The sequence below is a fragment of the Poeciliopsis prolifica genome, unplaced genomic scaffold (assembly GCF_027474105.1).
Source record: "Poeciliopsis prolifica strain line A6 unplaced genomic scaffold, Auburn_PproV2 SCAFFOLD025, whole genome shotgun sequence".
In the NCBI taxonomy this organism is placed as follows: domain Eukaryota; kingdom Metazoa; phylum Chordata; class Actinopteri; order Cyprinodontiformes; family Poeciliidae; genus Poeciliopsis; species Poeciliopsis prolifica.
Window position 1 is genome coordinate 22,163 of NW_026562400.1, and position 60,948 is coordinate 83,110.

The following is a 60,948-nucleotide window of genomic DNA, read 5'->3' on the forward strand; positions in this document are numbered from 1 at the left end:
AATCATGACCTGGTTCACATACAGTGAGTCCAAAATGAATGGGCAGAAATTTAGCACAGGAAACGTTCAGTGCAGCGCTCTGATCCCTGCAGGCCAGAGAGAGACACTCGACAAATGTTTCACATATTTCAAATTGCAAACATGAGCAGACATTTGAAATAAAGCATTATTTGTATTACATATTTAAAAAGTTAGTAAATAAAAGTGAGAGAGAAATTGTTCTAAGACATATTTGGTCTATTGAGAGACTAAATGGAAACATTTATGCAGGTTAAAGTGTTATCACACAGGATGTGGTGAAATGACTGGTGGTCTGCTCAGAGTCAAACTGCGAAGGAAGAACGTTCTGAATGACGTTAATCTAGATTCTAATCTCATCTCTTATTATACGACGCTGCAGAAAATGTCATGGGACGTTTGGTTCTGAGACGCTTCAATCAGAAGCAGGTGAACTTCGCTGCTTCCTTCAAAATCTGGAGCACAAAGCTGCATTTTATTGCTGTTTCTGACTCAAACCTTTTGGTTAAAGTTTGAATCAAAGCATCAAACAGGCTTCGTTTACTGAGCGGGCCTCTCTGCGCCGAACTGGGGCTTTTCCTGAGTGGGTAAAAGACGGTCATGCAGGGTCACACGCTGGATGTCTGCTGCTGACGTTTGTTTTCCGCCTCCGTCTTTCCAAGCCCCCAACAAACGGTTTTATAATGAATTTAATTCTTTTGAATAAACCATAATTGCAGAGAAATTGGTGGAATTTATTGCACATCCACATTAGAGGTTTTATTTATTAATGAGTAAATGGAACATATGCAGAAACTAGTCAATGATTTAAAAGGTTTAAAGTATGAAGTTGTTAAAACTTGTAGTTGTTCAATCAACCTGCAATAAAATATTTTGAACTGAAAATATTTGTTAACAATAAACACAAGATAATAAGTTCAATCACCAGCCAGAAATTAAATCTTCACAAAATCTAAAACATTTTACTTTTTTAGGAAAATTAATTTTTTACTACTTACTTTTATTTTAGCAGTTGTTTAATACACTTCAAAAAAACGACTTAATTATTTAAATTCTTAACTTCAATTTAAGTTATAAATCATCTGAAGTTATTTTCTAGGAAACTAAAGTTGATCCTATTTTTAAATTTTTTTGCTTTGTTTTGGAACTTCATTTGAAACTGTGCAGCAAAACTTTGGTTTTATTTTGAAAGTGTTATTAAATTAATCTGCATCAATAAAAAAAAGTAAATGAAGTGAATAAATAAAATTTAACTGAAAGGTTTTAATTCTTGAAATGAAGCAGTTAAATCTGCAAATCGCTCTCAGTCATGGTTCATATTATTAAAAATATGATTATGAAAATTAACAATAACATTTGCACCAATTAAAATGTGTAGTTTGGGATTTTGGGCTGAAAATGCTTCAGATCCAAACTGGAAGCAACAGAATAAAAGCGGTTTAAAAGCAGTTTTTATGTAGGTTTTTTCACCATAACTACAATGATACACGTTTCAAAGAGTTCACAAACATTTCTTCATGGAGTGATGAAGTGTAAGTGCATGAAAATAACCACACAAGGAATTAAAAGCAGGGACAGAATAAGTGATGAATTAGATACAAGTTTCTGATGATAATTGTGTATTTTTTCAGATCCGTGGATCTAGAAATGATTTTTCAGTGCTGAAAAACTTTATAAAAGTTTCCAGAACCTGATTCTTTCTGAGGAGCAGAAGGAAGGAGAAAGAAAAGATTTTTCTGTTGATTAAAGTTGATTCAGACAGACGATGAAGGTCACGCCGTCCCTCCTCTTCCTCCAACCATCAGATTAAAACAAATTCCACAAAGAGGAAAATAAGTTCACAACATCCTTCAACTTTGTGTTTAATCAAACTTTTAAGATGTAATAAAGGACACATATGTTTTCAACACTTAAAATAAAACCTAAAAATCCAAAGGATTAAATGAGAATGTTGCTGCATTTGAGGTTCAGATCTAAAAGCTCCTGAAAAAATTAATCTTACAAAAATAGAAGAACAGAAAACTGAAGAATTTTTATTTACTGATTAATAAAAACACTTTATGAAAATGTTCAGATGTTTTCTCAAAGTGTTTGATTTAGTTTGAAGGAAATAATCATGATGTTTGAGTTTGTTTGTTTATTTTAAAGACTGAATGTAAAACATTTTAATGAATGAAACGTTTTTCACCTTCGACCCAGAACGAGCTCTGATTGGCTGAGTGGGACCGATCCCTTAAAGCCAGTTTGGTTTCCTTGTTTTACTAAGTTTGTTTTCAACAAATGTTCATTATGGATTTAATCTTTAATCTAACAGAAACATTTTCATATATAAATGAGCTTTTATAATTTTTCCAATCTGAAAATTAGATTTTTTTTGTTTTTTATGTTGCTTTTCTCATTTGTCTACTTTTAAACATAAATCAACATTATTTTTTACTATATATTTACATGCTGTCAATTTAAAAAAAATTAATCTGCCTTTAAACTATTTCTGATGTATGTATTTATTATTTGTATTTTTTCTTTCAGTTTGCTCATAAAGCCATTAAGTATTTTTCTTTTGAAATTATTTCCTTATTGAAAATTTAAAGCAGCTTTTAAACGTAAATACCATTTTTAATGAAATGTAGTATTTATAAACTCTTTAAATTATAAATGTAATTTATTTCTGGACCAAAAGTACAGAATATTTTCTGTTAATGTTTTCATACATGGTCATGCAATAAATCTCTGAGTACTCATGTCTGAAGCAGTTCAGCCAAAGCACCAACAGGGGCGCTAAAGATCATCGTTACAAATGAGCCACGTTCTTCTGATTAATTGATGTTTTCTTTCACTGGAGTACAAATTACAAATCTTTCTGCGCCTGATGTGACACTTTCTCTGCTCCCGTTGCAGAGATTCAGGCTTTATTATTTATGCCTTTGAACATCGGTCAGATCCTGCAGGGTGGATCCACCCAGCGCACAAAACGAGCTGCAGGATGCAAAAATGTCCTTTCAATAATCTGGCACATGACTGACCTTTGGTGAGTAATAAGAAAGGCTCCTTGTGCAGCACTTTAACTAGGACATGTATTGTCATTAAACATTTCAACAATGACAGCGATGTCCAAACTATTTAATCTGCCTTTGATTGATCCCGTTTGTTTGCTTTTCAACTAGATTTTACAAGGCAGGGAATAGAATAGAAAAGAACAGAAAAGATAGAATAGAATAGAATAATAGTGGGGAAATTCAGGTGAACCAGCTACATATTGAAGGTAAATTGAAGCTTGAAAATTCAAACTAAGTTAAAAATATATATAGTGTATATATAATAACAGAAAAGTTAGAATAAGAGGCTGTACAGAAGGGGTACATTTACATAAAACTGTGCTGTGGTTTGAAAAAGTTCACTCAGATTCACATAAATGTGCAACTGAGTATGATCATTAAAAAACAAGATGTATATTTGTAAACAGAAAACAACAATGTAACAAAATCAAAATAATTTGGGATTTTGTCTTCTGTCACCATTTGCAGAGAAATATTTGTTTATAAAGTCACTGATCTCTGATCTGGAAGTCATTCTGGCTTAAAAACAATCCTGAACTGCAAGGTTTGTTTTGGAGCTGGGTTGACATGTTGGCAGCCATCTTGGATTTTGAATTCAGCATGCTCATTCACCTCCAACCTTCCACCTGTGAAATCTGAAATCCTATTAGAAACTCCAGCCAGGAACCTAAAAAATAACATTTCTGAGTGAAAACTAAGATAAAATTTATGTTCAGTACTTTTGAATCCCAAGAAGAAGACCCAGTCAAGTAAGACGTTTCTATAGAGTAGTTTCCAGTCGAAGATCTGGCTCCCTGTGGACGCTGAGGGAGTTGGTTTTAGGGAAATATGTAATTACAATTCCCACTAAATCAAAAGAAAATAAATGATAAAATACATTCTCGAATAAATATTCTTGTGATACCTCTGTCAGAAAAACAAAAGCAAATTAAATATGTAAAAAACAAACAAGCAATAAAAAACCTGCAGTCTAATTGAGTCCCGCCAGACGACTTAAACTGCAGTCCAGGTTTAAATGAAGGAAGTCGTAGGAGGTGAAATGCGTCGTGACCCCACGGTGACGCCACACCGGGAGCAACACACACCTGACTGTCAACACCTGCTGGCTCACAGGACGGACACAACAAGCTGAATACGGAGCCTAACAAGTTCAAAAATGCTTACAGCTCGTCTGTGTGACCTTTGAAGTTTTAGTCACATGTGAGAGGTCATTCCTCTGGGCGCAGCGTGTTGCTGCAGCAGGACAGGAGGCTTTGCTCTTTTTAGTGGAGGTGGCGGGAACAGCTCTCCTCGGGTTCAGAAGGGTTTTTTATCCCTCCTCTGAGGGCTGCAGGCTGTCGCCGACTTGTTCTGTCAAGTGACCCGCGCTCTGAAGCAAAGTGGCGGAGGTGTGTTCACTGAGAGGCTGGCGGAGGCCGTGGTGCTGCCGGTGCAGAGGACGGCTGCGCTGGGGGAAGGTGTCTGGCTCAGAGGGCAGAGACGCAGCGATGCAGCTGTGCCTGTCCATGTCTGACTGGATGAGAGGAGGGAGCAGGAGGGAAAGACTCCGGTTCAGAAGTGTTGAAGCATAAAATCTGTCTCTCTCTCGCCCTCTTATTCTGTCTTCCTCCCCACTCTGTTGCTGGGCCAGACGCAAAGCAACAGCAATTTGTGCGATTTCACAGCTCGCCGAGTCCCTAAAACTCTGACAGCCTGGGTGGTGGTGGTGGTGGGGGGGTCCTTATTATGGAGGGAGAGATGAAGGGAATGTGGAATGCATAGATGGATGGTCGGAGCAGAGAAGCAGATGAATGTGAGTAATAATGGAAAGCGAAGCTGGACCGACCGGAATAGCAGAGAAGACGAGATGCTGCTGAGGGGGAGTTGATGTTTGTCCTTTGTTATCAGTTCATTTTCAGCCAACAGCTTGAATAAGAAAAAATAATCAGAAGTAAGATATGATTTATAACAAAAAGAGTCGAGGCCTAAAAACAATAAAAGCTTCAAAACAACATAGAGAAGTTAGTAACCTTGTCAAATGCAGGTTAAAGTAGATCTATGAGATGATTGCAAAACATTTTCTGCAGGATTCAGCATTATTTGCTCCTATCTTTCATTCCGCAATCCTACAAGATCACATGTGGGGTTCCTCAGGGCTTCGTTCTCAGCCCTTCAGGCGCATATGATGGGGTGTCACTGCTTCTCCTGCCATAACTATATTGATGAAACATTATTATATTTCAGTGCAGCCAGGCTACCAGATATTTACAGTGTTTGAATTTATCCATAAAATAAGGAGAAGATGTTCCAGAATGTCCTGAACTTTAACGTTCTGCTCGACTCAGTGAGGCAAAAATCAGAGGAATCCAGATCTGATCCAGGTTATGGCTTGGATTATTGTCAAGGCTTTTTCAGGATTAGTGATTGTAACAAATTCAGCTTTTTCTTTCTGATGTTCTGACTCTGATTTTAGGGTGGAGTCAGTTACAAAACAAGCCAAGCAGCCATGCTTTATAACTCCAGGTTTTTAAAGCTTGCAAAACTGTGTTATAGTCAATACAGATTATTTGTAATCTGGACATTTCTCACAATATAAGGCTACTTCTACCGAACTTGAACGCAACTTCAGGATATTTGTGTTTATTTGTAAATTTTTGAAAAGCTTGTCTAAAATTCAAAAGAAATTGCAACTTTGGAAACTGAAACATCTGGACATAAAACAGCCAATCCAGAAAGGGCATTCATTTTCCTTTCTTCTGATTGGCTGAGCGGAGATCAGGAGGCATCATGCTAGCTGCTACTGCAGAGCTAATGTGATTTATTTTTTTAATTGTACCAATGCATTTTACGGTATGTTTAATGCATGATGTGATAAAGCAGGCAGTTAAACTCATCGTCAGACTCGGTGTCAAACAGACCATCTTGTCAGCTAAAGATGATCAAAATGTCCAACTTTTCCTCCTAAATCGTGTGAACCAGTCAGGATGTGCTCATTTCTTCCAAACAGCTTTTTCAATTCAATTCACTGTTTTTTAAAAATGACATGAAGATGTTATTATGGTGGAGTCTGTTATGTTTTCGTAAAATTGATGGAATCAAACCATTTTTAGGGGTTTAGTTTTGGAACGAGACAAAAATACAGAAAACGATGATCAGATTAACCAAACTCACACATTTGATCTTAGATCTTAAGACTTTGCTGATTGAAAATAATCTTGGATCCCCCTCCTCCCGCCTCGGGAGCTTTAATCCATTCATTGTTCATCTTGTCCCTCTTCGCCTTAAACGAGGACCCAGTTGGGTGGCCATCGGATTGGATAAGATTTTTAACCCCAAAGAAGGTCACAACCTTAAAAGCCCACCGCTGTTCTCACAAGGGCCACTCAGTCATCTGCATATAAAGCGTTTATTTCCCCTTTTGAGTGAAACATGTCCTTCACAATTGCTTCTGCCGTTGCCTTTTGACCTTGCTTTTTATTTGCAACCATAGGGCAGCAGAGTATTGAAACTGACAGACTCATTTCCATGCTAAGGTCACTGAGGAATCTGACACGCTTGGTGTCAACGCACAGCTGATACGGGCAGTCCTCTCTGGACCAAAGGACTGACAGCCAGGGTGAGAATAAAGGAGGAAAACTGTACAAGATAGGAGCTGAGGTAGCAGAGATATGGAGTCAAAGGGAGGCTGAGTGCTCTTGTGATAAGATGCGTCACCTGAGTGCTTTGCTTTGGCTGCGAGGCCGAGGGAGAGTTCGAGAAGGGTGGCATGGGGGTGTTTGAGTGTGTGTTAGCAATGGTTGGATGTGTGGAGGGGGATCAGGACATCTGCACAGGCTTTGAAGAGGTCAGCCACAGGACAGGAACCATTCTTAATCCCCCAGCTGGGCCTGCAGGAGAGGATTTGGACCTCTACTCACTCTCCGCCCCCCACCCACAACAGTAGCTAATTGCAGATCTCTGATCGCAGCACTTCCATGTAAAGTGCTGCGTGCTTTCCCAGGGCTTTGGAGCCCGACCAGGAAATCCCTTTTTTACTGTCTACTGCCATCATCAGTAACTTGGCTTGGGATTATCCTCATTCTCACATGTACAGGATGCATATGGATGCCTTTTATTTATAGCCAGACAGAGAAAGAGGAAATGATTACGGTAAAAACAAAGATTTTTAGGTTCTGTGATAATTTAATCAGTCTCAGAAATAAAGCACACCACTGATTCCTCTAGTATTTGCTACAATACCAAAGTTAAAATAGAAACATTTTTGAATAAATCAATACATCTCAAAACAACCAGAGGGGTTGGGCTTTAATTTCCCCCTGTTCCTAATGATCTGCTGTAAAGTTCAGGTTCAGCTGCGTCAAGGCCACCCACTCGTTACGAACTGCCACCGGTTTGTTCCTGCTGCTCTCCTGGCCATCCTGACCGCAGAGCCACTCACAGGTGTCCCGTCTGCATTGATCCATCTGCGCCACCATTTTCAGCCTTGATGTGGAACAAGAGACACCGTCAATTTAACTCAAATAAAACATGTGTAACCAGAATTAGTGGGCTGGATTTTCACCAAGAAACCATAACTTTAACAGTTCAATTGAGAAATGGTTCTTACAACACGGTGGTTGCAGGAAAGTTGCAGATGTTTTAAGGGGTAGCACCGATTATTGGCACAGATTTTCTTGATTTTTGGGAGATCAGTGACCAGTCACTATTTGCATGTGAAGCTGATCTTATTTACCTCAGAAAAGGTCTAAAGATCGGCCTCTGTCCTCTTCTGCTGTGCAGCGCCAGAGAGTTGACTGACAGACCGGCTCACCGGGTCATGTTTGCACATTTGCAGTTACCTCCATTATATCCAATGATGACTCTTAACTAATGTGGCCGTATTTTATTGTGGAGAGACTGATTTCTTTTTTTAAAGTCTTAAAAATCCCACATCCATGGAAAATGAGCTTATAAAAGTTAGTCAGTTTATTTTTAGAAGATGATCTTCCAACAGATTTCTGCTCCTTTTTCTTCGTCCTCCATGATTTTATCAGCCCAGATGAAAAGAGGCGGCTGTCCTTGAGCACCTGCTGCAACGTTGCAGTTTGATCAGCGCCCCTCCCCACTGAGCCCTGACATTAGCATACAGGCTGAGGAGGGTCAAGTGAAGGTTCCTGCACTGATCAGCCAACTGGAAAACTCACAGGTTCAGGGGTCATCCGTAAGCCACGGTGGTGGCTGATTGGTCAGACAAATCAAATTAGCATCTGTATGTGATCCCTTCTTAAATCACCACCCAGGTATTTAAGCAGGTGGAAATGGATAGCTGGGTGAGATAAATAAAACAAACAGGTGATTTTTATCGTTTTTATCTCTTCTGCCTTCATGCTCTTCCTGTTTTAGGATCAAACCACCTTGAAACAAAGTAAAATGCTCTGAAATTTTACCAAAATATTTCACCATATTCACCCAGATAATGCCTGTGGCAAAAAAATCCTTAAACCAAGATTTACAACACTTCAAATAGCCAGTTCTAGCAAAACGTATGACACTGCAGTTGATAATAAATGGAGAGTTTGGGAAAGAGTCACAGAATCATTAAAAGATGCAAACATTGAGACAAGTCAGAATAAAATTCATCTCACTTCAATTTTGACCAAACAGAAAACAAATTGGACAAAAACTGTCAAAACTTTGGTTTAGTTTGAGCTAAAGTTAACTAGAAGTGACATCAAAATGTGGCGTTTGCCTTTTTTCCTCACAGATTATAAAGAGATGTTTCTGCTGCTCATCTTTTATTAGCGCTGCTAAAACTACAGCCATATGTAGAAGTAGTGTGAAAAGAGCCAGAGGGTCTGATACACGTGTTAGCGTAACGCTGATGGGAAACGACTGCTTCTCTGATTACTGTTTGGTGGGAACAAATGAACAGTGGTCAAACAAGGTAGCTGAGTATTGAATCTGTTGAGTCAAGAAAATGTTCTGGACACAATTAAATGTTCTAATTATGTTTAAATGTTCAAATAAAACAGGATCTGTCGACCAAATCTAAAGCAGGACATTCATTTAGCAGCTGCTCTGACTCCCTGTCTCAATAATCTCATTTTTATCCTTTTCCCAACTGTGACCTTGCTCCAACCTGCATTTGGTAAGCAGTGATTTATCTGCCCAAATAAATTGTTGGCTCCACTGGAATGCATTTAAGGTGTGTGTGTGTGTGTGGGTGTGTGTGTGTGTGTGTGTGTGTGGTGCGTGTGTGTGTGTGGGGGTGTGTGGTGTGTGCGTGTGTGTGTGTGTGTGTGGGTGCGTGTGTGTGTGTGTGGGGGTGTGTGTGGGTGTGTGTGTGCGTGTGTGGGTGTGTGGGGTGTGTGTGTGTGCGTGTGTGTGTGGGTGTGTGTGTGTGTGTGTATGAAGGGGGAGGGGACTCAGTAGGTCACAAATGGCAGCTCATAAATTAAAGTAAAAACAGAAGTGAGATTGGGGACTTTTGCATCCAACAAGTTTCATAATGAAAAATGTTTTGAAATAAAAGCAGTAATAGGAGGAACAATCTGGAGCTGCTTAAAAAGCCGAGGTGCAGAAGATGCCATCATTAGACGCCTTACCTTGAGTCAGCTCTGGAGTTAAGATGATACATCAGTCATCCTGGCAGCGTGAGGTTAGAGGGCTCATTTAGGAAGTGAAGGCCAGAGTCCCGCTCAGCGACGTCAGATCATCAAGCTTTAGTTGCGCCTCACCTGCTCAGAAAATCTCCTTTTAACATTGAAGTCTCAGGAAAGTGAAACCTAATGCCTGAACATTAAGTATCAGCGTTTGCTTCAAAAAACTGCCTCCAGTTTTGTATAGAAACAAAGAAGTTTCTAAACACTTGGGCCATGTGAAAAGCTCATGCAGAATGACTCTACAGTGCCACACGAACGCAGATATTATATTAGTTTGAACCATTAGTTTGAATAAACTGCCTGTTTTAATTTGCTGGTCATAACCCTCCAATATTCTTCACAAAAACACATAATTTTTGGGCTTTTGGAAAAAAATTATTGGTTTTGAAAATGTTTTACAAATCAAAATCTGAAAAGTGTGATATGCACATATATTTAGCCCCTTTTAATCTTGTACCTCAAAATAAAGTGCAGATTAAAGCAATACATGAAGCTTTAAAAATCTCACAAAACATTATAATGTATTGGACCAACTGCAGACCTGGAGCTTCTGGAGGAGCTGCAGAGAGAAACCAAGAAAATGTTACTGTAGTTCCACGTCAGCCATGTGGTGGAAATGAGAACCATGTGAAGGACGACGCTCTGCTCCAAACTAAACGCTTCGGCCATGTGGGGTGGAAAACTAAAACCCTCAACACAACATCTTCACTATCTCTGCCTGCATTATCAGAAACACTCTGAGTTCAGAATCTGCTCAGCAACTGCAACAACTGTAACTTTTACAATTAGGAAGAACAACGGGATCAATAAATTATTTGGCAGTTTTCCCAGCTTGTATCTCACTCATTTTCAATTTTGCATGTGTTGCAAATAAGTAATACTTCTATTCCGTTCTCTTTAGCAGCCTGAGACACTTTGCAAGAGTAAGCACAAATATCCTGCATGAGGCAAGAGGCTGCACCTGCAGGCAGCATGCAGGGGCAAACTGCGCACGTCTTTCATCTCTAAATGATTTATTTTACTGGAACTATTTTGCTGCTGCACCAAAAAAACTTAAATCTACATTTAAAGGGCCAGTGTTTTTTTTTTACATAAAGCCATTTTCTGGCACAATCAAGTAATTCTGTTGCTTTCATTTGTTAAACATTGCTATATATATTAGACACGACTTTAAATAAACTTTTTACTTTAAGAAAATGAATAAATTGGGCCTCTGTCTCTTTAAGAAGTTCCTGCTCTTTTCTACTCTGCATTCAGCATGTTAGGCTGTTTACAGACGATGTTTTTTGGAGAAGTAGTTAAAGTAATAATCTGAGCAGACGCACATTTCCACCAGGTGTTTGCTAACTGCTGCCTCTGCTAGTCTAGAGGAGTTGAGTGGGGAAGGGCCAGCAGAATATTTTCTTGATAATTTTCTAAAACATATCTCCAGGAAATTCCAACTGAGTCTGTAGACAAACTCGTAAAAGAAAACAGAATTAAACTTTGCTGCATTTGTTCAGAAAATTATTTTTATTTATTTGTTTTATAGATTGAAGAGCACAGTTTTAACTTCTCAACAATTATTCCACACCTGAATCCTGAAGTAAAATCGTTTTTAATATTCATCCTGACTTTAAAATATTTTATAAATCTGGTGTGTAGTTCCTGTAACGTTTATTTTAAAATTTCCAGCCGATGTTGGGCTAAATGTCTCTGCATTGACATTTTAAACAGCAGAGAAGCTGTTTAAACCTTGGAAACAACACAAAGTGTTTTCAGTGCGTCGGGGTTTTGGCCGGAGCAGAGCTCCAGCCCGTCTGCAGTTGGCCCTTTGTTTGGTCTAATTTGCCACCTGCAGTCGGGCCACATCAGAGGTGGCTGTTACTGGTGCCAGCATTTGATTCCCCACAGTTCCAACCAGTCAACATCTTGCCGCTGGGACACGTGAGAAAGCACAAGTGGTCGGAGCTTGCAGCAGATGTTGTCTGATCAACATTAACAACGTCTAATCACCAATCAGCGCTGGTTCTAATGAGGCTCCGCAACAGGCAGAAGGCCTGAAGAGGAGGGTGGAATGAAAAACAGCTTTAATCATTCAGAAATAATTAGCTGTACATAAAAACTAACATGCACTCACATTTACCTTATGCTAAAATCTCACTGAATAGTTTGCAAAGTCACTGTAACAGATGGAAGGAAACCAAGGGAAAGAAAATAAAGCTAATGCTCTCCATTGTTGTCTTTGGGTTGAGTCATGGGTGCAGTGACTGGTGGGGATTTGAACTGTATCTGACCCGGGGGTCAGTCTCAGTGTTTGTTTGTACTGGAATATGACTGACTTTGGTCTGATGATGCATTTGCCCTGTGGACCGTTCGCAGCGAAGGAAATCAAAAGAGGGGAGAGTGCGAGAGAGACTGAGGACCAGATGGGAGACGGAGATGGATTGGCCGGACAAACAGGCAGATGTTTATGGGCCATTATTTACAAGCTCTTTAATCTGGGCTATTTCCTCGCCCTTGGCAATGGATAGTTTGGTGGGTCATGCTGCGTGAACCTCTCCACCAGTGGTCATCCATCTCCCCCTGTGAAGCTCAGGGAGTCTGAGAAGGACGGATGGCTTTGCAGAAGAAAAAAGGAAAAAGCTGCAGTTCCTTTTTATGGATGATTGATGGTTTTCGTTAAGAAAAGTCCAATTAACATAAAAGGTAATTAACAGAACGTGACTGATTTTAAGAATAAATCTGATGTTTTCAGAGTGACTGGTGCAGGAAGATCAAGCTGTAATTATGACCCAGATATGAAGGCGACTGCTTTAAGCTTCACAGTGTTAAATCTGCATTTGAGACTCTTATTTTGAAGTAATGAGGTAAATACGCAATTTCTCTATTGTATTAACAGAGTTGACTATGCAGAACTTCCTGCTGACCCAAAAACACTGAAGATGTTGGGTAACATTTACTGAATGATAAAAGAAAAAAAGCATAAAAATACAGCAGTTTAAAGCGACAGTGCAGCACTGGCTCCCTTAATAACCAAAATCCATTTACAGTGAAGGCCAGGCAAGTTTTTCAGCAACAGGACAATTCAAGGTACTTTATAATAAAAATACAAACAACAAACAAGCTTGAAGCGTTGCATTTTTATCCAATGTATCCAACAAAGTAATAAAAAACATCATCTTGAATATCAGAAAGTTTCAAACATAACTCCAGAAAATGATGCATTGATCTGCTCAATGCTTGAATGGGATGAGACAAATTTATTCTAATTTATGTAACATTTTGTAAGTCGCTGCGTTTCTATTAAGCACCAAATTACTCAAATTTAAATTACAAAAATAAATTGGCTTAAAGGAAACATTCGAAAAAATTACATTTTTCAATAAAATGTTTTTGTGCTTCTTCAGCTGCTTTGCAAAACGTTTCCGCATCATGGGTCATGTGATCAATAGTTGTATGTTACTACTGGTGAAAATGACGAAGAAGAAGACAGGAAGTGGTAGAAGGATGATGGTTTCCCTAAATCACCACATAACTAGCAGCTCCCAGCTATGAAGGGTTTGTCTCTCCAATGCCTGAATGAGACACTGATGTTTCCTCTGATGGCCGATAAAAAGCGCAAGCTATTTACATCCTTCGCTGTTATGATTTTTCATGACTTATCATGTGAACTACGTACTTCATTTCATTTATTGTTTAATGGACTCACTGCAATTGCTAAATAATGTTAGCTGAATGTAAACAAAGATTTCTGCACATTTCTAATAGAAGCACAGCTACTGAAACTTTAATCTCATGCTATGTGAGCCAGATGCTTCACTCAGCTCGACATGCTGGATGCTGAAAACTCAAAGTAAAACTTTCATGATGTCCTTTCTGATTATTATGGCACAGAGTGATGACATCGCCACAACAATAACGTACTGATGCTGGACCCAGTCGCACCGTTCATCTCAAAACAAATCAATAGTGACACACACAGACCAAACAGAGGACATTTGCTCCTGTTTGTCTAACATTGAAATGATTCCAGATTTCATATTTAATTCAACCGCATTGGTGACCCGGAAGGAATCATAGTTTCAGCCGATTAAAGTTGGTAATAACTCCATATGCTTTAAAACACAACTTGGGGTTTTGTTGGTATGACCACCTTGCATTTACTGAGAGAAGAACTCCACATGTTCAGTACGGACAAGTCACACCATACTGGACTAATTAGAGATTCTTTAAATCACAGTGTTTGATTTCTGAAGCCTTTAATCCATTCTGGATAAACAGCGCTCTTAATTTCTCTCATTTTCATGAAACCAGTAATGCGCATTATCTTGTCTGGCGATTAGCATCATTAGAGCCAGATTATTAGTTCCTAATGAAGGGCGGAAAAGTTCATAGAAAACAAGTAGGAAAAACAAAAGCGGGAGGAAAAACGTCCCTGGTGACAAGTAGAAAATATTACAGGAGCCACACGATGCACCTCGACATGACAAGACGTTTCCCCACTTGTCACTGCAATTTTCCTTTTCTCCTTGCTGTGCATACATCCAATTAGAGTCCTGTGAGTGATGCTGCGACCGCAAGGCCAGCAGCGTCTCTCCGTCTCTCCTGTCTCCTGCAGGCACACTTGCGCCTAATTTTCCCATCTGCTCGATGAATATTAGCCCAATTGAAGTCCATATCGATTTGCGCTGAGGTTAAAAGCTTGTGAGACCTTGTCTTGAATATGGGTTGCCTGGCAACCACTCCGTCTGACCCAGCCGTGCTGTTTGGGTTCACACTGAGCGCTCGGTGTGGGATGCGGGCGAGGCTGGAGGTGATGGGGGTCCGGCTCGGCCAGATAGCAGAACTCCGGGCCTTGATTTGGAGCTTCATCAGTGATTAAAAGCTCCCCCGTCTGCCTGACATTGTGACCTTAACCCCCGAACCCCTGCGCTCCAGGGTCACTTAACCTTGAACCCAATTACAAGATAAGGTTACTTAAGTGTGACCCTCACTGAGCTGCTCACTCAGTTAATAGGACAGGCAATAGGAGAAAAGGGCCAGCGCAGCTGATACGCCTCTAGGTTAATTCGCCGGGCTGACAAAGGTCGCAGTCAGCGGCCATAAAGAACGGGACGCCGCTTCGATTTCTCATGCAAAGTGAGACTCAGCAATACGATATCACAGCGGGAGCCAAAGAGCAGCGGCAGCAGAGCCGGCGTTCTGATAAGATGCTTTCATCTACATCACCAGGTGTTACAGCGGAGACAGAAAATGTTCAAACATTCATGTCTGAAAACGGCCGATCCAAAGGAGCGAGAGCGAATTTATTGATAATTAAACCAACCGACCAGAGGAGCTGCAGCATCAGAGCCAGGGATTAAAAAGGATCAACCTGATAAAGAAGCTTTTTCTGTTTGGTTCCGTCTGGTTCTGTTTGCTTCCGTCTGGTTCTGTTTGCTTCCGTCTGGTTCTGTTTGGTTCTGGTTCGGTTCTGGGAACGACTGTGGAACTTCTGGAGATGACAATGATCCAAATATGGAGTCTCCCTAAAACCAACTCAAAACAGAGCATCTTCAGTCAGGAGCTTGTTCAGATTCGCTGTGATACAGACTGCTGCAGGAAAACTTTCCTGCCAACAGTCACCACCATCGATACAAAGAGTTATGAGTTAACAAGAGTTCTAAAAGTATTTAATTTCCTTTTGGGTTTAATAAAACATTTTGAACTTTTGCCCTGATTACCAAAGTAACTGTTCGCTGCAGGTAACATGGGAGAAAATCATTGATATTTTATTGATCACAAGTCAGAGCTGATCAAGAAAAAAAACCTCTGACTCTGATGAAATACATCTCAGTTGACTTTGTCAATAAATGCTCCCATCAGAACTGGAAAGAAATGCTTCTTCACATTTTCATCTCAGAAACTGTGTAAGAAAAGGCGTCTCGTCTTAACTAAGCCAATAACGGTGGAGTGGTTTGTTTTGTCCATTGCCACGTCCTGGCTGTATCATGTGGTAAACTCTTAGCCTGCCTCTCACCCCTTCAATCTGGCATTATCCCTGTTGGATCAGAGCCAGCGGAGTGGCTTAACAAGCTGGGCTACATCAGAGCCGACGGCAGGGCGGCGAGGAGGTGAGGCGGAGGGTGAGCGCGGCTCCGCTCGCTGTGACGCTGGCAGGGATTTGATGAACTTCCTGCAGAGAAACGGACATGAATTAGTTTGTTCTTTATTAAACTGCTCTTCAGAAAGAGACTCTTTGTTGTAAAATGTGTTTGAAAAGGAAAACACGGAGGTCAGGGTGGCGCTGAGAAAAGAGCAGATGACGTATGAAATGTCATGAAATTAACAGTTAATCTGCAAATGGCGTTGCATCCATGTGGAGTTAATTCATTTATCTGGTCAATTAAAGCGATTGAACTGGATCCTCTCCATCACCTTTTGCACTCTTTTTATCCTCAACAAAGCTTTACCTTCATTCAGCGTTTTGCTCTCAGAGAATAGGATTTGAGCAAAGAATCTAAGGTCACACAGGAAACAGCTGATGGGAATTTTAAGGTTTGTTTTGTTTGAAGCGTTCGTCACAGAGAGGGAAGTGTTAACTTTGACAGAATAATTCAATTTTGCTAAATGGATAAGTGCTATCAAGTTGTTTATAAGGGTCAGATTTGTATTTACTCTCAGGGGAAACCCTGATTCTACCGCTGGTTCTGTTGGGGCAAATAACGCTTTAAAGGTGAAGTGAGTTTTGCTCCGTTGGGTTTCTAGCCCTCCATCCAGCTCAAGTCGGCTGCTGTTCGTGTCCCACCGGTCCTCAGCAGCACTTTGTTGGAGGTCAGCTTCTGCTTCGTGGGACAAAGAGGGTTTCTGATTCAATTTTTTGGAGACATAAGAGCCGTCAGGCTCATGGTGTGCTCTGGCGAAGCAGAGGAGTGTTGCATGTCCTCATCAAAATTCCAATCATAAAACCAAAACAAAAGCTTTCAGGTTCATTTAAATGGTGCAGATAAATGACCCGAGAAAAACAGGATTAATGCTGAGTCAGTTCAAGCTAACAATCACATGAACCTGATGACGACGCCGCCGACCACAACGGCTTGGAAAGGACGTCTGCACGACTTCACACGTTGCACTCGATTTTCACAGGTTTACAGATTTTACTTTATTGTTATAACAAAGTATTTTCACCTCAGATGCCTTGTCTGAATATTTCTTTTTTTTTTTTTTTAAACTAAATACACAGTCATTTAATCCCTTAAAGCAAATATGATTCATAGGTTGATTAGGATGTGACATAAATACCATTTTTAAAATGTAATTTAAACAGAAAAGACTCATAAGTTGTGAAATGTTGCAGGTCTAAATTTTGCCTCATCTTCAATCAAAGCAATATTTAAAAAGTTCAAACAGCTGAAACCAGTCTGGACCAGGATTTGAGTTTATTTTTCCTCTAAATGGAGACGATGCTGTGGAGGTGAAAACATCTCCGAAGCTCAATGTGACGAAACGGAAACACATTTCTTCTCCCTGTGGATAATCAACTGGGCACAAACATCGTTCAACCAGACATAAACCAGACAATGTCATCATCGGTACGTTGGGACTTTATTATTTATCGTGATACATTTTTTATCATGAGAATTTTGATTTATTGTTGTCGCAATAAATTCCAATTCATGACGTTTCAAATCCCTGAAACTTGTTGTTGGGATTGTTAGTTTTAGTAGTTTCTCAATCAGAGTATCAATAAATATGATTGAATGCTGGCGTCCAAAACAAGAGGAATACAAACGGGTTTGTTTGTGAGTTGCTGATCCATCAAGAGGTACTAAATAAATATTATTGTCACTTTTGTTGTTTTCACAATAGTATAACAAAATACTATAATAAAGTCCATATTGCTCTTAACTATCATAAGGTTTTCAACAGGATGAGGATCCAACTGAACCCAGAAACGGTTTCATCTTCTCCTGATTCCAGTTCGCTTCCAGAACATAATCCGGTTTGATAATCGATCAATCATTGGTAAAAATGGGCCAATAAACATCCACACTGTATTATTTAAATGAACAATTTAGAATGTGAACAAAACAAAGTAAATGTCTGTAGATGAAACTGCAGATGCAACAGTGACAGAGCAGACTGGACCTTTTCAGGGAGGTTTGGTCCATCAGGACCAGACTGGGTCTGGGCCGGGTCCGGGCTGGTTCTGTCCTGGGGACGACTGGAGATGATGGGGCATCGACTGAAAAATCATTACAAACATCCTCTTCATCCTCTTCATCAGCAGTCAGAAGCTGCTTCGGTTTTGTTGTGACACAGACTGCTGCAGGAGATCCTGCCTGCCTACAGCCACAGTTTTCAAAATCTTGGATGATATGGTTTAAAACATTAAATTTTTTTCTCTTGGAATTTTATGAGTAACATTTAACTGGAGCATAGAAATATTCTCCAATTAAATGTCAGATCTTCTACATTTTTCTGTGTGAGACTATTCTGCTGTAACCACAAACCTAAATTAATTTTGCACATTTTTTCCAGGGGTGATAATAAAAGTCAGGCCATCTTGTTTTGGTGGCGTGAGTCTGCCAGCTGATTGTTCCATAACGCGGGTCAAACCCAGGGCAAAAGATCAGCTGAGGGAAAGAGAGGGGAAGAATTTGAATAAAATAGAGAGCTGTATGTAAAGGCAGGAAGGGTGAACTAGAGTGTGTGAGTGTGTGTGGAGGAGGCGGGGGAGGTATTAGAGAATCCGACTGCAGAGAGAGAGAGAATGAAGCTGCTCTAACAGTGGCCTGCTGACCGCCGGTTGAACCTCTCGCTGAACTGAAGATGAACCCTAAACTTGAGGATCACGGTCACGGATCTCCCTGGGAGCTACAAACTGTGGCAGCTAGCCACAGAATGATGCTCACTCACACACACAATAACACACACACATCCCAGCTAACAATCTGCACACACACTCTGCCAACGTTACACAAACATAATTCCATCATCATCACTGTAGCGTAAACAAATCCACTTAAAACAATTCCACTGGTGTGAAATTCACACACACACACACACCAAACACTCACCCACTCGAACACACACATCGATCCTTTGAACGCGCATGCTAACCTTCCCATTCACCCTTTGTTTTTAGCAGACACATGCTAATCCACCGAGCTTTGAAATCAAGTAGAAAAGTAACAACCTGAAGGTGTGCATGCCTTCAAAGCACACACACACACACGCACACACACACACGCACACTTCTGTGAATACAGCACAACACTCCACTCGACATGTCGGAGGTTGTGATAGCTCTTTAAACGCCCCCCCTGTGGCACACCCGCCAGGGCACCGCTGAATGCACTCTGGGGTCATGGACAGTTCACCACAACATCTAATGTCCTGGTTCTGTCTTGTGCTCAGCAGACAGGCAGACAGACAGACAGCTGTGTGTGTGTGTGTGTGCGTGCTCGTGTGTGTGTGGTGCTGGTTGAGGTTAAAGCTTTAGAACCTGTTGGTCTCATTTAAATGGATCTTGCTTGTTTTAAAGCTGGTTTAACGGCCAATCCTTCAATGCGAGGTCCCGTTTAGGACCGGATAAGCCAACAAAATACCACAACAACAATTATGCAGAAGATCCGCTCTGTCCTCCCAGGCTTCCACTCACATTTCTGCTATTTTCATCACCTGTGACCAAAAAAAGGAAAAAAATCCTGAAAGATTTTACAGTTGGATTAAATCTGCTGATGATGCTCATCATTAAAAATGCAGGAATGCCAGAGGAAAAGCAATGAGTCACAGCTCAGTGTTTGTTTGCTGCTATCTGGACATAAAAATCTCTCCTGCACCTTTTATGGCATCAAATATTTTGCTCCATGCAGCATAAGTGCAACAATTAACAAAAGATTTATTAAAAACTGCATTTAATTCACAGCAAAATAAAACTTCCTTTTGGGAATTAGAAGCAACCTGTTTTTATTTTCAGCTGCTGGCTGATTTATTTATACCCTCCATGATCAACGTGAGGCTGGAAAGTGGAGTCTGGTACTTTGTACAAATGGACCCTGAAAGGAAAAGGTAAGCCAGCTACCAGGCTGCAGGAAAATATATAAATAAACAGATGTTTTTTTTAAAGCTTTAATGTGGGAGCAGCTTTCCTCAAACATGCACGCTCGTTTTCAGCACCACCAACATGACTGTTGGACATTTTACACACAATCACTCCGGGGAGTTGTTCGCTACAAGCGGCGGCCGAGCGAGCGAGCGAGCGAGCGAGGGTCAAGGGCGTCTTTCTGAGCAGAGGTTGGCGAGGCGCACTTCGCCTTCTTAGTTACGCAAACACTTTGCAGGAGCAGAGCTGCTCTGCAGGCGGAAATAATGTGCTTGGTTTAGTTAAACCTCAGAGTGCAGGCGCAGGGCAAATGGATTTGTTCAGTGACTTTCAGCAACGTGGACGTTCAACAGATTTAGAGGTGAAAAAGGCACCGAGATCATACAAATTGGAGGATTTTGAAAAAAAAAAAAAACTACTAAAATAATTTTCTTTCTTGGAAGCAAGAAAAGATTTTTTTAGTTAGTCTGTTGCTCAGAGTTTATATTTGGAGGATTGTTAATTTTTGGTCAACATTTAATTTGACCAAAAATCAAATACTTAAGTTTTCTTTAGTAATAATCCAAAGATTTGATAAAAGTTTAAGAAAATCTGCACTTTTTAAATTTGCACCATGACATTACCAGCAAAAAAAAACAAACTACAATACAAACTACAGTAAGTTTCATGGGTTCAGTTTGATGAAGAGTCTCCATAAAAACTAAACTTTTGCATAAAAAGATGTTTTATGTGTTGATTTTAGCTAAATTATACTGCATTCTCAAACTATTATATATTTTGTTCTTAATAAATTTGCAAGAGTTATACAAGATATTGATTAATGGTTATTAAAATAGATAAATAGGCTTGAATGTATTTAAGTAAATGTGAATAGATAATAATGGAGGATAATTAAATATGACTTATGTTCCACATGGTTAGCTCAAAGCTACTTTATTATTATTATTATTATTATTAATAGTAATTTTATTCATTCATTCATTTATTGTTTTAAGGCAAAATAATAAATTCATTAAAAATAGAAAACACGACAAATTTCTGTGAAAATAAAAAATAAAAAGAATCTTATACAAACAAGAATAATTCATTTTTTTGACTCAGACTTTGTGTTCTGCACAATGAAAGAAAAATATTCCTGTCATAAAATAATTGTCTGAAGAGTTCAGTGGTCAAAACACACAAACTACAAATCCTGACTTAGCAGAAAATTATTTATTTATCTTTGTCTTGTGACACAGAGTTGGTTTGACAGTGAAACGTTCCACTGGGAACTTTGGTTTGTGTGTGTTTGCGTGATTTATTTGCAAAGTGGCACAAAGAAAAACGCTGACACTGATAAATGTTGCAACAAGTTTTACTTTTTCTCTGACAGAAAATCCAAACAGTTACAGTTTAGCAGCCATAATCTAAAACCCATTTTCTAAATCTAAGCTAAATTATACCATTTTAGTTTTATTTGACTGACAAAGTCTCAGTCAAATAAAAAATCTGTCAGGTTTTTATGTAAACCGCACAGTGTTGCTGTTTATTTGTGCTTTTATGTATGGAAATATTAAAATATTTACAGAGAAGAAGAGCCAGCAGTAAGCATGCTTCTTGGTTAATGTGAAAAAAATGTAACGTTCTCTTGTTGAGTCAATATCTGTAATTAAAAACAAAAGAAATTGTGTTTTTTGCAAAAGCTACAAATATTTTAACGGCGAGATTCATGTTTTTGTGCTACAAACCAAAAACTGTTGAACCTGTTGCTGGTGACAGATTTGACATATTTGTAGGTTTTTGTTTTCACTTTGGATTTTGCTACATTTGAGACCTTTTTCACTCGCAACTTATTTATGAAAGAAACCTGCACAACACAAGAAAGATGTCAACAAATATGCATTTCTTCTGCTGCAGAAATGGTTGATCCTGGTTCTCCAGTAACAATTTGATCTGCAGAAACAATAATGAAAATGGGAATGATTTTTAATCACAGTAAATCCCTTTGTGTGATATTTTTGAGACAAAATCTTTTTCATTCAATAACTTTTATCTCTGTAAAAATGTTCTTACTAAATATTCAGCGGAACACAATTTATTACAAGGAACACCTTTTATTTATTAGATTTCTGAAATCAAAAATTGCATGAATATTAAATCTAAAAAGCAACATAGTGATCACGTTCCCTTCAGGTGTTTTTGTTTGGATTCTGTCCCAGTCCGAGTCCGACTGATTAAAGATGATTAATGGTTCATTCATGCTGGGAAACTTAGAAACTCTCACAGTTCATCAGTTTCTCTCTTTCTTTCGCTCCAGTGACGTTGGTGATGCTGCAGCGCCGTCGTCGTTTCTCTGGCCAGATGTTTCTTTTGTTTCAAGACTTAAAAAAAAAAAATCATTTTCATTGCAGGTTAACTCAGCTGAGCAAACTGCTTCAGAGTTTTAATGATTACCTCAAGATAAGGTTAATAAATCCTTTTTACTAACTTGTCTCCAGCTGCTCTTTCCTCTGTATTTTCTGTGGCTGTCCTGAATGTGCAGCAGCCAGTTCAGTCTCTCTTCTCTTCACAGCAACACAGAAATCTGTTTGAAAAAAAAGCTTGATCCGATGCCAAAATTAAATACATTAATAAATACTCTATCAAATAAATAAATATATCATTATTAAAAAGAGATAAATACAAAAAATTTAGTTTTTACTAAGATACTTGTTTTACCAATACATTTTATTGATTTATTTAAATATCTTTTTCTCTAATTTTTTTAAATTTCATAAAGATGTTTCATTTTGACATTTTTATTTTGTTAGGATTCTTCATATATCTCAGGAACTTTAATTTCTCTTATTCCTTATATTAAATAAATGATGTTTCTGTGAGACCAAACATTTCATATTAAGTAATGTTTAAAAATTAAAAACATAAACAAACACAGTATAATAAGAATAAGATTGACCTTTAGATAAATCAAGCAAACAAGAAAGCTAACTGAGGCTAATTTACAGACCCTGTGTCTTGTTCCTTTCAAAATAAAGGTTTTTACTACTTTACCCACTTTGTCAATGAAATAGCATCTTCTGCTTCTGTAGAAAGATTATTTTTGAAAGTCTCCTGGGATGCATATAAGGGCCTCTGCAATATTCAGACACACCCATAAATATCAGATCTATAAATATTAATATAATAAAGATGAACACAAACTTTATTTGTTGATTTTATCCACTTAACCGCTTATACTGTGAAGCAAACTCAAAAATGTACATCACCTCTTCTTCTGAACCAAAAGAAGAAAAAAATTCAACCAAACAATAATCCGGATTAGTATTAGAATAGCATAGATTAATAAAGAATTTATGAGTCCAAACAGAAGAAACATTTTCCGAAATGTTTCCAGACATTAATTAAGGTTTTAAAGAAAAATAAATGAAGTTGAGAATCATCTTTAAAGCTGCAGGTTTTGATTCTTAACACGTCGTTTCCAGCAACATTTTTGTAAGCTGATCATAAAGGTCATTGAAAGGTCAGCCGGTGGTGAGTTTGAGACGCGGCGTTAAATCCATTACTGGTAAAACCAAACAGACGGATATTTGCTGCTGGTTACTGAAACAGCTGCGCCAAGTGAAAAGAGGATTTCCCTTTGATTCCTTGTTGTTTCGTAACTCTGCGTTGACTCTGCTCTCCTCTGAGGTCACAGTTTGTGTCAGACAGACATGCACAGACGATGGTGACAACTCCAGCGTGTGTGTGTGTGTGTGTGTGTGTGTGTGTCACACATGGACCACATGCTGGTGTCCAGCCTACAGGGTATTACAGAGTTCTGCCAGAACAAGTTGTGTTACTCGTGCTGTAGTACTACGCACATTGTATGTGAAAAGGTCACGGAGCGATCCCTGCAGGAATGGCCAGGAGACCCTGTGTCTCTGATAGACTGAGACTGGGTCTCTGATCCGGAAAGACTAAACACTTTTGAAGAATGGACACAAAACAAATGGTTATAATACAATAAATTGCCCACTATATTTCCCCAACATTTTCCTGTAGTCACTCAGATTTATAATAAAACATTTTGCAAAGATCTTATTCTGGTGATTATTAATATAAATCAGGATTTTCTGAACAAATAATGCCAGACAACATGAAATCAGATAAATGTTCTCAAAAACCACACAATAAACAAAATAGAAGGAAAGATTTTGTGTTAAAACAAATAGAGAAAACCTTTAGTCTACTGATTAGTCTCCCAAATTTACTCCAAGAGTTCATCCAGGAATCATCCTGAAGGTCACAGAGAAACTCAAAACCACATCAGTAATGTGACAAAGACCCCAAACCACTCATTTATGAACGAAGTGACTTTTTAAAGATTAGAAATGAGGCAAAGTGTAAAAACAACAACAAAACATAAAGAAATTTAAAATAAAAGCAAAGCATTTTTGATTAAAAAGCAGGTTTTTTAATCCAAGAGAAGCTTTTCATTCATGAGAAACAACAGCATCATCAGGAGGAATCGATGTTTTTATGGTTTCACACACGCAGAGCAAGACACAGAAAACTATAACGGCATATTGCAGAAAATAATACGACGTACATTTTTGCCAAAATCTCAAAATTTCTGCATTTTCTTACTAGAAAATTTTCAACTTTTCAAACTCAGAAAGTTTTTTTTTTTTTTTGGCTGAAATTTCCTCTTCCTTTTTTTTCTGTCTGCGATGGATGCCATCCCAGAAAACTAATTACCATAGAATTATAAAATCTGTCTCATGAATCTAATAAAAATGTCAGATCTTAAGTCAGACCCTTTAGTCCAAATTAAATAATATCAAAAGGCCAAATTCCAGCCAGGCGACCAGCTTATTGCTTTGGGATTAAACCTCAGTGGTGATGTTGACTTTTTGTAAAATCTGGTGAGTTTATTTCCCATCATTATGTAAAGAATGCAGGGAATTTATTCATAAATCCAGAACTGTGTCGCTGCTCCCTCTGGGTTCATCCTGGTGTTTTAAGATACTGTTTAACTGCGTAGTTTCCAGATTCCTTGTCTGAACTCTTGTTGACTGCTCGGTATAAATTGGCCCCCCTGTGGGTCAGACTGCTGAAAATCTCCTGGTAAACCCCGGTCCGTAACGTAAAGAGGATTAGTTCATCTGTAGGAAATCATGCTGCAATTTCCCAGCCAAGGATTTTGAGCAGATCTTGCTTTAACAAAAAATCGGTGGATTTAGATTGTTCAAGAAAGATTAAAGATTTTTCCTGCTTTCAAGGGGAAATTGTAGAACTGAAAAATATACGTTTGAGTTTCAGGCAGGTTTTAAACTCATCACAGCTCTGGTGAAAATGGTGATTTGGTTTGGACCTCAGACAATGAACCCGCTGTGTCCAAACTTGTTCTCAGATTTAATTTTAATACAATCAAAAACAATATTCTCTCCCAGAGGCTTTAACATGATATAAGGATCAAGGGACACTCGACTGGCTTAAGCCAGGCGGTGGGACGGATTCCAGTTCGTTCATGTTGGTGATAAACCAGGATTACAAACAGATTCTGGGCCAGAATCTGTGTTCTGTTCTCTGTGCATCTGGATTTATTTATTTCAGATGAACATTGGTCCAAATGCACCAGTTGGGTTTTAAGGTATTCGGAACACAATAGTTAGTGAACTACTGCTGAACTTACCACACACCAAGTGTTGTAGCAGTTTTCTTTACAGGTTTAAAGGTTTATTACAGTAATTATTTAAATGTGAAGTTATTTTACTGAAAGAGAACAAAAAGTCAAGAATGTGAAACTTTTTAGTCAACGGTTCGTTCCTCAATACTTTTTAGGCAGTGAATTAACACAACACAACAAAATTTGGTTTGATTTTGTGAACAATTTAACAGCAGCTCTTATGTTGTGTCGCATAATCATGTGAGATGTTCAACACAAGATGAAGAACATCTTCATGAGACGATGTTCATCTCGTGAAGATGTTGTTACTAGAAAATGCATAGTCATAAAATTACAACACTTTTCTCACAAAAAGTAGAAAATATAAGAAAATAAGTAACGGAGATTTATATGGATTCCTCAGTCTTTGCACTGTAAAACGTTTTCCATGAAGCTTCTCAACAAAGCAGCTCAAACTCAGCAGAACCTGAGAAGGAGGGAAATCGTGGGAGCGATTAGCAGCAAACCCAGAAATGTGCAGAGAGCGTTCGGATATGTCGGCGCCAGCAGCTCAGGTCAAAATCAGAGCCCAGCATTGATTCCACATATGCGGTGAGGTCAGAAAGCATCGTGGGAGCTTTGGCTCCAGGCACTTTCCAGTCATTTCGTTTCTCATAATCTGTGGAAAACTTGTCTGCTTTTTCCAGCTCAGTGAGCGCTCATCTCTGCAGCGATTAGAATGTCCTCTTTCCTCTCCGACTGTTCGATAATGTGGACTACTGATCTAATGCTGTTTGGATTTCACAGTGTGTTGAGCCCTGTGGACATTCTGTTGGTGTTGTATTAATTACAGGAACAAAGGTTAACTGAGAAACAAAAAAGGCATCAGACATTTTCAAGAGGAATTTGCATAGTTTTATGCTGCAAGCTCAAGTGACTAAAAGGTTTTGCTTAACTTTACGTTTGGTGTAAAACCTGCTCAGAGGCAGCTGAAGTCCTGCACATGTTTGTGTGAACATTACTTGGAAACCATTTGTGATGGCCCCTTCTGCATGCTACTTTCAATTGATAAATCCCACAGGGCACATAAAGATGACTTAGTGGGTCAAATGCCGCCTGCAGACAGGCTATGAGAAGCACTAATGTGGACACACACACACACACACACACACACACACACACACACCACACACACACACACATATGCAGGGCATACACACAGTGGAAACAGATGGAGCTAAAAATAAAAACCATCTGAAATATTTAACCAACTGACCCAGAAAACAACCCCGGCATCATCTAACGTTGGAACAAGCTGAGGACGATGGAGCCATGATATCATTGCCGTCGACGGGCTGTTCCAGTTGATAAGGAGCGTTCTGAGCGGTGTTACAGGTTGACGCATCCAGAGGGAAGCAGGTTTATGTTTCTTCTGTAGGACGGATGATAGGATGCAAATGAAAGCAGGTCATTTGGCATCAGGGGTCCTTAAAAGGGCAGCAAAGTGATTTTGCATGATTTCCTCCAGAATGGCTGAAAACTTTTCTATTTAGATGTTGTGCAGTAATTTCTTTCCCCCTTGACATAAAACATATTGTATATTTAAATCTGCCGGCTGTCATGAATCAATAGAAAACTAAAGAGTTTACATCGTATTTGATGCTGATCTAAGTTATGGGAATGTAAAGGTTGTGGCTCATGTCTCTCATTCAGCCGTGAAACTAAATCCTTCAGGTTTTAGGAGAAGTTTGTGGCTCATTAAAAGGCTGTTTGGACTAAAACTACATTATTGTTACATTCATGATCAGGCATCATCTGAGGAGTGAGACAGTAAAACTACAGTCATATTAAACAATAATTTGGGTTATTTAGCTTGACATATAAGGATACATAAATGCACAAAGTCATGTTTTCATTATTCATTTATAAAAGCCAGAGTTTCAAACTAAATATTTTATTATCAAGCTAAATATTTAGCTCATAACCAGTGTTTGTGCTGAGCAGGTTCACCTGAGCCAGTTTTTACTGTCTCTGTATGATGGATCAACAAATGCACGCTTTCATACTTGACTCAAACGGTGATGCACAATTGTCCTAAAATGATTCCTCTGTTTTTCTTTTCACCGTCACAAACTTCTGCATCTCTCTACTTCTTTATCTGCATTGAACAAACAGTTCAGCGCTGCTGGCCCAAGTGACTGGAGGCTTGTTTAATTTTCAGGAATGAATAAAAGAAATCCTGGATCTTTACATGTTGGGAAACGTTGAGATCCAATGACGTCTCAGGAGAGAACTTTGACGATTTTTTTATGTTTCATCTGACCACTAAATAAATTCTGCTGAACTGCAGCTCACCACTATTCTTATTCAAGTGGTAATCAGAAGGGAAAGTTGACTGGAAGAATAAAACTGAGTGAACAAAGTTTCTCCACAACTCGAGACATGCCCTTCTTCTGTTGGTCAAATTGGCAAACAGGCGCAGCGTTAAACAGCTGTGTCCATATTCAGCATTGATATTGCCCTCTAACCCCGAGTCCAGATGCAATTACCATTTTAGAGACACACCGAGCGTCCCGGCTGCTGCACAACACTATCAATATTAATGTTCTGTGACTGAGGAGGCTTTGAAAGAACTTTCTCCCACATCAATATTGATGGTGTTGCCATACATTGGGGTTGGGGCCCTTTTTAAGGATTTATAAGACGAACGCTGGTGGGGGTGGGGTCTTTATACGAAAGGGGCCAAAGCCGTTTTTGGTCGGTGCCTCAGTGATGTACATTTTGCTGCTGTCCAGAGCAATTTCCGCTGGAAAGGGGTGACTCCGTCCCACGCCTGATGAGATCTGAGACGTATCCAATTCCCCTGAAATGCTTTGGCGGCGATGATAGTTGTGAGAGGGGAAAAAAGAGAACGTTTCATTTCAGGGGATCTGGGAATGTTAAATGGGAGCCTGTTGATACTGAGGATGGGGGTATTGCTTTTTAGGACATCTTCACAAACAGTCCACAGCGGGACCACACACACAGACCAGACAGATCCAACTCATTATATTAGTTTTGGAGATTCATTGCTCCAGATATCAAGTGTCAAGAGGGTGTGCTTCATGAAGTTTGGGGTCTGGTTCATTTTAAACATTAATCATAGAAAGAAAAAGAAAAGCAGAGGGAAATAAATGAATTGCAGAATCAACTTTGACTTTGTTTCCGCAGAAACATTCTGCTGGTGGTGGGGATCTTCAGCCTCATTTGTCACGTTAACGAGCCTGGATTAAAAAATCCCACAGAGTTTTCTGAGGATTGTTACCAGCAAAATATCAGAAAAAACAATACAGATTTACTTCAGAAATACTTCAAAGTGACACGTCAGTTGGGACGAGTCATTTCAACAAAGCTGCTGCCTCATTCTGCTAATGAACCAGAATTCACTCAGTGTTGATATATTTGGATCGTTATCAGATGTATCAGGATCTGGTTCCGGTCCACCAGTTCACATCCCAATAAAAAAGATAACCAAACCCACAGCATCACAGATTCTCCACCATGCTTCAAAATGGAAGCCTAATTTTTGCTGTAGAGATACGAAGTGGATCCGTGTTTTGAAAACACTTTTTGCATCACGAGTCACATGATCAACAGCTGGATATTATGCAAACCATGAAGAAGAAAACAGGAAGTGGTTTGAGTATAATTTAATGACTTATTGCTTGATCAAACATTTCATGTGTGATTTTAATTATGTTTCTTGATTAATGGGAATGCCGCAATTTACCAATATTAGCAGAACATTGACAAAGTTTTACACGCACTGATAATGGAAACAGTTATTTTTATGTATAAATTTTTCTTCCTTTGTTTTTTTTGTTTTCTTTATGTTTTCCTCTCTTTCTGCAGGTGTAGAAAAACTTCTGGGCTTTTTGTCTTTTATTCTCTTCATCCTTTTCCCTCTCTTCTATTCTTTCATCTGTCCCTTTCAGCTTTTTGCCCTCCTCTCTTCCTTTGTTTTTTCTCTTTTTCGTTTCTTCTCCATCTCCATGAGAAACAAACCCAAAACAGTTTCTGCTGCAACAATTTATGCAAGAATTACAGCTGTAACACTCCACTTGCGAAGTTAAAAATGGAAAAGATAGATTTAAAATACATTTTACAGGAAGTCTTGGATTGTCCAACGTTTAGTTGAATCAGTTCAACTAATGAATACATTTTCAGGCTATTGACACATTTTAAGGTTGTTCTAAATGCACTAAAATGTATAAAGAATCATGGAAAACAGAATGATGTGTAGCCTTTTTCATCTGAGCTGCTCTGCCACTGTCACTGAGGATGAACACATTACAGAGCAACACGCCAGGACAAGACAACCGGACCCCCCAACCCTTCACTTCATACCGTTCTTTATTTTGATGCTGCCTCATAAGTGGAACCTCTTTGGTGAGACAAAGACTGACCTCAATTCAGTCTGACATCCCACCTATCGATCTCGCCCCCCTCCCCCTGAGATGACTCGCCCTTGTGCCGCCACCGTTCACATCTAGCAACAAGATAAAAAGCTCTGCTTTATTAAACAAAAATTCCTCCCATGTGTTTCCTCCTCTACCCAACACCAAATTACAAACCCGACACTTCATTTTTATAAGCCCTGGGAGTTGTGGTGTGTGTGTGTGTGGGGGGGTGGGGGGAGGGGGTGCAGGGGTTCGAGTCTTTGTGATACAGTAAATTGAAAGTGTGTCATAACAAATAGTGCAGGTGTCTGGCTTAAATGCATGTGACTAACGCCCATGTCTTCTCTGTCAAAGGAGCGTCCCGTGTATTTTTAAAAGTGCGGGCAGCGACTGTGACATGGACCCAGGACAATTACTGTCAGAGAGGCGGGTGATGAATCTGCGGCCTCATTGTGTTTGTCACTTCGACCTTTGGCTGGGACCTGATTGCTATGACTGTTTACCTGCAAAATGGCTCAGATGCATCGTTTCTGCCCTTGAATTGTGCATTTAAAAATATTAAATGAATAAATAAATAAATGACTCCTGCATGTGTAATTACTGCATCAGAGGAGGAAAACGCTGCAAAACAAAGCAATATATTTACCATATCAGCTAATGATTTGGATCAACTGCCAATAAAATGACAAGCAATTTACCTTCAAAGGGAAAACCTGCTTTTCTTTCACAGGCTTTGTAGGTTGTGATATTTACAGGCTCTCATTTGTATCCTGACACGGCGTATTTTGCTTTTATAGTTTGTGCTGAGGCCGGTGGTTGCCATAAATGGCAGGTGTGCAAAATTGAAGTGCAAAAGTAATTCAGCTCCTGCCATTCAAAGGAGCCGTGTCAGTTTGATTTACCTGTGCATATAAACATTCACACACACACAGGCAGGCACACACTCCTTTGGGCCACATGTGTTTTTTATATTCATGTGGTGAGGGCCAGAAAAAAAAAAAAAAGAGAGAGAGAAATGTGCGGCTCCAAAATGGAGGTTGAGGGGTCATGGTGCTTGGCCAGGAGTGACAGCTCTGAAATGAAGGCGTAAGTCAGTCGGCTACTCTTCATACACACACGTGTGTGTGAGGGGTGATGGGGGGCGGGGCGGCTGTGGGTGGCTGGGACAGATTGGGGGGAGGAGGGGTTTAAAGGGCGGGAGGTCACCGGAGGGGGGGGTTGGTTTGTTCTTGTGTGCAGGGTGGGTATGCAACATTAAACTGGATCAAACTTCAGAAATAAATCAGCTTCATTATCTATCAAAAGTCACTCAGAGGAATTGTTTTTTTATCTGTCGTTAAACATGGAACCAGGAATCAGGAGAGCTCTGAATATTTAATAGTAGGTAAATATTCTAGGGCTCAGCATTATCACCACATCCTGTCATAATACTGTGATAAAGATACAAAAGATCATATAAAACTGCATATTTCTCCTTTCCTAGATAAATACATGACAGCATTATATTTGATGTGAGGTTCACACATATTTACAGAAATAGACGTGTTGTTCTTGTTCTCTGTTTGTTTTAAATTATATTCCCTCATTAATCACTGAGTAAATGCCATTAGCTGTCTTAGCTCTCAGCTTCCTGTACAGATTATTAGCAACCTGTCACTAATTCAGATCCTCATTATTTTTACATAAAAGATATTGATCATTTGTAGCAATTGAAGCATCTGCAGCTAAAAAAATACTTCAAACATCAACATGTGAAAAGCTCAGTCCTTTCTGATTGACTTAGCATCAATTCAGTGTAGGGCTGATTTGGTGATTAATTGTTGGATTAACCAATTCATAACTGGATACTAAAAGTGCCTAATAGAATTTCTGCAGAAATTAAAGCAGGTGAAGCTAAAATCATCACCTGGATTCTGGGTTCAGCATGTTTACAGACAAAGACGTTTTTTTCTCTTAAGTGCAAAATGTTGATATTTTTGAACAATTTCAGCCTAATTACTGCTCTGAGGGTTTCAGCAAATGGCTTTTTTAAAGTCTGTGATTAATCAATTATTAAATTAATTGATAATTATTTCCACACAACATTTGTTACGATTAGTCATTTCAGGCCTATTGCTGCTGCAACAATAACTCAATCAAGACTGCATATGATCAGTTGGTCTTCGTTGCTTTTTTAGTTTTTGAATTTAGTATTCAGGTGAAAATCAATTAATTTTCGAATGGCCCAACAGATAAAACCCAAACTGACATGGGATGTACTTTCTTTCTGGAACTGGAAAGTGACTGAAAAGAGAGTACAGGACAGTTAGTGTGAACAAAACTTTATTTCAATTATTGGATAATCAATATTTCCAAACAAAAGCAAAAGGGATAAAAACAAACTCTTAGAAACTTTCTGTGGATTTATTTACCAACACAACTTTCTCAGGTCCCTGATGGCTTTTCCAATACTGATGCTTGACGTCGATACTACGGTGTCGTATTGGAAATGTGACATGAACAAAGTTTTTCCAACAAAAGGACAAAGGAAAAATAATAAAAACTTAAAGTATTCCTACATTAAACACAGTCCTAAGTCCCACAGGGATAGTGTTGCAACATAGACTGAGGTTTTCAGAGGTTAGTGATACATTACTCCACATGATAAGCTCAAATGTTTAGGGGCTTTTTCCTACACAACAATATCACCCGGAAGTGGAAAAATATCTTGCATGATGTCTAAAATCTAAAAGTGCTGTTGATGCTGAAGCAAAAAAAAAAAAAAAAAAAATCCTATTGTGAGTCGTTCTTTTTTTAATGTCTAATTATTGCATAAAGATAATTCACATATACATGTCTTTTTTGAAAATGCACGTTCCAATTTAGCATCATGTGAGCTTCTTTCCACTCCTGACAGAACATAATACCTGTTATAACAGGTAACGAGAGATTATGGCACAGTCATAAGATAAATGCTCAGTGACAAATCTTTGTTCTAAGGCAAGTACAGCTAATTCTGTAAATTGCCCCCCAGACACTCACTTCCTGCCTAAAGTCTAAAAGGTCCAATACTGACAATCATTACAAAAAAAGCAAAACACACATCTATGATGCTCGGTGGTGCGGCTGCTGTGGCAGCATCAATGAGGGAGTTCTAGTGAATCTTTTGAAAAAGTAAATATGTATTTTCATCCAATGGGTAGAGGGCAGAAATATTCCATCAGTGCTGAGATTCAACAAGTGTGAATAAGTGTCAAGTCTGATAAGATCTCAATGCAAGTGCCAAAGCTTTAATTTACGTTGTTTATTTTTTTTTATTTTATAAAGTGATTCACTTAACCTGGGAATCCAAACAATTGTAGTCAAATTACAGACAAAAGTTACATTTGCTTTTTTAACTGACATAAATTTATTCCAAACTAAATGTATGTCTGCTTTGGCACAGGTTTCTCCTAAGTGTGAAATTAGTTGGGTTTGTGTTTTTGATCTAACGCCGAGGCTCTGGCTGTTCTGCTGACTTCCTGATGCCAATCCTCTCCCAGGTTTCCCTATTCATCCATGCCTACGTCCATTTATCACTCGTTTAGTTACTTTTGCATATTTTTCCGGTTCCTCGTGGGAGTTCAGTTTGTAAAAAATGCCTACATAAATATAGATTTGTTGTAGCTTTTGGTGCAAACTTTTGTGGAGAAATCACAGCATATCATTTTTCCATATTTGAGGATAATATGTGGATATTTTTATGAGATTTAACAGCTGAATCAAAACATTGGTCAGGCTGCAGTCAGTTGGAGCCACTCCAAGTGTTCACCAGGCCATGGCAGAGAAACATCAATGCTGACAGAAAATCTGCAAAGTTTAAAATGAAATTAAAGTTTCCAAATGCATATTATTCATCCATTTCTGTTAAATTAGAGAAGCAGATGCTTCAATTTAGTAAAAGTGGCACATCTATGGAGTAAATGTGACTATCTTAGAGATGGTGCATCATTTTGTTGTCATGTCCAAAAAATTCCTGGAGATCTAGTTATCAAACTGTGAATCAGACACATCAAAGGATGATGATAAAATATTAGTTTTTCTCACCATGGCAAGAAACACAATGCAGGTAAATCACTCTGACTGGGCAAAACATTTAGATTACAGGAACATTTTGTGAGGAAATTTTTCCAACATTTATGTGAAAAGTGGGTTAAAACATTATGTTTGATTTGTCTATGTAAAGGAACCAATTGAAGGTGGTCATGATGAAGAATAGTAGTTTTTAACTCCTTTTTTGTGAGATAAAAGTTTTGAGAATGACAAATGGATTTTAAAGAACTGCTATAAGAATCTGTGGATCAAACTTGTTTCTTCTGTCTCCATTTACAACATTTCAAACAAATCAATATTTCCAAAACAAAGCAAATCAATATGTGTGCCATCACACATATTGACTGATAAGTGGCTTATTTTATTTTGTTATTTTCAAATAAACTCCTCCTGACTGCAACCCGACAGAATTTCAAATATTAAAAAATTTATTAATATTACGAGATTTCTTGGGACATGATCTCATTATACCCCTGAATTTAATGATGTCATTTTCATTTTCTGAAATTTTCAGAAATGGTTCTGAAAACATTTGAAAGAATATGTCATCTAACCAAATAAACTATCTGCAACCTCTTAATGGAAAATATCATAACTCCAAGATACAGAAGATGACTTTAAATATATGACGGTCAAAGTGTGCATCACTTTGACCGTGAAGAGCCCCATGGAAGATAACTTCCTTTCTACGACGTGATCAAAACTGCAAATGATCAAAGTGACGATAGAGCAGAACAACCAGAACCCAATACTGACATGTCTGCTACTCTGACCCCCCACACACACCTAGAAACCTGAGCTTATTAATTCAGTGAACCCAAAGATGCCTTAGATGCCAATGAATCAATGATATTCTATACATATGGACACAATCATGAGTTATCTCTCCATACAAACAGTGCTAAAACAACACACAATATAACATCATCTGCAAAAGTTCAAGACATTTTGGCGTTTGTCTTCTTTTAATGGCTTCTGGTTTGCTTTTCAAAATTTAGTAAATACACACTCAGACCTGGCGCTGTTGGCTGCAGAGTTCGAGCGGAATAGTCCCTGCTCAGGTTCAGCCATGCTCTGTAGATGCAGGCATAGCACCAAGAATTAGGCAAATGTTTGCACAGTTTTATAACTGACATCTGAAGTGAGTCCATCAGACCTGCTGGTGAACTGTGCAGCAACTTGTCCAGCTCATGCCGCGTCTCAAAAAGAAAGACTGCACGCTGTCGGCTCAGGAACGTTGAGAGGCCATAGAGTCTCTGTATCGGCAACGACGAACGATTGGCTGGCTTGTGTGACCGGGATGGTAACGTTTCAAGAGTCTCAAGGGTGGAATGGTGAGGAAGACGCTTCCTCGGGGAAAGCTGAAAGGTGGACTGTGGACAAGGAAGGGAAGGAAAGAAGGACGAGCTTCTCCTCTGTTGCTCAGCCTCATGGTCCGTTCTCATTGTAGTGGAGGGAGAGCGGCCGCTCGCGCTGCACTGTAGGCATGTAGGGCCAGTTGTAGCTGGAGCCAGAGAGCAGCATATCTCGAAGCAATGTCTCAATGGGCGTCTTGCCCACCAGTCGCACAAAAAACAGCTGCTCGATGACGGGCGAGGAGACGATACGCAGGGAGGGCAGGCGGAGGAGCAGGCGTCCGAATCGGTTCGGCTGGCTGGGATACTGGTTCCTCACATATTCCTCCAGAGCACACTGGGACTTTTCCTGGATGCTCTCCACATGGGCGACATCAGACAATCCCATGGCATCTGGAGGAAGGAAGGGACATTTATAATAGCTTGATTAAAAGAGAACCAAACATCTGATGACAGTAAGAAGCCAGTCTGGATTAACTGGTTTGACCAAAGGCCAGCGTACAAAACAGAAATGATTCAAAGCTTCCAAATGGGATTTGATTTTAGGTTAGAAAAAGAGCCAAAGAAAGAACAAAAACATTCATGTTAACAACAAACACTGAGGCTTGTATGGCACCCGTGCCAATCCTGCAACTTTTAGATGCGGGATCATCACGTTTCTTACTGAAACTTCATGATTCCTTTTTGTTCCCATAAACACAAATATTTTGCTTGCTTTTCTTTGGTGTTCATTGATATGTGACTGTGAGACTTGTTCACATTATTTGTCTGTTTGGATGTAAAGCTGTGAAAGAACTGCTTCACTATCAGCGTTTGAGATCTTATACCATTCCAAAGTAATCAAATTGACGTAATCCACAATTAAATCTGGTGGATTAAGTAAGAGTTGCTATCAAAGGCATCCTCAACCGAGAGGCTCAAGGTTGATCCCAAACCTTAGAGTAAAAATCAAGTCCTTGCTTCAGAGATAGTCATCTACCTCACCCTGCTGTCTGAACTCAGTCTGGGCTCCTGTTTTGCCTCCAAGGCCATCATACCGTCCCTCTAATTCGCCCCCGCCTCCAGCTGAATCTCACACAAACTGGGAGAGTGCGTAACACCCTGAGATATTTTTTGCACCCTCAGCGCGGAGGAGAGAGCAAAGGGATTAAAGCAAAGGAGGTCAGAAAAGTGTGAAGTCTAAACAAAGACACATTTTACTGTAGTCTGTCGCATACTGTACATTTTGTACGCTGTGGCCCCAGAGTGAACCCACATTCGGCAGACAGGTACTCGATGAGGGCAATTTATTCTCAAGCTTTTTACGTGAAAGCGCTGGCCTGTAAGCTTTAACCCGTCGCCTTGCATCACAGGTCCGCTTCGTCATCACAGGCTTTGATCTGTCCCCCGTGTAAACCCTGTCCTGCTGCGCCTCGGTTCCACTCTGCAAAGTATTTAATTTACTCCACATTTTAATCAAGCGTGTCAATGCCTCCCCACCCCCAGAGGACTCTATTCTTATCATTCTCTGAGAATAATTGCCCCCTCTTTGGCTATATTTCCCTCCACACGGGAGGCTGCTGGACGGCGTTGTAGTCAGGATTTTGATTTGGGGTCCTGCGTGACAAAACGGCCAGCGCCTGGTCAGGATTAGCGGAGCTGTCTGCGCGACTGAGACCACTTCGCGTGCCAAAGCGACAGCTCTGTGGGTGCCCTTCCACGCCAAGCACCAACGTGTTCTTTTGTCTCGCAGCGGATCGGAGGGGGCCAACGATCAGGGTGGCAGGAATAAAATACCCACTCCCTGATGTGGTTTGATGGGTCGGGTCTCCACAGGGGAGCGGAGGGAGTTGCCTCAATGGAAACAAACAGACAATTGGTGATTGTCTGAGCTTGTTAAGATATCCTACGAGTCAGGTTTATTACCATTTTGCAATGCGTCAATTTTTGATTGTTTTTTGACAGCTTTTTAAAATCAAAACTTGTGTGCACTTGCATCTGCCAACGGAGGAAAGTCACACAAGATGCTCAAGGCTATAGGGGTTATGTAGGTCACGGTGAATCCTGCGTCTAACTGAAACACGCCATGCATAATTCAAGTCCTGCGGTGGGGGCAGGGTCTTGGGGCTTGGACCCAGCTTGGAGTTTGGGGAGCATGGGGGGTTTTGGGGGCGGGTTTGTGGACGGCTGTTTTCAATAATAGATGGGATCATAAAGGAGAAAGAAGTGATGAAAGCAGGGAAGATAGCGGAGAGGTGGATCTGCAGCCACCCACGTACACAAACAGGTTCCAAGATTTGGAGGAGATGCAGCACGCATCAGGAATGGAACTGACAAGCTGTGCAAGAGGCAGAAAAAAAAAAAGGGAAAATGCAATTAAAATCAGAAAGGAGGAACATCTCAGTGTTGGCTCGTTCACCATCCGTTTCCTCCAGGGTCACAAAGCATGATCCTGCAGTGAGGAATCCCAGATGTGACAGGATTCTGGCTTGTCCTGGATCTCTGTGACTGGAGGGATAAACCACAACAGGCTTTGTATAAAAGCGCCAGCGAACATCTCAAGGGCTTTGCAAGACTTAAAGCTGTTGTACCCCTCAGTAGCTCAATGGTGTGAGAGTCAGCAAAGGAAGCCTGAGAAATAAATGATGTTGGATGTTTGCAGTGAAAAATGTTGGAAATCACAGCCTCCTAATGCAATTTGAATACAAAGCTTAATTTTCTTTCTGACTGGATCATAAACTTGGCGGTTGAAAAAACTGCATAGATGAAGCTTTACTGTTTAACATCATGATCAAATTACAACCAAATTCAACGAGGCCAGAGACCAAGACGGTACCAACTGCATTTACACATGGAGCCAATAAGACGGTGTGCTGCAGCGCTGCAGGTCGGCTCCCGGTCAGCCTCCCTGCAGGTGAAGAGGTTGTGGATTAAGTGCAGCTTTTTTCCACAGTCTAAGCGCTGCTGTCTGTTTTGGAAGGCTTTTTCCTCACAGCGTTTCTGCTGTAGCTCAAAACAAAGACTTGATGGTTTGCATATCTTTGTATTACATAATAGAGGAAAACAGATCAACACTTTTTTACCAGCATATATTTTAATATGTCAATAATGTTGAGGAAATGCACACACAGGTCTAACATGGAACGTACTGGGATTATGTTTTCTTAAATATGTCTCAGTTTGGACAGATTACAGGATTTCCAACTTTATACTGGAACATAGAAAAGTTGGATTGGATGCAAGTTTCAGTTCAGTTACTTTTATTTACTGAATCAAAATTAGTTCTGAGATCCACTGGAATCGCCTTAATTAATTACTATGCAATTAATCTTTACAGATCCAAAACATGGTGGGGAATAAATAATCAGTTCGTAATGTATTTTAAACTTCCATCCATTAAAAAGGGATTTTGAACAATGCAGCTGCAAGTCGTTTGGTTTAGCTCTCTGCCAGTTTTGCATAACTATGAAGTGTGATTTGGTGTTGCCATGGCTGCTCCTGTGATTGATCCCGTTCTTGTCAGTGCAGGTGGACGTCCATGTCTTGGTCGGTCTGCAGGTGGTCCATCCTCTCTCTGTGTTCACATGATGGATTAAACTGAGCTCTAGGATGTTATTTCAGAGCCAAGCCCAGTTTTAAATGGAGCCAGAACCAGGTTCTCTCTGGACTGCTTGCTTGATTTTCATGATATTGGTTGTTCTCTGATGTTCTTTCATTAATTTCTGATGACTTGATGGAGTCACAATGATGGATTATGGCCAAAATGAGGACAAGAACATGTCCAGGAGTAAAAAGTCAAAAATTTGGTAGAAAAACTTTTGTGATTGATCTTAGAAACGTCATAGAAAAAAAATTGAAATTATTGAGTTCCAAAAGTGAAAATTTTTCAACTTTAGAAACTCTGAAATTTCCATGATTCTTGGTGGAAATGCACTCCTTTGTTTCTATTCATAATGGCCCTAAAGAACAGAACTGTGTTTAATGATCCAGGAAGGGACACGATAAATTACAAATTATTTGCCACATTTAGTTTTCCATAAAAACTTTTAGGGCTAAGTTCTTGTCCCTCAACGTTAAACCAGCTTTTCACAAGAAGTTTCCTCTTTTCTAAATTTAGCCTGGAGAAACGCTCCAGACTGGCCGCTTCTCAAACTCACGTTAAGTTGTTGTGATTAAGACACGAATAAACCGATCAGCAGAACCTGCTCCACAGCGTTCCCATTAGCCAGCCGCTAATTCCCTCTAAACTTACTCACACTAGAAAGGTTGTGTTTTTGTTGACATCGGATTCGACCTTTAACCCTCCGTGAGTCTGTGAACCACAAACAAATCCGAGCCATATGGTCACAGCTGTGAAAGATGGCGCGGTGCACGGCGAGAGTTCAGCCATCTGCACTGGCAATGTGATGTAAAAACCAGGCATTGCATCACTGTAAAACAAGAATGTTATGAACTCGCAGCGACAACACGCTGCATTTTTACTGAAACGATGGGACGGCGTAATATCTTTGCATTTTCAGCAGACACCATCTGGATGTCGAATCTCCTCCAAATGTCATGGATGTGAGCTTTCATTGCACAGCATTCAAATATTTACAGTGTTTTTCTGGGTTTCCAGTCATTGTTCTTAAAACAAGGTCAAACTTTATCTGCAGCATTTATTATATCTGACATGCAGTTAGATTTTTATAAATGTATTTTCTCAAATGAGAAATGGTGTTTTAATGGTGCAAAGTTAAAAAATACTTTTAAGATTCTGATGGACCACTTCAACCTTATAAAGTGAAGCAACTCAAGGATGTTGGAGTGAAAAATCTTACATGATTTCAGGATCTGCTGATTGGCAAAAATCACTCAATGTAACCAAAGTGGAAGACATTTAGTTTCTTTCCCCTCAAATTACGATGTTTTCAAACCTACTGACCTAAAATCTCACCACTAACATCTTGCGAGCCGATCCGAACTCACCTGACGTGAAGAGCACGATGGACTTGAGGCAGGAGTATTCGGCCGTGTCGACCTGCAGGGCCTTCAGCTTCTCCACCTGCTCCTGGAAAACTCTGATGTGGTCCATGAAGGCCACGACGCGCTCGGCGGACATGGGCGAGGCGTGGAGGCCGGCGGCCGCCAGCAGGGGCGCCACATGGAGCGGCATGGAGCACTGGGCGGCGTTCAGGACGAAGAGCTCGCTCCACGACATGCGCAGCAGCGCCACCTAGTACAGGAACACAGAATGGATGGGAAGGTTCTGAAAATCCAGACCAGATTTAATCTGACCTTGTGAGCTTTATTCTCTTATTTATAAACTATGAGCATAGCTTAATGCCGTTTACAAAAGCATCAATTAGCAATTTCAACTCTGAACTAACCAACTAAGAATCTGTTTCTAAGGAGAAAAATCTTTTGGGATTAAATTTTGGTCACTGTCATAGTTAAAAATACTCACTTAAGTCTTAATCTTAAGATTTAGACGTAAATCTTTGCTCAGCCTATATCTTGCTGAGCAAATTTGAAGTTTGCTCATTCAAATAAAAGTCAAAATTAAAACTATAAAACTGAAACATGTTTAAATTTATAATCCTGACTTTATTGTCAATCATATCCATGAACTGAAGAGACTCTGAAAGCTGATGGCCGTTTCTTCCCTTCATGAGAAATAATCCGGTTGTTCTTAACGCACAATGAAGGACGAGCTGAAGTTCATTCTGCCAGTTTTAATCAGGGCTGTGACTGAGATACTTTCAGCCCGCAATAAACTAAGATAATATCTGAATCACGTTTTCTCAGGACTCTCCTGTTTAAATGTTCGCCGCCGTCCAAACAGCGTTTGAGGAGAATGGACTCAACCCTTCCCAGACTCTGAGCCCCAAATGGTTTGACTTTTATTTCCTTGCATTCACTTCTGTCTGTTTCGATCTCATTTTAAAATGTTGTTGGTTTTTATTTCTTTCATTAAGCTTGGAAACTAAAAGTTAGCAAAATAGTCAAGGAAATTAGCATTTTATCTGGATTTCCAAATTTATTGGGAAAAATTACTGTAGGGAAAGCTAAGTGCGTTTTCAGAGTTAGCAAAAGTGCTTAATGAAGAACTAGCGCTGCTATTTGCCCCCCACTGGGTGGATTTATTCAAAGAGTCTGGAAATAAATAAATTAAAAGGTTTTAATGTTGTGTATGTTGTAAACATCGCCATATTTATGTTTTTATTATATTTATATTGTATTTCTTACACTACACTGTTTTTGGAGTCGCCTCTTTTTGACTATAATCTCATCGTACATGAATGTAGGGACCATAAATTCAATAATTCTTTCAAAAAAACTAAAATGTTAAACTCTTTTTTGCTTTATGCTTTATGACCTTTAATAGTTGCCAAAGTTACTGACAACAGTTTGTTCAAAAAAGACCAAATCTGAACTAAAATTGAATCCAAACAGAGAGTTAAGAGGCTCCAGGTTGTAAACTGGCCTAAATGAAACTGTTATCAGCTTTTTGAAAGAGGAACAGAAACATTCACTCTGAGCGAAAGCAAACGTTGTTATTTAATGGTTTCATTAATGCTCTGTTGCTGCGGCAGCAGGATGAATTCATCATAACATGACCACCAAATGTCCAAGTGAATATTTATAGGTACAACAGTTACTCTGAGCCAGTAGCATAAATCTGCATGAGGAGGATCAATTTCAGGTCGGTCCATGCTCAGCGCCGCGAGGTTCTGCCAAACAGAATCCTTTTTACACGCTGCTAAGTGACACTCAATGCAGATGTTGAGGAAAATATTATCTTTTCATTTATTTATTGGCTCATTTCTTTTTCAAAGTGGCAGGAGAGAAATGAGTTGTCAGATTTCTTCTTGAGAAGGTGAGATCTAATGGTTTCTTCCTGGAATCTCCGGGCATTTTCCGTCTGAACGACGAGAATAAAAGCTGGAAGCGGCTCAGCAATGAGAACAGGCTGTGTCCGATCGTTTTTCTTTCTCTCATCAGGCTCACCTGATCCATGAGCTGCAGGTCGGGGAAGAAGGGGATGTTCTTGGCCCACTCCACGGCGCTGAACAGCAGCCGAGCCGCCAGCTCGCAGATGTTCTCGATGCCCATCAGGTTGTTTCCCTGCATGCACTGGGCCCCGTAGCGGGACGTGGGGTAGGGCTCGGCCCGCAGCAGCAGGGAGATGAAGCCCGACAGGTAAGGCTGGCTGTTGTACGGGTCGGAACCGTTGGTCAGGTACTGACCCGGGCTGCTCTGGGAGTTCGATGTGCGTCCTCTCTGTACAGCTGTCCAAAAACACACATGAGTTTTACAAACTTTTCCAGGTTATAAAACTAATTTACAAGTAACTTTTCAGCAGCATTTTGGAGTTTGTTTCCTTCAAATTGATGAAAAAGTTTGACTTTCACTGGCAGATTACACTGAAAAAAATGTTTCTTTGAACCAACTTCAGAAAATGACTCTAACTTGTTGCAGCTAATGTTGTTAGTTTTGCTGAAGTTTTAATTCTGATTTCATTTGTTTTTGTAATCAAATTCAGTTTGGCAAAATTACTTTATGTACAGTTTTAACACAACAACTTAATAAACTTAACATATTTACTTGGTTAAACTTAATTTGGTTACTTTTAGCAAATTAACTTTTTTAAGTTGAATCAATTGTTTTGTTTTTCAGTGTGCCAAGTAATGTTAGTCTGGTTTGTAGTGCAAATATATTAATAAACTTGGAAAAAAAAGAATAAAATAACTTACAAATAACTAATCACCTAGATATAGGAACTTATTTTAAATCAATATTTCCTTAATATTGGTGAAAAAGCTCCAGTTCTGCTGGGAGATTACACTGAAAAATTGATTATTCTGATGTTTGAACTTTTCAAATCAGAGTTATAGATCGAGAAACTCGTAAAATTTGTTGTAACAAATTGGAATCAATTTTTAAAGTTGGTTGAAGAAAGCATTTTTTTCAGTGTACTTGACTTATTACAGGAAATTTGTCTTTTTACTGAAATAATGTGCTACTCTTTCTTCGATATTAAGAAATTATTGACTTAAATCTAATTCCTGAAAAGTTACTTGTAAGTTAGTTCAGTTTGTTTTAAGTGTGCCAAGATTTTTGCTACAGAAACTAGATAAAATGATTCTGTCAGACTTTGTGTTTTTGCAGAGAACATGTGAAAGGGAGTGTATCTGCAAAACGAAGCGAGCCCTGAAAGCCTGAGTGAAGGTAGAAACAGAGGAAAAAAGCAGCAAATTGGGCATGCAAAATGTGTCGGGCTGCAGAAGGAGGTCGAGGGGCGAAAAACATTTCTCCAACTCTTAAATGTGTCAGAGCTCGTCTCTTCAGCGGCCGAGCCAAGGCCATTCCCCACTGCTGTTGTGCATCAATGAGTAATGACAAGCAGCAGCTGTTAAAGATATAACACTTCTTCACACCTACATATGTTGTGCACCCGCACATGAACACATGTAACACACACAAACACACGCACGGTTCCCCTGTATTGGCAAATGGCTGAGCCTGAAGCGAACAGGGCACACAGAGGTCAAGCTCTCCAACAAACACACGTCCCAACCCCCCGCGGGTCAGGAGTGATGATGATGCGGTGAGCGCTCAAAGGCCCATTTGGAAAACACCTGTTCAGCCATCCCCACTGTCTGACTAATAACTCCATCTACTGTTACACAGAGCAAGTGTGAGAGGGGAGAAAGGCAATGAAAATGCAGAGAGGAGCCATGTGTGATGAAAAATGAGGTAAAAGGCTGGAATAGTGAGATAAGGTAGAGAGGGGAAGGTGATAAGTCGAGAAAAGAGATTGAGGGCAAAGAGAAGGCTGGAGGAAAAGGTGAAATATGGAGGGAGACAGGTGAAGGCTGGAGAGTGAATGAGTGAGTGGGGGCTTGGAGAATGCTTTTTAAATATCACCTGCAGCCTCTCCCACAGCTGCTGCAGCAATCGAATGCACCGTGACGCGTCTGGAGGTCAACTCACTCCGGCGCAAACTGAAAATGCCTTTAATTTGAGCCTGACAAAAAATACCTCTGCACCAAAGGTGCTGACCTCAAAGCGCTCGTTTTTCTCCATGAACTGCTTAACCTGTGGTGATCAAGAGGAATGCACACTCCTCCTGCGAGCTGAAGCTATGAGAAGATGCCGCTTGTCACACAAAAAGAACAATTTTCCACTTGATCTCACTCCAACAGCAATAGAAACAAAACTGAATGAAATGGTTGCGTTTAGTTGTAGATTCATTCCCTGATCAGATGTTTTCGGTCACTTCAGAGGGACAGCTGCAGATTTTCATTGTGAATTGAACCTGCTTGTCTTGAAAAGAACGAGTAGTTACAGAACTAAATAATGTCTGTGGAAGAGGTTGAATGCAAGAAAACTTTAAAGTACAAAGAAGTTGAAAAACCTGGATGAATTTCACATTTTCCCAAAACTTCATGATAAAATGTCTTGCTCTGCCTTCTTCACATGCAACACATCACCATAAAAAGGCAACACCAACCTAAATACATCTAATTTACTCCCTCAGAACAACAGTTTTTAACCACCTACATCCATCTGTAGAGATGAACAGAACCAGGAAGAAGATTGTCTGATCCACACCAGCAGGGGGCTCAAACAACTGCCACAATGTCATGTTTTATAAAATAATGTAACATAAAATGAAAAATCTGCATTTTAATATTGGTAATACAAAAGTAACACTTATAAAAATCCTCAACTCAGCCAGTGTCAGACAATAAGAACGAGAAGTTCAGATATTTATCAAAAAGTCAAATTTCTTTAGAAGTTGTATTAATATGTAAATCCCGATTCATGTTTATCTCTAAAGTCAATTAGGTTCATATGTGCTCACTATGCGATTACTTTCTGGTGTTTAACCATATTAATAATAAAGTTTCTGTCATAATGTGATGCTAGGAAAATAAATTTTTTATGTTGCAAGTTCAAACAATAGATGGTCTGAAGAGTTTTACAAAATGCAACAGGATTACTGTTTTTGTCTGCATGTGAGACGCTGATGGTGTTTAACGGATTTGACCCGTTATAGTTCAGTCGGTGGTTCTTATCGCGTGCAGCAGCAGTAGCAGCAGCTGCAGCAGCAGCTGCTGCAGCAGCCACCAAACAAGTTTTCATGGGTTCCTTTGAATACATAATCTCAGTAAAAGCTGTGATGAAAAAATGTGTCTGAAAAAGTTTCTGTGTTGAAGTAAGGATTTAACTTTGCGTCCAGCAAGTTAACAGTCTGAACTTCACCTGGAGGAAAAAGTTGCCAATTTATCAACTTTGTCTTTATGTTTCCTCTGGTATTGCTTTATTGCTCGTAAGCAGCAAGAAACAAATGAAGCATCTTTTTCTAGTGATCTTGAAACTTTTGTGACATGAAAACACAGATGTCAGTGTTTAATGGACTTGAAACAGATAACTTGGAGTTTAAAAAGTTCAACTAAAAACTGAAGGAGTGAAATTATGCGGACCGGATGGTTTTGTGAAACAACCTGTTCGTCATAAACCCATCAGAACTGATTGATTGTATTTCCATTCGATTTTGGAAATGTTAATTAACAAATATTGCCTGTTGTTGAGCTTCGAGTCATAAAACAGAATACAACAAAAATTAACTAACTGATTTGAGTGAATAACTAATTTATCAAAAAAATGGATGTAAATAAATGTCCTAAGTTAAAGTAAGTACAAGTGTATTAATTCTGACTCATTAAAGTGTTTAGCAGTTACATTTGCAGGATTTCCACATCTACAACAATAAAATGCATATTTCTTGTGCTCTATTTTATTTTTGCTGCATAAAAACCTCATCTGAATCTCGTTGGATCACCGTGATGCAACATTTTAGTGTAATTGAAACAGAGGGCCCTCTGCTGCAGCCCAGTGAAGGACCTGTAACTTCACTGGACTGACTCTTCAGGACTGAATGCATTTCTGACACGTTCCAGTCAGCAGACTCTGTCTCCTAATGTCCTCATGCCACTAGAGGGCACTGTCAATCGAACGGAAACAGATTCTGAAGGGACTGAATCTCCTGCTTCAGCTGAGAAGTCTTAGAGAACTCACTCCTGATTCAAACATTCACAGCTATTAATCTGCTCTGGTGTCAATAAGCGGCTAACTCTGCGGACGGCTGCGTATCTGCTGGAGCCACTTGACTCTTCAAAAGCCTCATTGTGGGGGTCACTCGTGCCTGAGAGGCAGAGCGCTTGAGTACGTCTGACTGAAACACATCGCTCTCTGTTATTCCTCGCCTACAGAGATGGACCAAAACACACGAAAAGAGGGAAAGAAAGCAGAAAAAACTGGGTGATGGAGAACGAAGGGAGGGGAAGATGACATGACAAGAGGGCAGAAAGAAACGAGATTAGAAGCAGATGCCAGAGGAGAGGGAAGCAGGGGGGATGGGACCAGAAGGAACCATAATCTGCTATTCTGCTTTTAAATAACCAAATTCTCTGCAATTAGACAAAAGTTACTGGGTTTGTGAAGTTGAAACAAGCAGTTTAATCCAGAAACGTCCGGGATGCAGAATGAGGAAGGAAAGTGAACGTGGAGACACTTTGGGAATCACTGCAGCAACTCAACGCCTTGCAAAGCATTTTTGTTCTAGTTTCTGCTGCAAATATTTTAGCACATTTGACAAAAGACAAACTGACTTTAAACTAACTTTCCAGAAGGATATTCTTTTTTTAAATAGATAATTTCTTAATATTCAAGAAAAAAGTTCTAAAACTAACTTAAAACTTTGTAAAAAAAAAAAAAAAGTCTTGTTATAAGTGAAATAATCCACCAATGGAACAAATTCTTCTTCATGAATATTAAGGAATTGTTTGCTTATATTAACTTCCTTTAAACAATCACTTCTAAGTTATCTAAAGTGTACTATTTGCACCAGAACTAGACCAAAAATACTTGGTAAGATTTTTTGCGGTGCATTTCAGCTGTGACTTTCAAAACGCTGCTTCAGCAAACGGCAGCTGGCGGAGCGCTGCTGGGTGAGCCTCTGGGTCAGTCAGTCGGTGGAATTACAGCAGCTAAATACAATTAAGGCCTATCAACATTTGGTCCGAAAGGTCAGCGCGGATGGAGGAAAACAGACGCATTATGGATTTGGATTATTCTCGGAGTCGGGTTTAATAAAGTGGCTTTTTTTAGCTCTAAAGCTTCGGCTTGTGAGCAAAGCTAAAGCTGGATGATAAGATACAGTGACTGCAGGACGCAAAGAGAAACAATGTGAGAAATCTTTAACATCCTGACCTGAAAGAATAAAAAAATTCTGCATGAAAAGGAGAAAAGTAACTCTATCTGCCTGCAGTGCGTGTGAATGCACATGTGTGATCCAGCTGAGAGGGCAGCCTGTGATGTGACACCGAGGTGATATCCCCACGGCTCTCATAGTTTTATTTTGGCCCTGAACTTTGACCTGCAGGTCAGTGCAGCAGGGCAACGAGAGGCAGAGAGCAGCAGAAAGGAGCCAGTGTGTCAAAGGAGCTGACACAGACACATAACATTAAAGCTTTGGTGGAAATAATCCCAGTTTTCTCTGTTTATGTCAGCGACTTCTATTTTAGATTTATGCTAATTTTACCGAAAAATGAACATCTTATCAGAACCACAGCAGGAAACTGGAAGCCAGAAAACAAACTTACTTCTGTTGAAACAAAATGTTTCAAACTGTGCAAGAACAGACTCCTACATGGGTCTGTTTTATACAAACGTTTCTTTCCACCGTTATGCTAAAAGACTGAACAGTTCTTTTTAAAATAAAATTCACTTCAGGGCAGACGTGTCCAGAATGCAGCCAGGGGCCACTTCTGGCCCCTGGTCTGATTTCGTATGGCGCAGGCAGTTAATGCAGATGGAAACTTTTTAATTAAACTTTGAAAAGACAAAGTAAATTCTGTGTTTCTTTCTACTGGACACAATCAACCAGGATACACAAAGCGTGATTTTAATCACATGTTTTAGCATGAAGGACTAACCAGGAAGTGGAAATATCATTGCAGACAAATTAAAATCAACAATAGAAAATGTTGGCTAAAGTATAAACGTTAAACTCAAACCTTTTGCATCTTCTGGTGAGAACCACATCCACACAGATCTGCTTTTAATCAGTTTATCAAACTCGACTGCATATTATTCAATACAACAAGCAGAAATTTTGTTTTCATTGCTCAGAATTAATACACAATGTTTTATTGTATTCAGTAATAACCTTTAGAAATTCACAAAATGAATCAAAATTAGGCAAACTAGCAAAACATTTTTAAGGTTTTTTAATCTAAATAATTTACACAAACACCCGACAAAAAGACAATTTTACTCATTTAATTAAAGTAGTTTGAGCAAAGTACAGGTTATTGTTGAGCAGGTAAAAAATGTCAGTATTTTGTTTCTTTTATTCTTTTTTTCGGGTCCCTTTTTTTTCCCTTTTGATGTTATGATTTGATGATTTTGGCAAAACAGTTCGGACACCTCAGCTTTAGCAGCCGAGACTGAATATTTAATAGTTTTAAAGTAGTTTTAAAATGTTTTTAATGAGATGCGTTAGAAATGCCAGAGTGAGTGGAGTTTTCTCAGAGCCGGTCCGACGTCCTGCTGCTCAGAAACACACTTTCTCTTCTTTTAACCGTGAACAGAATGAAAAATATTCAAAAGTCACAATAATAACACTTGTAGCTCCATCCACTGGTTTTAAACTACAACCATAGATTAGGGTGATGGCACAGAGGTCTTCCAACTTCAAAGACTTTGAGCTCTTTGTAAAAAAGAAACCATCAAAATACCAGAGGAAGTTTGCAAAACTTTGATCACTTGAATGCCAATAAGAGTTTCCAGGAAATTATTCAGAAAATCATCATTTTTGTAAAATGTAGATGAAAATAGATAAATTATTTTTAATGCAACCTTTTGTCGTCAGTTGAGAAACGCCTGTATCGAATTTCTTAAAGGGTTGAAATTATTTTTAATCTAACTCTGACAGCAGCATGAATCATTTTAGATTCAACATGTCCGAGGAGCAGCTGCCCACAAGATAATACAATCCACTTCATCTCTTCTAACTGCCTGTTTTTATATCATAATATGCATTAAAACACACGGCGGACCCCCTGCTATCGCTACAGCAGCCGCTAACATCTGCAGCTAACATCTGCAGCCTCCTCATTTCTGCTTTCAGGACTCCAGCCAATCAGCACAGAGGAAAAGCAATGTTGCTCTTGGATTGGCTGCATTGCAAAAAGCAGACCAATAGGATGTCAAGTAGCTTTACAACAAAGGATTTCAGCTTCCTAAGCTTCACTTTCTTTCCAATATTTTACATATGAAAAATCCACAAACAATAAATGAACTGGGAATATTTCACCCAAAACCCACATTTAGGCCACTGGCAGGATTTATTCCACATTATTATAACTAATAATTTATATACTGTAATATCTTGCAGCAGCAGGAGTAATTGTTACTTTTTATGTATTTTTATTCTTATTTTCAGGTTTTAGTACTCCTTTTAATACCAATTTTATATTTTATTTTTTCACACCATATAAATATTGTAGTTTCTAAAGTCTAAGCTGATTTTATGGTTCCCTCAAAAATCCAGGAAGACGTTTTGAGCATCAAATTTATTATGGCAAATATGAAAATGCTGCTCGGTCCCAGGCGAATGATGCAAATATGTAACAATTTACGGTGCTTCCAGCCGTTATGTGGTCCAAATTAAACCAGGAGTGTTAAAGATGGTTTTATGTTTTGGGTATTTGTAGAGAATTCAGGAACTGTGCAAACCAGCAGCCTTACAACCAAATGAATATTTCAGAAAGAAAGATTTCTGTACAATTTTACAACCAGCTTTCTTGTCGTTTGAGGACAAATCTTAAAAATGAAGCACCTGCTCAGTGAAAGTGGACTGTCTGGAGTTATCTGTCAGACGTGAAGGAGCAATGGCCGCCAGAGACGCGACAGAGCGTAAGTGGAAGCAGAACGACAGAAACCGACAGCAGGACTTCACGTCTGGGAACTTCTGAAAAACCTGCAAACAATCTCAGCCTGAAGCTCATTTACACCTTTTGATTCCCATCAAAAAATCCACTTCTGCATAAATAATCTGCACCAGACAGTTTCAATCCAAGCATCTTTTTAAATGTAAAATCCTCCTAATTTATACAAAGACACATTTTGTGCTGAGTTTCATCCCAGATGACTGAGCTGACACATGAAAACAGGCTGAGACACCAAGGAAGATCCCACTGTGTTTACTTTTGTCACATTAGCAGCTCAGAACTTCACAATGAAACTCTGCCCCCTCCCCCACATGTTGCTTCTACTCTCTAACCAGAAGCATTTTCAGCTGAGAGGAATTTAATCATTAACTCTGCAGCAAAGTGCTCATGGTTTAACTATTAGAAACTCACAAATAAGACATTTCGGGTTTTATCAACCGAAGCAGACCAATCAGGATCCCTTGATGGGAAGTTGGATTAGTCAATACACGCTGTTGGACTTGAACGCTCCACTGGGATATTCCCCCCCGCCTCCTCAACGCTCCACACATTTGGACTTTGACTTCAGTCCGTCCTCTGGTTATGTTTTAGATTTGGTTGACCTACATTTACCGCCGCTGTAACATTCTGTCAGAGTGCAAAGTGGGTCAGGAGTGTTCAGAGTGGGAATTACAGATTTCTGTGCTATAAACAGATGTTGGGTCTGTTCATCATCAGAACACGCCGCTAATTCCACCATCGCCGTGTCTGTAGGCGCTCACGGCTAATTCAGGACACACACAGCAGACAGTGTGACCTTATCATGGTGTATAAATGCATGTTCTGTCTTCAGTGATTCGTCCTTTCAGAATTAAAACATGCAGTTCAAAGGAAGTGTCATGTTGATTCTCTTTGCCAACAGAGAAACAACTGCAGCTTCAACGCCTGACGAAGGAACGACTCCACCACTGCCAGGGCTTCAGACGTTTGATTCCCACCGAAGCGTCTTCCCGTCAACGAAGTCTTCGACAAATGATATGATGTTCAACACAGAAAAGAGGTCAGATGTCCCCTCTAGAGAGAGCGACTTTTAAATCTGCCACTCATGAAACCTTTAAAAAGTCTTCTCAGGCAGAAAAGTATTAATTTACTCTGCCAGAGTCGCACAAGAGATATTCACTGATTTCTTTTCTGCGAGGGAAAATCTTTAAGTGGAGTCAAACACATGATCTGTCTGTACGTCTGTGTAAAAATAAATAACATCCACAACAAAACTCTCTCTGATCTTGAAAGGTTTTGTGTCCTTGTGAAAACGGTGATGCATGTGAATAAACAGGAGTGCTGGACGACCCGGCGGACGCTGAACGGTCCTGAGACCTCTTCCAGGAAACAGATACCAGCATTAAACATTCATATCAGCTTTCCAGGAATACTCTATTATTCATATCATCCTTAATTTTCCTGTGAAAACAGCTAGTCTAGAGTAACACAGATTATGAAAAGCAATAGATGAGATGTATAAGAGCTTCAGTCAGGAGAGAAACCTGAACATTTCCGCATCTCCCCCAAAAAATGTTCAACCAAAATACATCAGTTTGATGATATTTACACAAATTATTAGGCCTGCACAGATTCATATGTTTTTATGATTGATGATGATGGACTCAACTCTTTCATTTCCATCATCTCAGCACAACACTTTGTTAGATTCAGCATAAAATCTGCTTCAGTTGTGATGGTCGGCTGCCAGAGCAACCAGTCCTTTATGAGGATGAACATGTTGCACATGATCTTAATGTTTTTATTCAAAACAGAAAATCAATAACGGCAGCGATATGTTGATGATGGTGATGTTACGTTTAACATTTATTTATTATTTTTGCTTGTGGTGTAAAGACTAAACCAAATGAACTCTTGCTAATGAAAAAGCATCATCAGCTGCTTGTTCTGCAGAATGAATTTCTTGCAGGAGTGAAAATGTTATTCATTCTTTCAGCCAGCTATCTGACAGCAACAGGTTGGGGAGGGGCTGTACAGTTTTACGGTAAATTCCAACTTGAGAAAACTTCACACTGGCAGTTTTTTCTCAAACATTTCAGTAAAACTCTACATTTTTCTGAGGGAATTTGCTGCAAACGATTTTAAATGATTACTTTTGAAAACCTGGGCATGCTTCACTTCTCAGCCAAAAACTGATCAATAATTCATCAACAATATAGCAGCTGACTAAGAATTTGAGAAATTAAGTTTTGTTTAGATTTCAGAAATGAAATGACAAAAACTACCATTGCCATGCTATCCCCAAACACTTTGCCTCTGTTTAAATCACAGAAGGAGGATTTGCACAAACAAATCCTCCTTCTGACAGAAACATCCAAAATGTTCCATTTTACGCCTCGTTATCAAACTAAATCAGGAGCAACTTCTGCAGCCGTAAACACGCATGCGGCGCATCAGGAGATTTCCTCGGGTTCATCCAGTCGGAAAGGAGCATGACCGACTCGGCGTGGCTTGCGGGTTTCTTTACATGCCAGAGTGCAGCGGTCCACACGCACGGCGAGGCGCAGGAGTTCACCGCAGGAAGCCTGGAGGGATCCGCTCAGACGGGAGCGGGGCGGGTGTTCCTAACCTGTCCGGAGGTGTTTTTGTTTGTTTGTGTTTGTTTACTTCAGTGAAGAACAAAGGACGCAGAGGACATTATCTGTCCTTCAGCGTCCACTGGCTAAGTGTCCTTCAGAGGGATTTGCTGCTGTTGACCTTATCTGTCTCCTGATTAGACTGAAGTGCAACATCTCCATTAAATACAGAGATATTTAATGAACTGAGTTTTAAAAGCAGCAGAAAGCACATAAATTACGCACAACTCGCATGTTTTACTGACATTTCTGCGTAAATATTTGCGGGATTCCATATTTTTCTTAACATAAAAACTTCCCTGATATCTAGGCAGGAAAATGTAAATTCAAGAATTAGAAATTTGAGATTTAGTCCAAAATATGTGCAAAAAATTCAACCAACTGCCGCAAAGCAATTCGCAGAGATCACTTTGGTCTCATTTTGGTTAAATACACGCCAGCGCGCGCCTCGTGGGTTGGGTGTCGCTGCTTGATGATAATTAATAAGGCGAAGCGCTCCTCTCCACCAACACGTTTCCACTGAACCTCTTTGGCATCAACTGACCCGTTGTTAATCCAACACAATCCAACAAATGTTGCGGCATTCTCTTATAGCGGCTCCCGGTGTCACTGAACAAACAGCATAATTAACGCGCAGAAACAAAGGGAGGATTTTACAGGGCGCCGTGAATGCGTCGGATTTGGAGAATGTTTGAGGGACAAGCGGCGAGGAGCCGCAGGTGGGACTGATTATTTACCCACAGAAGCGGCTGGATGCGCGGAACCTTGAAGGCGCTGCGCACCTTTACGCACCGGAGATCCGCCTCTTCCAAAATGACATGTGTCTCCTAAAAACTGGAAACGCGTCAATTTGGACTAACGTGGACCGATATGTGTCCGTTCGGTTTGGCAGCTGCTCTAGAAATGTCTCAGTTTAGCATTAAAAACGTGAAAATGGTCAGATCTGTCTGAAAGCGCTACTGCAAAAGTGCAAATTAATCCGCAGAAAGCGCCACTTGTCTTTGTTCTGTTTTTAAGTTCTCGACCTTAATGAACATTACGCACAACTTTACGCAAAGAAACGCGATCCTTGCCCCAAAAATAAAAGAGAAAGTCCGGTTTACCTTCTCTCCTCATGCCGACTTTGAGACACTTCTTGAGCCGGCAGTACTGGCACTGGTTCCGGTGGTGCTGGTCGATGGGACAGTCCCGGTTCCCCCGGCATGTGTACGTCAGGTTCCGCCTCACCGAGCGCTTAAAGAAGCTTTTGCATCCCTCGCAGGTGAACTGGCCGTAGTGCTTCCCGCTGGACTTGTCCCCGCACACCATGCAGTCCACGTTGGGGAGCTTATCCCCGGAAAGCGCGTCGTTCCCCGGTGTGGAACCGTTAGGAGTCCCCGGTCCCCCGCCGGGCTCCTGGCCGCACATCTGCAGCTGGGAGCCCGGATCTGCAGAAATGTTCTCTGGCCACTGGTTTACTACCATTGCCATGCTATCCCCAAACACTTTGCCTCTGTTTAAATCACAGAAGAAGCCGGAGTGCGCGGTAGAGATCCGTCCTGACGTCTTGAAGGAAAACAGAAAACAGGACGGGCGAAGAGGCGCTTCCCTCCGTCCTCAGGGGTCAAAGCGAGCCGGTCTGAACTGAACAGAGTCACTTTTAAAATACGACTCAATACTTTGTGTAAACATCTATTATAGTACAAAGCAACCGCGGGGAATCAACATGATCGACGTCGAACTGCAAAGCCAACAACTCCCGGAGTTCCTCTCTGCGCAGCGATCCATAAACACGTTGTTCTTCAAAGCGGAACCTCTCGGGAAAGTCAGTCCAACAACTGAGCAGCTCGGCTGTCAGTGAAAACACTGTCAGGATCCTGTCGGCTGTTTTATCCTAAACTGGGAGAAAGCGGCACAAACTGCGCAGGAGGCAATTATCCCGCAGCTCACGCCCTCCGGCTCGGTTCTGTTCGGGTGCTATCGAGTCTTCAAACACAAATTTAAACTAATTCTGACCACGTGTGTGAAGCTTTCAGAGGAGGATTTGTTTTGTCCCAGCGGCACAAAGTCCAGAGGGGAGGAGAGGAGATGACTGGATCCTCTCCGTCCTGCGCGCAGCGGAGCGAAACGCAAAACGATCTCAGTTTGCGCACAAGTTTTTTCTTTACCACAGACTGACGGGATTTCCTCCGAGGGTTCAGGATGACGGTCCGCTGAGGAGAACCAAACCAAACTACGGATCCAAACAGCAGCGCTGCTCGCCGGGTCGCCCTCAGACTGGGTGTCCTGTCTTCCAGAGTCAAAGCTCCAGTTGGGGGAACGTGTCAGAGACGGGAGACCTCCCCTGCCGGCGCACCATATAAGGCAATAAATGCCAAATAAGGCCGCTTCTCCTCCCCTCCGTGTGAGGAGAGGGACGAGAGAGGCCGGCCGGGATTGGCCCGAAAAGTCGAGTAAAACCGGCCAGAAGCTCTCTGATTGGGAGATGAGCGATTTGACTGACAGGAGGCTTCAGCGGGACCCGAACCGCTCATTCAGGACAGAATGCGCAGATTGTTTGGGTTTGTTCCAATAAGTTCTTAGTTAAAACTCTGAAGTTAAAAACATAGTTGAGACCTGCACAGGTTGCTCATGAGTCAGATTTAAGAGTTTAAACAGTAAACCTTCATAACGGGAAGGTTTTTCTGAGTTTCAGAGGAAAAGGACTAGAATTTAAAAACAAATCAATATGTATCTGTCTGCACATAAATCGGGTCCCGGTTTAATGTTTTTAACTCTTATTTTAATTTAAATTTTCCGCTCAGATTTGATTTGATCAGAAATAGATGGAAAAAAACCCGCAGGATGAATTTCAGCTCCTTTTACTTAAATGTCAGGATTTTAAATGAGGGGAAAATTCAGACAGGAACTGAAATTTATGCCCCACCGTTTTCAGACACAACGATAAAAGTTACATTTCTGCAGTGACACCTGAGGGAAATGAAATCCAGTTGTTTTCTCGGTGATGTAACTTATTCTCCTTATTTTATCTTTTAAAGTCATTAGTAAGTTATGTATTAATTTATTTATTTTTTTACGTGTTTATGGGTGTTTTTTATTTATACGTTTTGCACATTTTACTCTTATTTTCCATGCAGCTCGTAACAGAAAATCTGTCCAAGTTCCAGGGAAACTTCTGCTCTCGGAAGCAAAACAAGCCTGATGCTTTGGTTCAAACCAAACAGAAACACAGAAATACATTTAACAAATGAATACGGGCTGATAAGACAACAGTTCAAAGTGCGACATAAAGCGTTTACTGGTGGAAAAAAAAAACAATAACAAAAGTTTTTTTGCGGGTCTGATGCTCCGGGACTTCAGTGGCTCCCAAACGAGGCTCTGCGGTAATTGAGGGTTTAACACTGAGAGCAGCGGGAGCCTGATTATTTCCCCAGATATAATCAGGCTGCACAGTGGCGCTGTTGCCTTGCAGCAAGAAGGTCCTGGGTTCGATTCCCGGCCCGGGGTCTTTCTGCACGGAGTTTTCATGTTCTCCCTGTGCGGGTTCTCTCCGGGTTCTCCTGCTTCCTCCCACAGTCCAAAAACATGACTGTCAGGTTAATTGGCCTTCCCAAAATTCTCCCTAGGTGTGAATGTGTGTGTGCATGGTTGTTTGTTGCCCTGCGACAGACTGGCGACCTGTCCAGGGTGAACCCCGCCTCTCGTCCGGAACGCAGCTGGAGAGGCACCAGCACCTCCCGGGCCCGTTAGGGAGAAGGGTAACCAGAAAATGGATGGATGGATAATCCTGATTCGTCATGTGAAACTCTATCTATCTATCTATCTATCTATCTATCTATCTATCTATCTATCTATCTATCTATCTATCTATCTATCTATCTATCTATCTATCTATCTATCTATCTATCTATCTATCTATCTATCTATCTATCTATCTATCTATCTATCTATCTATCTATCTATCTATCTATCTATCTATCCATCTATCCATCCATCCATCCATCTATCCATCCATCCATCCATCCATCTATCCATCGTGTCTTTATTGGGCAGCAAAGCGCTAAGAGCCAAACTTCACTCAGGGGTCCCGAGCGGGGCCCTCTCTCGCCGGAGGCCATAAAGTTTGCCCCGCGCTCGGTTTAATTGCTGTCACATGTAACCTTACCTGTCCCCCAATTAGCCCGCGCTTTGCTATTAGGAGATTTCTGCGAGCTGCGCATTGGCCCAGCAACCCGGGCTCCTCGGGGTTTGGGGGGTAATTAGAGTGTAATTCAATCCAGCCGAGGCTTATGATCAATTTGACCAGGACTTCACCCAGAGGAGGCTAATTAAATGAGGATCAGCGCGATGTTCACCCATTAATCTGCAAATAGGACAATAACCGTCCAGGCAAATACCTTCAGGACAAAATAAAATATTTGAGGGTTTTTTATGATGAATCAACATAAGAAGTGGAATTAAACAAAATTATATGTTTTCTTAATTTTGCAAATAAGAATAAACAAACTGGGCTTGTCCACTTTACTCTGATGCCTCTAAATAAATCCAGTGTGCACATGTGTGCAGTGTGACCTCATTATAATCCAGCTGCTCCGTTTCTGGCCTCGTTGGTTCGTTAGAGAACATTACGGAACAACCAGCGCCATGAAAACCAGGGAACCCAGCAGAAAGGTCAGCGAGGAAGTTGGAGAGGTTGAAAGCAGGGTTAGTTTCTACAACAACATCCCCAGCTTTGAACATCTCAAGCGCTCAGTTCAATCCATCATCTGAACGTGGAAACAGGATGGACCAAGATGGAGGTCGGCCGCATTGATCAGGCTGCAGAACTTGAGGTTCAGGTCAACGAGTCGCAGCAGAAATCCGGAGCTGCAATGGAAAGGTTTACATCAGGGGTGTCCAAACTGTGGCCCCGGGGCCATTTGCAGCCTTCAAAAGGTTTTGTGTGGCCCTTGATAAGAATTCATAAGCTGAATTCATAAATTTGGTTTATCAGTTCAGGAGGGTAACGGGTCAGAGAATAATTTCTACTCATTTGAGGTCTTTTAAAAGGAATATTAAAATTACAGGATGAAAATGTATTTGTGTTTTTTTTAGTGCTTCCTTTAGTTTGGTATTAAACTGGACTTCAAACAATCAAATGTTTGCTGCAAAGCAATTAAACATTTATTTATCCTGGCTAAATAATTTGTGAGCAATCTCCTGTACTTGATCCTAAAATACAAACACAAAAAGTCACATTTACCACATTCTCTGCTTTTTGTCTCTGTTGCTGTTAATCAGAAAAATCTGAGTTTCTTTAAGATCTGGATCTGCTGTGGTTCATGGATCCGTTATCGACAGAAACCACACTGCTTTTGGTGTTTCAATACAACTTTGTTTGGTTCTTGACAAGCAGCAAAGATAACAAATAAAATAGTTTTAGCAATCTTTATTACAAAATGCATAATCCATTTTTTGTGCCGTCAAGTACTTCCGACGTTACACATTTTAGCCCCATGGCAAGAAGCATAGAGACCTTTAATTTACATTAAAGCATAACTATGAGTTAGAGTGGTCCAGTCAAAGTCTAAATCTAAATTAATTTGATATTCAGAGGCAAGATTTGCTCTCCATCCGATCTAAAATCAGTCATCACACTGAAGAATGGATCTACACACGATTGACACAGAGTGGCTAAATGTATGCCACACTTTTCAGTGTTATGCAGCTCTTTGCATCATCCCAGATAAAATCCAAATAAAATCAAAGCAATAGAATAAAATAAATGAAGAATGTGTTTGTAATGCTGTAATATTGCAAAATATCGTTCCAGGGATCTGAAGCCATTATAAAACATGATGCACATCAAGTCAAATTTACAACTTTATGTTTGTTTCATACTTAAAATTCTCTGCACCAAATAGAATCATAAAAAATAGATTTGTCATAAGCTCCTTACGACCCAATTATCTACTTTTTCCCCACAAAGAAAACCAATACTTTGCCTTAAACATGGATGAACAGCTCTAAACTGATCTGAGGTCAGTTTGGATGCTAACGTAAATATCATGTTAGGATTTGTGTTTTTGTACGCAATCCTTTCCAGCTTAATACCTGCAACCTGTTCACGCATGCACAAGCAATTCCTGCTTCATCCTCCAGCCAGGGAGCAGAGGACCAAATAGCAAAGGTAACATGTCCAAACACAGACAGTTCAACCTCTGCTCCATAAATTATGCGTCTTCACCAGAACTGTGCTGTTTGATCATGTTGTTCAGCTTTTGCCCCGTTGATTCTGAAAAACTGGACGGTGACATGCAGAGTATCTTGAGCCATGCGTGTGACTCTCAGTGATGGATGATGGGACCAACTGTTGCAGGAGGTCCAGGCACACGAGGGTGTCACAGCGGGGCCAAGGGGTGGTGAGCATGACCGCATCGCATGGCCCAGGAAACGCAGGGGCCACGGTTACGTGTTAATTTATATTCGTCCTGACAACGCCACCGCCAACAAGGTGGCGCTCCGCTTCAGCCGATGCTAAATGCGTCTCATTGAGGAAGAGGCCGTCAACTGAGCAGGTATGAAACCTGAGCATGATACGGAAAAAGGAAATCTTGTTTGTGAAAAAGTTCCCATGTCTTGCATGATGTTATCTGGATGGTCCACACTCACAGGAGGCTAATTGGCTCTTTAGTGTTTCAGAAAAGACTGCTGATGGACAGACAGCGATGGAAACAAGAAGAATTAGTTTGCCTTGGTGCTTGTTCAGCAGAAGGAGGTGAAAATATTGAGTGGAGGTAAATTTATGATGAGTTTACTCTTTGAGTTTTCCCCAGAGAAACTGATGACAAACATCAAGAGGTTTTACGTTTGAAATTCTTTGAAATGTAAACTATAAACAGACAGAGGTGGAAAATGTGCAAAAGACATCAAACTTTTTAAATTCTGACAGTAAGGACATTAAAAAGAACAAATATGAGATTTTCTCTCCTTAAAAGTAACAAATCATCAGCATTAATGTTCATGTTCAATGTGACTCTCACTCTGGCTGAGCTACAGAAAGTTTAACTGAAAGAACAAAAACTCTGGACTAAAAGGGCAGCTCTTGATTTATGATGAAAATATTCTTGACTATCAGCAAAATTGTCTTTCAGCAACACACCTTTTGGTCTGGACCAAGCAGGGAAATGAGTTTTGATTTGATCACAGTGGACCAAAAGGTAAAACGTGGATCAGTGTCGCGTCAAGGTTAAAAGATGAGCGAAGAACTAAAGAGGTGTGTTGCTGAACGACAATTTCAATAGTTTTTATCAAAATTGTTACATCAGATAAAAAGCAGTCAAATTATTCAAGCTAAATATAAATAAAATCCAAGCAAACAGAAAGTGTGGATTGGAGGACAGAGCGGCGTTTTGGAGAGTCAGCACTGTTTCCTTTGGCGGATTGGGGTTGATTAAGAGGTTAACCATGGAGAGGCACGGCGTCTTTAAGGGAGATTTATCTGTTCCTGCTCTGACCCCTCGGGGGTAGCTTCCCTCACCCCAGAGTCCCCAGGATTTATTTAGTTATTTGTTTATCTGTTGGAAGGGGTCAGCCTTTTTCTCTGCACTGCATCCCAGGCCTGTTTGTGTGTCTCCAGCCCATTTTTCATCCCGTTTCTTGGTGGGACTGTGACTCTGTGTGCTGACTCAGCGAAGAGGACGCAAGCGAAGGCCCCCACGAGTCTCGCGACCTTTTACGTCTGAGTAAAATTGGTTATTTTCACTTAACACATTTTGCTATCAGTTCAACTTTGGCCCCATTTGAAGGAATTATGGTGTTTTCCTAATTGCTTCCTGACAGTTTTGATTCAGCCCTGCATGAATTTATGGCAGCTTATTTCCTATTTTTGTCCGATTTCAATGCAGGACTTGCATATTTTACTTGAAGGCAAGCAAAGATAAAAAAAATAAATACATACATGAGCTGCTCATTTCACACAGGAAAAGATTTTTTAAAAACGTCACGCATGCACATCCCCAATTTATTTTTGAACAGGAAATCTGCCTGTTTATTTATGTTAGTGCTGAGATTCATCACAGGAGAGAAATGTTTCTCCATCTAATGAGGTTTGCTCTTTAGCCCTCACTCCGTCTTT

General features: G+C 40.1%; 1 protein-coding gene across 1 annotated transcript; it reads right to left on the reverse strand.

The window, feature by feature from the left end:
* Positions 1-32,133: 32,133 nt before the first annotated feature.
* Positions 32,134-55,098, reverse strand: nr2f5 (nuclear receptor subfamily 2, group F, member 5). Its single transcript, XM_055047280.1, has 4 exons — positions 53,957-55,098; positions 42,224-42,504; positions 40,202-40,448; positions 32,134-35,647 (listed from the first exon to the last, which is right to left on the reverse strand). The coding sequence occupies exons 1-4, from the start codon at positions 54,321-54,323 to the stop codon at positions 35,328-35,330; spliced, it is 1,215 nt and encodes a 404-aa protein (XP_054903255.1). The 5' UTR covers positions 54,324-55,098; the 3' UTR covers positions 32,134-35,327.
* Positions 55,099-60,948: the final 5,850 nt, after the last annotated feature.

Coding starts and splice junctions, on each gene's coding strand:
- nr2f5 (XM_055047280.1), bottom strand. CDS start 54,323: ATGGCAATGGTAGTAAACCAGTGGCCAGAGAACATTTCTGCAGATCCG. Junction 42,505..53,956: donor AGTCGGCATGAGGAGAGAAG/GTAAACCGGACT, acceptor GTTTTTGGACAG/CTGTACAGAGAGGACGCACA. Junction 40,449..42,223: donor ACCTGCAGCTCATGGATCAG/GTGAGCCTGATG, acceptor TTCCTGTACTAG/GTGGCGCTGCTGCGCATGTC.